Raw genomic sequence first — 59,586 nt, forward strand, 5'->3', positions numbered from 1 at the left:
TCACTCACTCTCTCTCTCATTCACTCACTCTCTCATTAATTATCTCACTCACTCTCTCACTCTCTCTCTCGCGCGCTGCTGCCACCTTCATTAGAAGTTTATTTTGACACCGACACGCCGTCCCTGACCAGCGTGTCCACGGTTTGTCTCGAACTAAAAGTTATTTAATGTGCATTTTTCATACGAAAGTCCAGCAACAAGTGGCAATTGCACCCTAACCCACTTTTCAAAATAAATCTACCCAGAAAACAAACTTAGGTTTAGTCAACAAAATAAAAGGAAATTACGTTGTTTGGGTTTTTAAATAGTGTCGTTACTGAAGTACGTGAGTTACGTGACAAATCAATCGACGCTGACCGGGAGTTTCACACGCGGCATATTAATGTTTTTCCCAAAACCTAAAGTTTGAGACAATGTTTAGGTTGATTGTTGCATTCCCACTTTGCAGTTAAAACCCCCAATATACATATACACATACACACATATACATAACCAAGAGTATTCTGTTCAGTATCCCAGTACACCCTTCCAGTAGCATTGTGTTGTCAAACATCACGTCGGCATGACTCAGGCCACATTTACACATAGCCGGGTATTTACAGAAACAAATATTTCTCACTTTGGCCGGAGTTTTTAGAAATGATCGTTTTCCGTGATAAAATCTCCGTTTTTGTGTAAATGAAAGGCCAAAACGCATGACAATATATGAGTTTTCCCATCGTGTAAACGGGGTCTCAAAGTGGAATGCAATGTTTCAAAAGGCAAAAAAAAGAAGAAAAGAAAGCCTTCAAAAGTCCTGCGTGGTGTACCGAGAGCTTTTTTTATGTAGCAAGCCTTCAATTCTGAGAGAACCCTGCCGCCCAATCCTGCGTCTGCCTCAGCGTGACACTTCAACTCATTCAGGTGAAGTGCATCTGTCCTCAAACAGGACACGAGTCACCCCCGGCGCATCACTGCCGGTCTCATCCTGTACCTCTCAGAAGACTGATGTCCGATACCCGTCACTTGTCTCGGTATCTTGTCTGACAGGTTTGTACCCCTGCAGGAAAAAGGAGTCCTCCTCTCGACTCTACTACCACAAAGTCCTTGGCGCCCGCGTGCCACGGTGAGGTCATTGGCTGCAGACGTAAAAAGCTTGTAAACGTCTTGCGCTTGTAATGAAGTTATTCCGTGTCGGTATTTCTTGCCAAAAGATGAATGGATTTTGGTCAGTAACTGTGTAATAAGTAGGATGATGTGCAGGCTGCTGCTCAGGGCCACGAGGACCACTTTGTCTCAATTGATTTACCCCGTTGGGCTTAATTCTGTGATAATGACCTTCTAGATTGCTGCACGATATGGCTTAGCCACTCAAATTCAACATTTGTCCTTGTTTTCCTCTTGTATCGTTATTTTGCCGACATTATGTTTGTGTGATCTAATATTCATTCTACATGCTTGCTGTGCAAATATGTTGTATTTTAATACAAGCTCATATTTTTTACTTAATGGCCATATCCAATTTGCTCAACTGTTGTTTATATTCTATAACCTTTCTTTGCTGCGGCCCTTTTTACTTTATTGCTGTAATAACTCAATCACCCCGCGGGGAACATTAACTTTTGATTTGCTCTCATTTCATTTATTTCTGTTGTCTGTTCACATAGTTAGGTAGATGCAATTAAAGCTGCAGGGAACCCCGCCGCTTGTGTGGATGTTAGTTGTGCTGCGACTCCCCTGTTGTTTCTTTCGTGTCACGTTTCTGGAGCCAAAGGATGATCGTGGGAGGTCAGTCGTACGTCACGATGTGGGAACGTGTTCCAAATATAGACTTCTAGGAAGTATGTATTTATTCACTGTTCACGGACATTGTGTGTGTCCATGTGTGCCATCATTCTAATGTAAAATAGCGGTGAACAAGCAAAAGGCTGAATTTCCACAGGAAGGATACAACTATGTCTCACTAAAGTCTTTCTAATCTAATATGACAAACAGCTCCGTCAAACAACTGTATTTATCATGGTTGTTTAGCCAAAAACTACATTTTTTTCAAGATTAAATTTGGAATCTCCACGATGAAGTCATAATTTACCTTCGTCCAATACTCAGATTGTACTGAATAGAGCGTGAACGCATCTTAATGCAACCAGCATTGTCATTAGCTGTTAGCTCCGTTAGTTAGCCGCGCAGGACTCTGCGGCTAAATAAACCAGTTAATAATGCGCCAGAGCGACCGCTGTTGCAGCACCTGGCCAGTGAAACAATTAAAATATTGATATTTGGCGCCAGTCTATCGATAACGCATCACAAGAGGAAGTAATACAATATATTCCCGTATTGATATCATGTCCCACCCCAAGTACTGAGTGGGACAAGGATTTGTTTCATTTGATGCCAGGCTGAACACGTCACAACGACGTTAACAAAGAAAAGCAGTGCCGTTAATTTAAAATCTTTAGCTTTCAAAATAAAGCATTTAAAGATGAAGAATCACGCCTGCTAGGAGACCATGGAATATCACAGCACTTTGGCAATTTAGACTTTTTGTTATTAAGCATTTTTGTTATTTAGTAAAAGAAACTTTAGTAGAAAATTATTTTGCAAAGCTGCATGGGGAAACTTTCCTAATTGCTAGACAACAGTTGTTTGGTTTCACGCTGTTCTGAAGCAGCGAGGCTTGTTCACTCACAGACTTGTGTGAGGAGCAACAGTGAAAGTGAGGCTCCTTTATCTGGTTTGCATAATGAAACCAGACGGCAGCACTAATGCGAGTGCGACATTTACTGCAGTTACATTAAAGCAGAACTCTTCTTAAATGTTTGCGAGAGGGAGGTACAAATCCAATATACCATTACACTGCGTGCGCGACTCGGTTCGGGCCGGAGCTCAATAAGTTACAATCAGCATCGACGCTGACAGCTTCTGGAACGCCACATACCTCGCGGAACCAAGCTTTTTTCTTTTTTTTTCTTCTCCCAGGAAAGCAGCTAATTATGATCAGCATGTGTATTTTTTTACGGCACTTGTTATTTTGCCACGGTTGGCAGATTCATGTCGGTCACCACCACCTTTCCATTAGCGCCACCAGCTGGCTTTCATCCAAATTGACTTACAATAAGTGCATTAAACTATGAGTACAAACTCAGAACAACAAGAATCCAGCAAGTACAATTTCTTCAATAAAGTTAAACTACAAAGTGCTATCAGTAAGAGACATTCAAGTGCTACTAAAGTGCTACTACGGCGCTACCTTCCCTATTCAAAGTATAGCCGAAAAAGATGTGTTTTTATTTGCGACGGAAGGTGTAGAGACTTCCTGCCATCCTGATGTCAATGCTCATTCCACCACTGAGGAGCCAGGACAGCATTTTGTACAGATAAATATGGTGGAGAAGGAGAAGAATCCTCATGCCTTTGCTGATCCGCCTGACGTTTCCTCGAGCAGCGTTTCCACTCTTTCCTAGTGATCATTCCAGTCCTTTTTTCAGGACATTTTAAATGACGATCCAGCTGTTGTGACAGACAGTAATTGTGCCATACACTAATATGTTCCTCTCTGTGGTACTCTTATTTTAGATGTAACTAAATATACACTAAATCATCTCTTACACGCTTAGAAATGATGACAGACTGATAGTAGAATTATTTAAATTCACCGAACATGCTCAACAATCTCAACATTATTCAACCATTAACATGAAGCAATGTCATCTAACCTGCAACCTGAGGGTGTGTTCACAGAACTGCACTCGTTAACTGCACTGTTGACGCTGACTGGGAATCCCCACCGCAGGACTGAAATGAATAAATCATTGGCCGTTTTCATGATGTATTATAAGCTGCTTAAAGCTTGCATCAAGGTGTTGAACTGCAACTCGCCATGTCCCGTTCAAATCAGTCCTGTGTATACTTTTGCATTTTTTAACGAATTATTCACAATTCTCATAATGACATGAAATCCAACTATTAAGGACTACTCGTTAAATAAGTCACATCTGATGAAGGAACTAGTGTAAAAGTCCACGAGTAAAGAAACTCTCTGGCCTTGCTGTATCCCCGAGGCGTTCTCACAGCGCTGGAGAGAGAAGGCCGGGCGGGCTCACCATTGTGCCCATAATCACATAAAAAGACGACAGCGTTATGGCCACAGTAACCGTATGTTGTTGTCGGATGATTTAAATCTCCCATCATCCCCTTGTTCCCCTACCTCTCCATCTCCTCCTCTCTCTCTCTCTATCTTTCAGCCTCATGCATACTGAGTAGCACATCAAATATTCATAGGACACACACACAACACACACTCTGCCAGGCGCAGGGATGCACACACACACAAGTTCGCATATGAACTCCGACAAACGAGTTGCACACGGGCTCCCCCCCCCCCCCTGTCTTATGCACTTGGACGCACCCATTCACACGCATACGTACAATGCTACAATCATTCACATGCTTGCAGGAGAAAGAACCAGCTCAAAGCAAGCGTCCATGAAAGTGTAATACGCCGGGTGTCCGACGGATTGGCAAACAGACTCACACGTGTAAGGGGCCACGTGTGTGCACAGACGCGGACTCCCTCCTTCACTCACGGCCATTAAAGTTTAATCTACAGGATGTCAAGTGGATTCATTGTGTTGGGCTGTTTGTAGCACCTATGTTTTTACACTCCTTCAATATTTAAAACATATTCTTGCTCCAGGATACAGCCAACATCATCATTATGAGCCCAATGTTGGTTTGGGGCAGCTGTCGGGAATGTCGGAGAGATTCATGTTCACCGACAGGATTTCTTTTTCTTTCTTTCTTTTTTTAAGGCAACACAGCTCTTTATCGCGGTAGCGGTATCCATGGTTTCCTCCTGTGCTTCTTCAGAGGCCTGTAATTGGCCAGTTACTGAACTCAACTATAAACAAATACATCTCACCAACCTGATGTGTCAAAGTCTATGCCGTGAGAAACCAAGTCAGAATTGTATGTAAAATGTTCCTCTTAAAGCTAATGTAGAGGAATAGTTCAACACATTGGACATAGAGATATTTCTGTCTCTGTCCAAACTTTTTAAATAAGCCCCCAAATGACTCCAAAGCCCGCTGACATCCACTCAACAACACGGTCTTTTGAGGGGAAGGTGTGTGTGCCACATTTTGAGCATCCACCCAACGAGCGCTTTCAGTCATAGAGCCGGTTGCCAGTCACGGTCAGTGAGCACATGTTTTAGTAAAGGAATTGTACCTGGCAACGTGGCTGAGACAACAAGACTTCGGGAGGCCATACACACTCGTTACGGGGTGTTAAGTAAAAGGTGCTGCACATGCAGCAAGGTTTTTAGGAGCACTATACTGTGAATATATATTCCATAGAAATAAAAATGTCAAAGAGTAAGTACATACTTGGTAACAAATGGGAGCCCAACTCTGTGTAAACAGCCACCCTGCAGTTACAGCAGTGTCAACATCGTTCAAGCTTACATTAAAAAAGTTACTATTTATTAGTGAACATTAGTCTCATCTGTGGACTATTTTATATATATTTTCTTTTTAAATAATACAGAGCATTGATTGGTCTCAGTTTGTCATTCTGAGACGAGTGGTGCACATAGCGGCGAGCAGGCAGCAATTTGTCAAAACTGAGGAAAATGAAACCCAAACGTGAGCAGAGAGATATCATCCTTCAAGTTCAACCACTCGAGAGCAAAACCACAGAGCCCCTGCCATTTCTCGTGGCGCCGTTTGTTGCTGTTGTTGACCTCTCGACCTCCCATTGGAGGGCGGACAGCGCACGTCTTTTTTTCCTTTGAGGAATTGAGAGGAAAAAAGAGACTGGTTTAGGTGGACGACCACAACCGCAAATGCACGATCGAGGTCTGAAAAAAGAAAGCACAATGTGAGAATGCAACATTCAGCATTGAAGTTCAACACTGCCTTCATAAATACTGCACGCTATATTGTCAAAAGTATACAGACGTCCCAATTTTTTTTAAGCATGTGTGAATGTTGAGCACGTCATTCCAAATCCAGGTGCATTGAACCGGCTGCTGCAAGGGCCTCCCATCTTTAATCCTCTTCCACCACGTCAGACATGAATGAAGGCCTGCTGGTGTCTCACTTCAAAAAGGTGTTGGGTTTAAAGTCAGGTCTCTATGCAGGCCGGACAAGTTATGCCAGGCTGCACTGCCAAAATGATTTCTTAAAAAGAAATTGATTGGGATTATATCTCCCGGCTGGCCTTGGAACGCCTCGGGATCCCCCAGAATGAGCTGGAAAGTGTTGCGGGTGAGAGGGAAGCCTGGGTCGGCCTGCTGAACCTGCTGCCACCGCGACCCGACCCCGGATAAGCGGGTGATAATGGATGGATGGAAAAAGAAATTGACTTTTGTTCACTAGTGCACTGTTATGTTGAAACAGCACAAGCTGTAACCCAAACCAAGGAAACCAGCCCCAGACCCAGAGTGTACGGATAAGCCTGTCTGCATAGTCAACGTCGTGTTGAAGGAAATAAACTCCAAAGAATGACATCTTTGTACATTCTAAATAAAGAGGACCAAATGTAGAATTCTGAAAATACCTTCAATACCTTCCACAAAACATATTTCGGGATGATGTTTCGTTTAATGTTTCTCGAGGGAATGCAGCACAGAACAGTTATCGCAGTGTCATTATAGTTCAGGCAAACATCTGGCTTCGAAAGCTTGTTGGAACTTGATGCTGTTTTAGTCTGGATTACGTTGAGTAAGGACGTACAGGCCTCTTCAATGGGGGTTCTGTGTACTACGAGAAAGCTTGGATGTCGAGCCGCTACTGCTGGGTTCTTTTGTTTCAGCTCATACGAGACCGCATTTGTTGCTTTCTAGAAGAGCCGATGACGGGGCTCCTGGATTTGATTTCCCGGCATGGGTGCAGCAGCGTGTTTGACAGACCTGGAGAACGTTACGAGCCTCCTCCCACGTTAATTAATGGCCTCAAACGTGTTCGTCCGGCCCACTCGAAAGTTTCTAGAACAAGCTATTTTAAATACCTCTCTGTGCAGCAGAGAGATGACGATTAGTTGACAGGCTCAGCCATTGAAATGAACAACACTAGATTTAGGTCTAGGTCCAGCCCAAAACCACAGCACCGCTCTGTGTGGCCTAAAAACAACAGAAAATGACAATTAAACTGCAAGATTGAGTGGCAGTTAATCGTCAACTGAGATATTAGCTCATTTCGAGACACAAAGCAGAAAATGCATTCAAAAGTTATGGCATTATTCTTTAGACGAGTCGACACTTTTAAGTTGCAGGGAAAACAAACAGAACAGCAGAAAGAAAACACAGCTGGGAGAATCTCTTGGGGAAGTGACTCACCAACCAGGAGTACAGATAAGGGAGCCGTATAACCGCTCCAGTGAGTGTATTTGATTATTAAACCGGCTCCATTTCTCCACCAAATACTCCCAGCCTGTGCAAAACGGGCTCAGCACCTTGGACAGCTCCTGTGGCGCTGACAGCAGCGGCGTGGTTTGGGACCTTTGCGAAGGGCAGTGACACGTTGTCCTGAGAGGCACGTTTTTCATTATAAGGGATGGGTTTACATCCATTCATGTCTACCTATAAACAATATGAGCAAAATGAGAAAAGTTTGCACTTGGGGATTTCTGCAAAGAAAGTTTTATCTTAACCCCCAAAAGTCGACCTTTTTCTCTGACCTAACTTAAACTTAAAGGCAGACCGCCGTGAAGGCACACTATTAGGATGCCTATATGTACACCTATAGGGTCATCGGGTGCTCCTTTTGTACTCTTGAAAGTACTTCAAGAATATACATATGTTTCTCCGAAAATACACGTGTATTAATATTGAGTTTGTTGATGTTTTCAAATATATAAACAATTATGTTCCTAAACTTACGCATCAGCTTAAAAGTACTCGCCGACACCTGATCTAGGCCGGAACCGGATCAACTCTAGACGCGCAGTTGCCACGGGGAAGAGACCGGTGGACGCCGTTTGATTGCCCGCCTCTCCCTTCCCGTGACTGTCACTGCCTCTCTTTCTTCCCCCGTCCCTGACTCAGCAAAGTGAAACGCGACAACTCCCCTGCCTTGACACTCACTCCTGTTGAAAAATAAGAAGTGATGTCGGCCTGAAAGTTTCTTCTCCCAAGTACAAATCAGTGTGTGCACATTAGCAATTGTAATAATCTCATAGCTTGTTTCGAGTTTTGAGTACAGAAGCTAACAATCCTTTCCTGTTCTGCTCAGGGGTGTTTTTGAGTTTGAGTGGTTTCTACTCCCTGAAAATCAAAACATGCTCCTGGATTCCCACAAAGTGAACCATTCGATCGCCCTTGTGACTTCATCGAGTTTCTGACCTTGCACCGTGTGAAACACACTTTGTAAAATTCCATAATCGTCCAGAAAAATCAAAGACGAGCTGGTGGCTTTTAAAGGTGTCATAACATTTAAAAAAAGGCTGCCATTGGACATGCTTGTGTTTAATTAATGTGCTATCCTGAAGGGTCTCCGGAGCCACAGGGCCATTCGCTGTAGGTCACGCCTGAATAAAACTGGTGTACTTTCCACCATATACCCTGACATGATCGTAAAAAAAAAACTGGCCTTGACTATGCCCGATTAGAATTAGGTTAACATCCCGGGGCCCCCCAGAAGCAAACGAAAGCAGCCCTTGGGACTTCCCTGAATGTTATTAGGGACCACAACATTAATAGATGCAGAGGTCATGTAGAGGCTGTCCCACAATATGCCTGCATAAAACTGATATCCAAAAGGGGTCATTCTCAGGGACACATGCCTGCATATGTTTGGTGCAATGCCCGTGGGAGGGAAGGGTCATTCTGGGGGTGTTGGCTGTCCCGAGCTGCCGATGAGATTTTACCAGCTTATAATTAATGTAGCATCCCTTATATAGGCCTCACTGTGGAGCAGATGCAGAGGCCTAAAGGTCTTTATACTTTCTCCACATCTCCACAACTCTCCTTTTGTCACTTAAATAGCTAAAGGTCGGCTCCCAGTGGCACGATAGGTGCAGAGATCAGCTTTTTAATATCAGTAAAGTTTGGACTATTAAAAATGAATAAAGTTATCGCTGTGATCCATCATTGATAAAGGATGGACAGTATGGGCCCTCATTAGCGAGTTAAGCAGATTCAGAGGGACAGGCGAGGGAGAGGAGGAGGAAGAGGAAAGGGAGCAAGAGGAGTGTTTCAGGTATGTGTTTGAGAGGCCGGATTCTTGTAAAAGTCCCATTTGAGTGGAAGACAAATCAGTAACAGTTCAATTATACATATTGCAAACATGGAAACGTAAATATATGAAGAACACACATCTCAACACAAATAAAAAAACGTAGGCTTCAGTTGCCGCACTGTGCCGAGCTGCTTCGGGTTAAGACATCGGGTGATTCCACGTCGGCCATATTTCACAGGTTTATGCGGAGGTGTATGAATAGCAAACGCCGCAGCGTCGCGCGACGTGGAACAGCTAATGTCGGGCCGGACGGTTAAAAGCAAACATGCTAAACACAAACGAATGTTTTTGCCATGTTTTCTTCTTTCTTTTTTGAAAAGTCTCTTATTGCTGCTTCTCTGCGGCGACGCCCTATAGCGGCGCTCTCATTAGCATTCAGAACTCAGTACAAACTCTGCACGCTCATTAGCGGGAGAATTACTGAAATATAGAGAGCGCAGTTAACAGCAAAATGAGGAAGCACCATTCCCACTTCCATTACCAAGGCGCCGCAGTGTCGTCGTCCTCATCAACAAAAGGTGGTGCGTGACACAAAGCCGGCGCATTATTTCTAAGGAGGTTTTGGGCCTCCTGAAACGTCTCCCTCTCCTTCCTCTTCGGTTTCACAACTGAAAACGCAGCTTTGGTCTTCCTCTAATGGACTTCTCCCTGTTCTTGTCTTCCCCGCCTCTGCCCACTGGTTGCCTCCTCGGCAACCAGTGGGCAGAGGCAACTAGTTATCACAATCATTCAGTCATTTCTGGGAGTACATATCGTGCATTGTATTGAGCACAGCTTTCACTTCCATGTTGGACTACATGCCTGCGAGTGTGCAAATAAGACTGGTCCTCTTTCAATTCAACTATATCTATGTAAGTATATGTATATATACACAACTATATATATGTATGTATATATTCAATTCAGTTTATTTTGTATAGCCCAATATCACAAATGACAAATTTGCCTCAGAGGGCTTTACAATCTGTACACATACGACATCCCTGTCCCAGGACCTCACATGGAGAAACTCCCCAAAAATAACCTTTGACAGGGAAAAAAGGGAAGAAACCTTCAGGAGAGCAACAGAGGAGGATCCCTCTCCCCGGATGGACAGAAGAATAGATGTCATGTGAACAGAATGACTTTTTCCCTATAAACTTAAATCAACAGAGCACCGATTTCCCTTTAACGTTGTGCTGCATTCCTGCTATAGATTACAAACTTGCATTTTTTTTTATAGTATTGTTCTTCACCTGAATTACAGTATATTCCTCATCTTTTTGACATTGTGTGTTTATCCTGTGAGTAAATCTAATGAGAATTTACATATGTATTTAGTTCATGAGCAAACTGTTTGATTTTCGGTACAAATACAAAAAAACAATGTCGATGTATCACCTACTTTGACCCATTAAATGTCTTTTCTCTCCTCCCACTTCTACATGTCCTCTGTCAAATAAAGGTGATAATGCCCAGACTGATCAGTATTCCTATATCAACACGTAATTGTTAACAAAGCATAACAATGTAGTCCCATTGCATTGTCCCTCTTTTTTATTGAAACACACACAAAAACCCTGAGACAAGCATCTGGGGGCCTTTGATGAACGGCACGACGCAATCACAAGTCTGATCATAAAAGGTGATCAACTCTTTTTTTGAAAACGATTGAGCACATTTCAAAGCCTGTCCAGATTCTACATTTGTTTCCCCACGGCCTTTTCAGCTTTGACTTTCGCTGTTAAGTATAAGTGAGACATGACTGCCACCTTGTGGCATTAAGCGATATTGGCCTTAAAGATACACCTGAACACATTTAGACGTGTGTGTGGTTGTCAAGATATAATAATAATACATTTATTTATATAGCACCTTTAAAAACAGAGTTTACAAAGTGCTCTACATATAAGCAAGGTAAAAACATAACATCAATACAAGTAAACATTTCAGAAAATACATGAGACAATGAACACAATAGAGGAATAGAAAATTACAGATACAAAATAAAGCAGAACAGACAAACTAAAATAGGGGAAACAAGGGGAAACTGCATAAAAGGACGACATCACTTAAAAGCAGTTCTATAAAAATGGGTTTTAAGAAGTGATTTAAAAGAAGCTACTGATTCTGCTAGTCTTATCCCCTCAGGTAGGTCGTTCCAAAGTCGAGGGGCTCTGATGGCTAAAGCATGGTCACCCTTTGATTTAAGCCTTGACTTTGGAACGGCCAGAAGGGCCCCACCGGATGTAGATCAACAGATATCCCCGCTCATTACTTTTCTGTGTCAAAGACGGTTAAAAGGAACCGTTCAGGTTTATTTATTTACTGTCAGTTAATGTGAGGAACTTGGCAACATCTTACCGGTTGATTTTGATTTTGTTTGAACAAATGAAGGCGTACGCCAAGCTTTGCCTCACCCTCTCACTTGCTTTCACTAATGACAGATGTCTATTAATAATGCATGCCTATTCAACATTGCACTGCTAATAGTTCCGTCTAGGTATCTGCCTTCAAAGCGTATTATTGATTAAGTCATGCTTCCCGGCCTCGGGGCCAACACAGCAGCAGAACAGACTCTGGAGCAGAGACCTGGATCAAAGTGGTTAGAACGTACATGCCCGTGGTAATATGTGAGTGTGTGCATGTCCAGTGTGTGTGTGTGTGTGTGTGTGTGGACTGTCAATTAACTGCATGCATTTCCTTCGATTTCTTTTCTAATCGTCAGGGAATTGTGTGTCTTTGATTTTTCTTTAAACATTTTTGTCAGCCTTTTCTTTTTAGTTTTTTTCCTCCAATTCATCCAAGGTGTCGGTTGACTCTCCACAGGTTAACCCTAAGAGTGTCTGTCGTCCTGCCCCAGAGACGGGGAGAGGAGAAAGAAAAAAGGCACAGACGAGGAGAGTAAAGGGAGAACCAGCAAGACAGTAAGAGAGCAGATTCATTCCCCCCAGAACTATTTATAACATTACCACAGAGCCCAGTTCAATGCCACTTTGAAAAGAAGGAAAATCCACAAAGGACCTCACTCACACAGCTTCTCCACATACGTCCCAATGCTGCCATCTAGTGGGGAGCGTGGATTCCACCGGCTCGTCGAAGAAAGTATGTGCCAATTCATCCACTGTGTATGTATGCATGTCCTGTGCAATGTTGCACAGTGTGCATACTACTCTTGCTCTCCCAGAAGGGCCAGTTAAAGTTAAAGAACCGAGAACTTTAGACCCTGGAGGGGTTAATACGCCGTGGCAGTCAGGTCATCTAACCCCATCACATGTGATTCGAAATGTGATTCAAATTGGGTCGCACATGTTCACCCTTGTTTGCCTTGGCTTCTTCCTCCAGCTCGATTTATTTTTGGTATATTCATTAAGATGATGGTAAGTTATTGTCATAACGATGGCTAAATAAGATGTAAGGACAGCTCACATTAGTATAACAGTGTAATCAACTTCTCTCGATCATGATCACAAAAATGGAAAAGTGAAGGTGCGAAGATGAAAAAACCCACATTTGATTGAAGAAGAAACAAAGGATTTTGACCTTTTTATATATATAAAAAAAAAATCATAACCAATGTAAAAAAACACAAGACATTTCTGCAGAGGGTCTTTTAGAAAGGCCAAAAGGAAACCCAGAATACATGTGAACAATGGCTCCGCTGAGTAGGAACAAGAGATGTTGCACGTTTGGCATAAAATAAGCCTGTAAAAACCAACACAAAACAACTCGCAGGCCCTCTGCACAACAACAACATCAACAACACAGCAGGGAGTTGAACACAGACACATCCAACAGGAAAGAAAGCAGCCAGGCCATTCTTGTCTCAAAGCTTTGTTGCTTTGTTGGTGTTTCTGTTGGTTTGTTGACACATGAGTCCTCCTCATTCATATTCATATTCTCTCTCTCTCGCCCCGCTCCACGCGGCCGTCTCGCCACTGCAGTACCACCGTTTGACCGTACAGACGGCGAGGCGCTTATAATTGTTTATTAGTTATTATTGTTATTATATATTAATATATATATATATATATGTATATATTCTTTCTTTCCTATTTACCTTACATACCTGTCAAACAAAATGCTTTATAATGGGTGTCTATTATTCACGTGCTTCCCATGTTTATATATAAGAAGTTTGATACCACTCTGCGACGCCAGAGCCCGGCAAATAGTCTGGCTAGCTTAGCTTAGCACGACGACTGGATTCAGATTTGACTCTTTACTTATTTAGTATTTGCACAAGGAATAGCACGTTAACTAGTGAGGTTCAGATGAGCTGGTAAAGCAGATTTAGTTAGCGTTAGACAGACACGTTCAACCGACAGACATGAGAGTGGTATCACGTTTTGTCATCGAACTCTCAGCAAGAGAGCGAACGAAACGTTAAAACTGTTCCTCTCACATTTTTTTCCCCCATGACCAAGCTACACACCGGGTGTCACCACGACTCCTCGCTGGAACCAACAGCAGCGCACACAAAGCGGCGGCCTCTCACCACAAGTACACGCTGCAGCATGCTGGCACCTCTGGGCGACTCACCGGGCAGTCACATGCCGGGTTGAACGCATTTGTCTCACACGCCAGCATTTCGCCGTTCTCCGTCGCGCGTATGCTGCGGATGAAGATGTCACACTCCTGTCGGAAGAACAAATGGGATTTAAATGAATGTTATACTGTGTTTGGTGGTTAGAAAAAGAAGAAGAAAATGGATTTACAGCGTCACTCATAATGTGCTTCTTCCTCTACCTTTGTGCCCTTGGCCTTCATTTGAATTGACCGTCCATTTGGCCTGGAAGAAAAGACATTTAGCAACGACCCAGGAGCTCTTGTGTTTGTAGTGTGAGTGGAGTTATAAAGAAGGGGTGTAGTGGCCATTTGTCCAACAAATCAAAAACAAACATAAATCAAATTGCCACTGACGCACCATGGGTTTGTGGTTTACGCAGCCAAAAGAAAGCATTGTCCATTCAGGATTCCGTTTTTCTTATAATTTATTTAACTAAACAAAACAAGCAAACAAACAAAAGAACAAAGGAACTCCTAACGCTGCCTCTCCTGCGCTGGTAAAAAACCATAGGCCTACCCAGGTGCATGCTGGTCCTGTACCTGCCTACTCCTACATATAACCACAGGTGCCCACAGTGTTACCCAATTAACGAACCAATGAACAACCAAAAGACTAAATATATCTAGACAACAACAATAAAGAATTAAACTAAACTAAAAACTATCACAAGAAAAAAGCTATTCTAATATATCAAAACATCTAACCTAAATAAGCAAACAACCTGAATGATTAAACAATACTACTTGTCAATAAAACAACTAAATACTAATATCAATTAAATAGCTCCAACAAGGGGTGTGGCATTAGAAAATAGATCTGACAGTAGTTCTGTACTTGCATTACTTTTTTTTTTTTAAAAGGTTGTTTTACTGGAACATTTTTCTTCGTATGTGTTTGAGAAGTCCTCAGCAAGGCACCGGGTGGCCCAAACTGAAGCGTTTACGTCGCCGGTCTTTTTGGCGATGTCGTCCAAGCTGAGCGTGATCACTTTCCCTGGCGCTCAGACGACGAGCTGGCGGACGTCGTCTCTTCTCACCAGAGAGCTCAAGCTGTCGGAAGTCGGACTCATTGAACTGTTTCAGGTCTGAAGCAGACGAAAGGTCAAGGACCAAATCCAATTCAATTCAATTCAGTTTATTTTGTATCAGCAACAGATGGACAGAAGCAATAGATGTCATGTGTACAGATGAACAGCGTTACAGAGTTACAACACATTCAATGAATATGACATAAATGATGAATAATGAGTAGTAGGCATGGACCACGATCCAGACCTCCACAATCCATGAAAGGAGTTAGAGAGGAGGGGCATCAGCAGGGCCAAGGCAGGAGGCAAATGCGTTTTTATTGGTTTTGTTTTTGTATTGCTTTATTGTTTTTGTGATCCGAGTATACGTTTATGCAGCTGCATGCTGGGATTTGTGCTACCCCACATTTTCATATAGCCTTAAGTATTGCGCACACGTCTATTTAGTGTCTTATTTGTCCCCTTCAAAGTGCCATCAGTGGTCTTAAGTGTAGCCTGTTCGAGGCCTTACCTTGACAGGAAACGCTCCTTCCACCGCCCCAAACGCTCCTCATGAGGACTCATTGTGTCCTACAACTCAGGATGAACACACCAGTTTAGAGGGAAAAGTCTTTCCTCAAAGTTGGCAGAAATTAAGTCAAATATTCACCATGATGCATGCTGTTTGCTGAAGACAACCGTAATGATTTATCCTTACATTGACTCTGTTCTGTCTTACTTCCTCAATCCAATTCAAGATGCTTAATTTGCATGAATGTAACGGGGACGATGTTTCCAAAGCGTCAAGAAGGCTATTTGATTTTTTGTTTTTGTATTGTAGCCTATTACTTACCTGTTAGTGATCTCGTTGTCTGGGAAGAAACACGTGACTACTTCGCCGTGTTTGTTGTGCAGTCAGCTGTCAGTGTTGTTTTCATGCACAGTGACGGTTCTGGGCCGCATACAAAGGCCGCTGTCTCCGATTATTTTCGGAACTTTTGACCAAACTTTATGGTTGAGCAGTTATCGACTGTTAAACATCACAATAAACACTTTCCAACCAAATACCTTTGTCCCCCTTGCTGAGAGGTGCTGAAGTTTCGAAAGAAAATGTGCACATGTTTGTGATAGTACAACCTCAAACCGCTAGAGGGAGCCAGACGGCCACGGCTGCAACGTAAAGTCATGCCCCTGTTACAAAAGTGTATTGAACTTCAATAACGTGGATTACCGTAATGGAGATTACTTGCCGTAAAGTCAGCCGTCTGGCAGTGCAACGAGGTGAGACAAACGGTACATGTTCCACATACATGAGACGTTTGAGGCCCGTTTAAGCTTACTTTTGTACGCTAATGACAGTAAAAAAAAATATTTACTAGAATACAACCGATATAAATAATAATTTTTTTAATGTATAAAGCAAATCAATTAATTAATTATTATATTATATATATATATATATATATTGTTTTATATATATATATTGTTATATATATATATATATATATATATATATATTGGTATTATTATATTATTGAATATATGTTTTAGCTTTACATTTGTTATTTGTCTTTGGCAACTTGACCTTTAATGTTACTTTAAAAATCTAGCTTTTTTTCTTAGTTTCTCCTATTTGAATATAAGGGGCTTTGATTTGACCTAAATATTGGTAGATTTAAATATGTTAATGTGAGCGTGGATGGTCTTTTTCAAAGATGTGTTGAATTTAAATACCAGTTGCATTTCAGGCAAATAACACATCTAAAAGAATATGGTCTTTCTGAGAAAGTAATATGTATCACATATTGAGAATTCACATATGTATGATATAATATCACAGTATGTGATGCCCTTTTAATGTTTAATTATTTCCTTCTAGTCTAAAAAAGTACTGTAGAACATACTGTATATTTCTTCACAGCTGATTTTAAACATAACAAAACGATTAAAGATTCATGTATCTCAAGCCACGCCCTTCCGTACTTGTGAAACGCATAGCCCCGCCCCCTCCTGCACCCTCCGATATTATTATGGGTGTGGAATGTCCGGTATTTTGAGTCCGGATCGTTAGGTACCACGCAGTGTGCGCGTGTGTCACAAGAGTACGTGCGTGTGTGCGCGCGTTTGTGTGCGTGAGAGAGAGAGAGAGATTTCGCCGTGTGGTCCGACGCGCTGCCAGCTCGGACGCCGTCTCCGCCTTGCACCGCAGGCAGGCGCCGCGCTCCTACATGCGAGTTCACCGCCGCGGCTCCACACTCGTTGGCCAGCAATGACCGAGAGCCCCGCGACCAAGCCGGCCGACGGGGAAGCGCGTCCGCGCGTGAAGAACGGACTGAAGCCGGAGAGGAACGGCTTGGTGAAGAGCCTCCGCCGCTGCCATGAGCGGCAGCCCAAGCGCCACTGCCACCCCGAGGAGGAGGAGGTGAGGCCCGGGATGGGGATGGGGATGGGGATGGGGATGGGGATGGGGATGGGGATGGGGATGGGGAGGCTGCTGTAGCCGGGGACGCGTCTGCTACGTGAACCCGGAAACACCTCGGACTCGCTGCCACCTTCATGGACTCGTGCGTTATCAGGATACGACTCGATAACACAGCACCTGCAGTGTGTTGCCTTGGAGCCACGGTTCTCTCTCTCTCTAGAGTACAATTACATCTAAAAAAAACACTGACGGGGTTTCCCACGTTCTTAACTTAATAGGCTCCCTCAAAACACGAATCAAACGCTTTACATATTCAAATGTCAACTTTATGAATGGTCTTATGATTGTATACAGGCGCGTGTGACAGCTCCCGAAAGTTGACGTTGTACCAAATTCTGAATCTATGAATCTGCTAAATATGCATGCCGAATTTAATAAGAGCAATATCTGTAACACCACTCCGTGTTTTGATGGTTAGACTCGACGAACTGGGGGGTAGCCTCAGGCAATGTCTAAATAAATACTAATCATACAGTATCTCATGATGCTGTTGCACCAGCCAGAGCCAGTCAACCTGTGTGTGTGCGTGTGTGTGTGTGTGTGTGCGCGCGTGCGCGCTCGTGTGTGCGTGCGTGTGTGTGTTTTTTTAAGTGGAAACTAATTATTGTATACCGGCTGCTCCTCTCAACCTCAAAGTGAACTCTAAACAATTCTCAATTATGTTTTTTCAGGCTAATTTCTGAGAGTGCATTAGCTGCAATCTTCTGAGTGGTAAATGTGTGTCTGTTGACGCCTAATGGAGTGGGAGATTCCCTTCCCGTCCCTTGAAGTGGGTAACGGTGAGGGATTACAGGGAGACACTGAACCGGTTGGCGACTGTTCAGTTGAGACGCCGTGCATGCTGGGAAAACAACCTTTTTCCAAAGGAGGCTAATGAAAAGTTCCAACCCCCGCCCCCTTTTCTTTTTGCACTGTCTGTAACCGTCCCAATCGGTGTGATTTTATGATGCTGTCGATGCACACGAGCACTGAGACATGCAGTTTTTCATCAGAATGGTTGTGAGAACGAAAAGAAATGCACAGCAGGAAACATTGGTTTTAAGCTCTCTCCTAAGATCTGACTGAGGAATACAGCCGGCATCGGGGAGATGCCGTCATCTGGCATCTTCCAAACCATTTCCAGTTTGAGACTTTTTGAAGGGCAGCACACACACATACACACACACTTGGTAGAGACACACTGGTTGTCAGGTTTTTCCACAAACGGTTCTGTAAACTTTGGCCGCCCCCGAGAAAAACTGGGCCTTCAGCCTGGTGACTGAACCTCAGCTGATTGCGGTTTAGTGCAGATGTCAGCGTTTGCTGCTCGAGTTAAGGTATTTGAGAGAAAAAAGCATGACCGGTCACATGCAGCGCCTAATAGCCGTGAGCACACAGACAGCGTGATGGGGAAATTATATAACGTTTGCGAGCTTCTGTCCGTATGTGACAGAAGAAAGAGGTTGACTTGTCTTTATGACACAACATGAACATGTTAACGCGTTGCCGGCCTTTCGGCTCCGAGTGCACATATACACCGTCTCTTCCCTATTTTGGCAGTCAAATCCTCCCTCCCTGGCATTTTTTGCACACTGTTTTCTTTCCTGTGTGGTTGTTGTTCAGCCGCACCAGAGCTAATGCCTTCTTATCTTCCCCCTACTTACAATCTGACTGCACACAAGCCACCTTTTTTTAAAGTGAGAGACAGAAACCTCAGCCAACTGTAATTAAAGTAGTTTTGCGGGTCCCCGTTAGAACAAAAGGACAGGGAGTCACAGGAATAACAAATCTACTTTAATACATTCATATAAAGTATTCAAAACGTGAAATTGTATTCCAGCTTAGGTGTAAATTGCTGTGTTTGCATAGGGAGATAAGTTGTACCTTTTTACAGGCAAGGCTTGTGTCCATGGAGACAGTGTTGACTCTTTTTTTTCTTCTTTTTTTTTTTACTTTGTAATAAGAATACACGATTTAACCGCTGTACAGTTTTATTTATATATATATATATATATATATATATATATATATAAATTCATATATATATATATATATATTTTAAAATGTGTATATATATATATATATATATATATTTTTTTTTTAATAAATATATTTTTTTCTTTTTATGAATATGTATATATTTCTAAATAAAATATATATTTTCAAAGATACATCAGGTATTTTGTAATATAATGTATATGCACTGAAAGAACATTTGCCTAAAAAAAACTTATATGCCGAAGGTCATCTTAGTTCACAGGTCACTTAAATCTGAATTTCTGCTATCCCATCGCCCAGGTCCATGCGGCGGCGCTCAATGGCGGCCTGTACAACCGGCCCTTCCTCGAGTCGTTCGAGGAGACGCCCATGCTGGTGGCGGTGCTCACCTACATGGGCTACGGCATCCTGACCGTCTTCGGCTACCTGCGTGACTTCCTCCGCCACTGGAAGATCGAGCGGTGCCACATCGCCAGGGAGAAGGAGGAGCAGAAGGTGAGGGAGGGAGTTGTCTTTTGTCTGCAGATGCACGCGCAGTCTGCACACTTTGCCAATGTCAAGATGACTGGAATCTTACCTCGTGAGCAAAGTTGACGTCAAGGAAAAGAAGGCCAGACTGAATCAGGGTGTTATTCTCACGCCACGAAGCCTCCCAAATTAGAAACCATGGGTTCTTGTATGTCAAACAGCTTTAAGTATTGTAAAGCATTGCTCCAAGCTCATCGAAGTATTCATATAGAACCAAATTCACCCCTCGGATCATTATATGGACTCTTTGTTGTTGTTATGGCTTGTCTTCACAACTCTGTGGAAAGTAAATGTGCTCATTGCATTGTTTTTGTCTCATTTCTTTCTTCCTGAAACGTGTCCTGAACCGCTAAATTTTATTTTTTTCTTCTCTCAACTGTTATGTCACTTTTGATAGTGAGGCCCATTGTTTTTAAGAGTTTTGGTTACGTCGAGGAAAGGAAGCGGGAGAGATAAACGCGGGGAAGTTGTGAAATCCGCCCCGCGGGACATGCCCCGCATTCTATTCTCTTGAGAACCAAGAATGTTAAGGAAGATGTTCCAGTAATTCTTTCCTTCCAGCGGTGCCTGCCAAAAGTATACATGGCCTGTAGTTCTTTGAAGTTACCGGTAGTTTTTATATCCTCCTCCTCCTCATCACGCTCTCTCTCTCTCTCTCTATTCATCCACCTGTAGGACTTTGTGCCCCTCTACCAGGACTTTGAGAACTTTTACACCAGAAACCTCTACATGCGTATAAGGGACAACTGGAACAGGCCCATATGCAGCGTCCCGGGGGCCAAAGTGGACGTGATAGAGCGAGCGTCCAGCGACTACAACTGGACTTTTAAGTGAGAGAGACATTCATTCAGTGGTGCCATGTATAAGTCAACATAAAGGTATATGCAGACACATATAAAGGTATATGCAGACTTGTGCCGTTTGGTTATGGGTCAGTCGAGGGTAAGTCCTGACTGCTTCCACTCTTCTCCTCTACAAATACCAACGGGGCAAGGGACACTTTTCCCTTCAGGAGATGAGACTGGGTAGCGTTACTCGTCTACGATAACTCGGGGCAGCGTTGTGCACCAGCTAGAAAGTTGCAATGTCATGTTGTTGAGTTTTATGAAAGAGGAAACTGGCACGAGGCAAAAGTGAGCTTTGAATGTGTTTTTCATATAGTGGCATCTGCTGTCATTATTTTTTTTCTTTCTGTGTCTGTTATCTTGATGATAATTTTTTTTTAAAACATGTGTAATAAGCAACAATTTTCTAACCATTTTTATTCTTAATTATTCTGACTTTTATGTTCTCAAATTAATTTACATAATTACATAAATTAGGTACAGCCTGATATTGCCAGACCAAACCGCAAATTGAAAATTTATAATAATAATGTTATTGTTGCGTGATTTAGGCAGTTCCGCCCGATGCATACAGCCAATCGGAGGACAGTGCTGCCAGCCAATCGCAACACATTGGAGCGGGACAGCTGAGCGAAATGTATGCAGGCTGCAGCGTGCAGAGACGAGCTGTTATATTAATGTTTTGCGGTCAGAAATGCGGCAAACACACTTTTTATCTCAAGAAAAGCGTTAAATGCATCCGATTGTACGGTCCAAAAATACCTTTGTTCTATTTCTCATGTCAATGAACACGAGGCCAGGGGCCAAACTGTGGCTCAAATCAGAACACATTTCTTGGCAGATTATTATGGCCCAAATAATCTGTCAAGAAAAAAAACATTCAATGGGAAACTTGTGATCTTGTCGTATTGGCTGTACCAATAGGCTTGCATGAACATCTCTTTTATTGTACCCTCCCCACACCCCACCCCCCTCTTTCAGTTACACGGGTCGGGTGGTGCAGGAAGTGATCAACTTGGGCTCGTACAATTACTTGGGCTTCGCTGAGAACACGGGTCCGTGCGCCACCTCCGCGGCCGAGGTCACCGCGAAGTACGGCGTTGGAGTTGCGAGCACCAGGCAGGAGATTGGTACAATCACACGCCGAAACACAGACGCGCCGGCGACACTCTCTGTCACCGGAGCTGAACAGCAGGAATGTGTTGGTGGTGGGGGGGGGGGGGGCGTGAATTCTCCACAGTAAAGAGAGAATAATGGAGCAGTTTGTTTTGTGGCACAGTGGAAACTAACACGGTAGATTTTCTGTCCTGACAACGTAGTGTGCAAATATTGCCAAGCGTTGTTTAGTATCTGGGCTTTATTTGTCCTGCACAACAGACATTGGTTTTCTTAACGGATGCACGACAAAAATATTTGGGTGCCTCGGGCTGTTCGTTCAATCCATACAAAAACGGAAGTGTAAAAAGGACTCCAGGAAGTCACTGCACCCATCCAAGAAATAAGCTAACCATTTCCTGGCAGAATATTCCTATTGAATGGACCGACATGAGAGCGGTCTCAAGCTTCTCATGTAATTCTCAACAAGAAAGCCAATACACCTATTTACCAAGCAATCTATGTCATGCTGATGTTTGAGGTTTTGTTTGGTATGGTGACGACCTGTGAATCTCCATCTCAGGTAACCTGGACGGACACGAGGAGATGGAGAAACTGGTGGCTAAGTTCCTGGGTGTGGAGTCGGCCATGGCGTTTGGGATGGGGTTTGCAACCAACTCCATGAACATACCAGCACTCGCTGGCAAGGTAAGTCCACCGGTTAATGTCTTCTTAGTTGTCCTGCGATTTCTTCTTGTTGCACACTTGTCTTTGTGTTTTATTTCTTGTTCCCCATACTTTTAGCTGGCCGTTTCTTTCCTTGTCAGGTTTATGTTACTCTTTCCTCTTATTCCTTCCTCGCTCCCTGCCCACTGTCACTCACTCTACCTTCTACGGATGTTCGGTTTGGAGTAGTGTATGCACTCGCATGTATGTGTGTGTGTGTATGTATGTATGTATGTATATATATATATATATATATATATATATATATATATATATATATATATATATATATATATATATATATATATATATATGAAATATGTTTTCTACCAGAGCACACTTATTGTAGCTTTAACTTTTAAGGTTTCGTAACATCACATCAAATGAGCGTCCCCTGGCCTTGTGTGTCGGGAGAAAACACTTCCTGTTGGCACGAGCAACTGGTACAACCTACAGTGTGTCGTCACATGATATGCAGCCGTGTCTGTTGAACGCGTCACTTTTGACTAGAAATGACTAGAAACTGCAGTTTTTAGATGAGTATTGGGAAATAAATAATAAATACAAAAATTCCGACCTGTACTGTTTTGTCACGCCATGGTTGCTCGGCAGGAAGATCCCTCACCACATAGTGATGCAACATCAGTAGTATTTGCTCAATGACTTCCCTTAAACAGGCCAACAATAAAGAAACGCTGTCTGCTGCCTCAGATAGATATTACAGAAATCACATGTGTGAATCAAGTCTAAATGTTGCCTTGTGTTCCACAGGGCTGTCTGATTCTGAGTGATGAATTAAACCATGCCTCCCTGGTCCTTGGTGTCAGACTCTCAGGGTCCACCATCAGAGTCTTCAAGCACAACAGTGAGTCTGTGATCCCAATCAGGTCATTGATTTAACTAATGGCTTTACTCAATAAGGACTTTCTTTTCTTATCCTTCTATATGCTGTATGTTGCCGATATGTGATAACTTGATCTCATCACTTTTCATATACGCACTACTGTAGTGGATACTGGCACTACTTGATGAATGACAGATACTTTGGTTTCAGGGCCCTCCTCGTATTGTTCATGCTGGCTCACTGTCATACTTGAATAGAACCGAAGAATAGCCTTTGTTCACGTTATTCCTGACACCTGTGCTTTTTCCTGGTAGCCTACAAGTCAGAATGTCTGCTGTTGAAAGTCATTGGCATTCAGTTTTGTCTTCTTTCTGTAACGGAAACATCAATATTATTCACACAATAAGAACACTTTGTCTGTGTTTGTATGTCAAAATGCAGGGGAGAAGAGCTAGCTGGCTAGCTGCTAACAGTGGCTCACATACTGAAACAAGTATATTGAGTGTCTTCAGGGTAGCTCATGAACAGCTCTGGCTTTTATAGAACATGAGATACATTCATTATAATGTGTGATCATTTGTATGTGTAATTGGCCACTAACTGTGTAATAGCCATTAGGCTAACTAGCCATAGCTTTGCTCTGAAGCTACGCCCACATACAAGCACTGTTTGTTTACATTTTTGCCTCCATTGCGGTGACAGCCATGGCCAGAGAAATGGTACTGTTGCTGCCAAATGCAAATGACTTATGTCCGTGTAATTGGCAGCTCAGAGGTTGGCAACCAACCTTTTAACATTTGGCAACTAGCTGCGAGCTAACTTGCAGAACCAGTTGCTTTGTCTATTGTTAAATGAATCTTATCTTACAAACCAAATACAGTTAAATTCACAAGTATATATCATTTTCTGTTGGTTTGTTATTTGAATGGTGACTGGTTGTCATTTAGTTTGCTCAAATGCAGCTAATGTTTGAAAAACAAGAGCAACATCACTGAAGAATTTGACTCCATCCGGTTATAAATGTATTTATCAAACACCCAATATTCAGTATTGTTATCCATGCTTTGTTAGGGGGTAAATGGGTCTAGGCTGGTGTCTCTCATGAATCCCCAGCTGACGACGAACTGCGAGTGATTTCCTGCTACCACTGCTGATACCACAACTTCATTTTGAATGAAGTGCAATTACTTGTCTCTCTTGATTTTCCTGTCAGATATGCAGAACCTTGAGAAACTGCTGAGAGAGGCCATAGTTCACGGGCAGCCCAGGACTCACAGACCATGGAAGAAGATCCTCATTGTGGTGGAGGGCATTTACAGGTGCATTACCCATTTACCACCCAATACATATCTTAAATAAAACCCCTTCCAGGTATTTTACAGTTACAGTTAACTAGGCTAAAGGTCTCAATTGGTCAAAAGCAGTGAAACAAAATGCGTTACCAGCTTTAAAATATTGATTTCCTTCCTGGTTTCAACATGAACAATACTTACCTTAGTTGCGCAAGCAGTAGTTGCATCAGATTCTGTGCATTGGTAACTGTTTTCAATCAACAGACTTTTAATTAAAAAGATGGGTCAAATGTAATCCAATTAATTACATGTGTAAAGCCAAATAAGACAAGGCATGTTTATCTGAAAGAGTCTTACACAAACACAGCTCTTATTTTCTATTGATTGGCTTATGTGGTTCCATTGGATTCAGCAGTATCAACACTCCCGGGGAATGGATGGCTGGTTGACAGAGCTGATTCGGTGCTTGGTTAGCTCTTACTGGTTGTACACACGGTGAGCAACTTTGATGGGTAACTTTAATCCGCCTGACAGGGCGGCTGCAAGAGGCTGCCCTGTGCATCGACACTGCAAAGCAAATCTGTCTTTTTCCCCTGTGACATTGTGACATTTTCCCCACGAGTTAGCACATGTGAACAGAATATTTGAGACGGTTGTCGTTCAGCTAACGTCTGCTCGCCAGCTGACGGGTCCCATGCGTTTTGCACTCGGCCCTCGAGTGGGGAGCAGAGAGTGCTCAGATTGACACCAACTGTAACCCCTTCTACTGTGTCTTTTGTATTTACTCCCTTGCAGCATGGAGGGCAGTGTAGTGCGCCTGCCAGAGGTTATTGCCCTGAAGAAGCGCTACCGGGCCTACCTTTACTTAGACGAGGCCCACAGCATCGGGGCCCTGGGGCCGAGAGGGAGAGGCGTGATCGACTACTTTGGCCTGGACCCCTGCGATGTGGATGTCATGATGGGCACTTTCACCAAGAGCTTCGGCGCCGCAGGGGGATACATTGCAGGGAAAAGGGTGAGAATGCGGGGGTGGGGGGGTTGTATATTTTATTTGTATCTGTTTTTGAAAGCACAGTTATAAAAGAGAGAGCAGAACTAAATCACTGGCAGTCACAGATGGTTTCGCGGTTCGGCAACCCAGTGTTCTTACTGGTTTGCCGAACTGGGCTAAACATCAATCTGTACGTCTCAGCTGCAAACTATCTCTCAATATCTGTGGTTTCCGTGTCAAGTGACAAAATGTAATGTGGATTTTCAGCCTGGCAGCGCATGGCCTCTGCATTCCTGTCCTATTAGCCCCCTAATATGACGTCAGTGTATCAAAACAAAAAGGCCAGGTTCACAGACGTCTCGACTTGCTTTTGCGTCTCACTCTCACAAAAAAAAAAAAATACTAAAGATTCGTCCGAGCAGAATTACTGGCTTCTTCTCACCTGCAAAAACCGCAAGGATGGGCGGTAATCTTGTTTCATAAGTGGAAGGACAAAATGTGAGGAGTGCTTTTATCAAAACTACAATCCAATTTACCTCGTAATATGCAGTTTGCATTGGATGCCAGAGTCTGTTGTAGAGCCACAATCTGTACAAAACTTGTTTACATTGGTAAAGCTCTCCATGCACGTCTCTTTATGTCTCCTGTGTATCTGGGTTTAGGAGCTCATCGAGTACCTGCGCTCCCATTCGCACAGTGCGGTCTACGCCACCTCCATGTCTCCTCCTGTGGTGGAGCAAATCATCACTTCTATGAAGTGCATTATGGGAGAGGATGGAACAACGATCGGTGAGTGGTTCAATAATATATATATATATTGTTTTAATAGTTTTTGACCTAGTGGTGACATTGAATATTTGATTACTCAACATATTTTTCAATGGATTTCATGGATATAAATAATGCAGGTTTAAATATGTTCAAAACTAAGAGAGGATGAGTCTCCAGAATGCATTGTGTGCACCGTGATCGTGTGAACCCCCCCCCCACCCCGCACGAGACACCTGTTGGAGTCCCCACATTCATCAGATATGTTCCTACCTAATCATTTCAAATGAACCAAGAGTGACACCTGTCAGAGTAGCTTCGTGGCTGTCCGCTTTGTCAGTGTGTTGAGTGAATCCCATCTTAGCTCCTGTAATTGGCACCACAATAAGGCACCACCAGGTGTCACTGCACACCAATGAAATCTATCACAGTAGTCCTATCTGACTCCAGTTCCTCTTCTATTCCTCCATTATTGCAAGGCTAGGCCAGATAAATCTCCAGTAAGATTTATCTTTTTTGTCGTTCTTTTAACCCCCCCCCCCCCCCCCCCCCCCCAAAGAAAACATGATTTTTGATTCTGGCATATGTGTGTGTGTGTGTGTGTATTGTTGTTTATTAGTCTTGTGAAGCCAGCTATTCAAAAGAACGCAGTGAATCTGAGAAACATTCCAGAGAAAGTGAAAACCTGCTCTCCGCATGGTGCCATAAATGTGATTGCTTGCAGCTGTTTGTCAACCTTCTTTTTTTCCTTCCTCTTTTCAAAGCATCATCAAACAAGCTATAAATAATTTCTCTCTCTACTCTCCCTCCCCATCACTTGTGCCTGAAAGATCAAATCTGGTAAAGGGGGTAAAAACCTGTTTTAGTAAAGGAGAGATTTCTGACATCTTTTTTTTTCTTTCTCGCATTTATTCAAACTTTTGATTCATGAATTGTGTTGTTGAACGGAGTTCATTTGGTGGAGCTGGATGTTCACCGCAGTGTAAATATAGTAAATGATCATTAACTCTGAGGGTCAACTCAACGTTTCAATGTCTCCTCCCACGTCCCCAGGCCTCAAGCGTGTGCAACAACTGGCAGGGAACGTCGTCTATTTCCGCAAGAGGCTCCAAGAGATGGGCTTCATCATCTATGGCAACGAGGACTCGCCCGTTGTGCCCATGATGCTCTACATGCCCGCCAAGATAGGGTGAGTCTCCATCGTTGACCAGATGCTGCTGCTGTCGTCATCCTCCAATCGGAGGAATGTGCACGCCGGTGAATGTTGTGTGTAACTTGTGCCTGCGTCTCCTCGCGTTCGTCCCACCAGAGCGTTCGGCAGGGAGATGCTGAAGAGGAACATCGGGGTGGTGGTCGTGGGTTTCCCCGCTACACCCATCATCGAGTCCCGGGCGCGCTTCTGCATCTCGGCCGCCCACACAAGAGACGTGCTCGACAGGGTAACTTTTATTAATTAAATACATTTTTTTACAGCTCACATTTAAATGGATGGGGAAACCAGACTTGCCCCTTTTTAAATGGCTTCAACTTTTTGGCAAAGAACTTAGAATATTGTAAAACAAAGAAATAGTCAAAACATCTTGATTAAAAAAACAAGATGCGGCTTAGCTTTTTGTAACCCTACCAACAGGGCAGTCTGTGCTTTGTTTAAAACAAAGCACAAAACACAAACAAAGACACAGCTCTCACACTACTAAATTATTAAAGCCAAATCATGGCCACTGAAAATACCCGGTCCTGATTGGTTGGTGGTTAATCTTCTCCAGGTCTTTGTAATCAGTGTTAGAAGCCTGCTTCAGTTTTTCTCGTAAAGACAACAAAAAATGATTGCAGCACACGCATGCAGAGTCCAGTGTCTAGTTTCATGTAGCCAGATTACCTGCGCGGGTGGAGCTGAAGCACTCATTATTCGGTGAAAAACACGGAATGTCTTTAATCAGTCCGGATTGCCTTTCCGAAAGCCTCACTGGAGTACGCTTACAGCGACTTAGAGCCTACATACAAACACTAGACGTCAAAGTTGTCCAGACATTAGCTAGTTAGCTATACTTGCAAGTTATTGTTGTGGAGTCCAGAAGGAAGAGAAGGTTGTACATGTCAATATCCCACGATTGGTAGTACCATTGATACTATGAGCTTTAAAAAAAAAAAAGAATCTCTTTTAAAAAATTTTTTTTATAACAGCTCCTGTTCCAGGTTTGTGTAATAACCTTCAATTAGTTTGAATTCAAGCCGAAGCGGTCACAACGACACTGAAATGGGAAGAAGGGCGGTGGAGTGGGCGGGAGAACTGTCTATAGTCGGAAGGACACAGGTGTGATCTGCCGTGACCCCAAATGTCTTCTTGTGGAGTCTGTGTGTGTGTGTGTGTGTGTGTGTGTGTGTGTGTGTGTGTGTGTGTAGAGTGTATTCACGGTACCTTTCCCCTGAGCTTAACCTCCACTCTAGCCGTCCTATTTCCTCATTTGATCGCTTCCTTGGCGAACCATCAGAGAGCCGCCCACTCCTCTTCCACGATACTGAGCTCCCCACAGACCCGCCTGCTCGTCCTCTTAAAGTCACCGTTAAAAGCTTCGGCCTGTCTCCCATTCTCGCATTAATACAGATCCTCTCGCACAGCGACTGAGACGTCTCCTGTATAATTGGGCTGTTCTTGTGGCTCAGATGATGCCGTGTCTCCGGGAAGTGCTGTCTTATTGGAGGGGTGGGGGAGGGGGCTGTTATCCACTCCCGTTCCTCTTCTCTTTTTTTTTGCTCTTCAAAAAGAAATAAAACAAAATAAAGCGAGGACAGGGCGTGGGAGTATCCCAGCGCTGTAGTGCTTTTATCTGTCATGATGCTAAAGTCTCTCTTTGTTAGCCGTCCTCTCCGTATCACTCTCGGGTACTTTGATGTGTCGCGTCGAATTTGTGCGTCTCTTTTATCTGCCGTGCGAGCTTTTCGCAGTTTTAACTTCTCAATCAAACGCGCACACACATGCACATAAACCTTAATTCCTTTTCTTGTGTCCTCCTGAAGACGTTTTTATTTCACTGACCACATTCATATCCGGCTCGACAAATCATACTAATCTACGCTGACTTCTTGACACAGTGAAAAGGGACTGAGGTCCCTTTATTTGGGGCATTCTGTGGCCTTTGTTTTGGATAAAATGTATATTTAGTTTTCATCCGGTTTGATATTTGTCATAGATTTGTGAAGGTATTCATTCTGTGTGAAACTAATCAGTCTTCAGTAGTACGTAACATTGCATTCAGTCACACCCAGCTCGTGTCGTTATTGTTGATCACGTGACTGCTTGAAATTTAGGAACTTTACTCAGAAATAAGGCATTTTTAGGACTGAGAACAGAAGTCATCGCCTCCTCTGCCGTAACAAATGTGCGACCGAGGACTTCACCTCAAGACGAATGGGGAAAGATTGGGTCTATTTGCAGCATTTAAAGTCAGCTGTGTTTTCTGTTCCAGCCCATGTTTGTGATTTAAACAAGACCGGTGTGTGTTTTGTCCATAACAATCTTGCTTGGTGCAGCTTTAATTTTCCCCGAGCCACAGAGTGCAGCTTCTTTTTTATTGTACTAATGTCTCCACAGGCGCTGAGTGTCATCAGCGAGGTAGGAGACCTTCTTCAGCTCAAGTACTCCCGACACAAAATCCATCCGTCGTTGACGAGGACGTGTACGAGGACGTCGACGACTGATGAGCCGCTCCTCTCCTGAAGTGGCGTGAAGCAGAACAACCCCAGAAATTGCCCAACGGGTCGAGATGGATCACAGGTCTTTCACGAGGACCGAGATGTGCACAGGTGCCTCCTAGCCACTAGCGTTCCATAAAGTACCCCCCCCCCCCCCCCCCCCCCCCACACACACACACACACACACACACACACACACACACACACACACACACACACACACACACACACACACACACACCAACAAAAGGAGAAACACTTTGTTAGTTCTACTTTGCCTTATTTACCCATACAGAACCTGTGGTGCACACACTGAAAGACAGCACTTACACTTTCCTTTTGCGTCAAATACTTTTGTGTGTGTGTGTGTGTGTGTGAGTGTGTGTGTGTGTGTCTGTGGTGGACAAATGCCAACTTTCCAAATGACTCTGTGAGCCTGGCACTTTTACGTCAAAAGTGGCGATGATGTCACTCGGCAAAAGAAGTTGCCGACCATCAGAAGATGTTGAGCTGCAGATAACTCCCCTGATCAATGCAACGACGTGTTCCGTAAAGCCAGCGTTTGCCACTTCTTTTGTGAATAAGCTTGCTTTGATTTCGTTATTCCTGAAGTTGGATGAGAACATTAGCACCACTCTCGTGACTGTACGGCAGGTATGAATGCAGCAGGCGCTCGGCTTAGCGTAGAACAGAGGGAAATGGTTCCAGCCCGTCACTCCCACGGATGTATTATTATTATTATTATTATTATTATTATTATTATGGTGCCCATTCAGTCCAATGAGGATAGGTCCTGGTTATGCGGCCCACTGAATATGTGCAGTAGTGTCTCTCTCTCTCTCGCTGGAACCGCCCATTCGCAGGTCTTGATATACGTCCATGGTAAATCGACATAAAAGCATAGTCAGTATATATATATTTTTTTTATGGTGTTTTTGTGCTAAGCTAAGCTAATAACTCGCTGGCCCTAGCTTTATATTTACTGTACAGACACGAGTAGTTTTGCTCTCCTCTCTAAATTCAAACGAACATTTTTCACGTGAAATATGAATTTGATATCACTCAATAGTTGTATTAAAATGCCAATATCTGCCGTGTATACAGTCCAGTTTATTGGTATCAAAGCTGGAGCTTAAAGCCACTTAAGTTGAGCCACTCCAAGAAGTGCGGCACATAGGAATCATATTTTAATTCAAGACGAGTCTGGATGTGATTTCAGCGCCGGTTCTAATACCGCTCAATAATATTGTTTTATTGCCTCTTTGCGCTGTGACTTTAAAGGCATTCATACTTGCGTGCGTGCGCGTGTATGTGTGTGTGTGGGTGTGTGTGCGCTTGCTTGCATGGTTTCGGGTATTACTTTGTCACTGCACTTTTACATTGCTTCATCGATTTATTTATTTTCTGCAACGTTACACACTCCCGTTTTTCAAACTCTTTTCCTTTGTGCCACTTGAGCTTTGGAACAACAATATTCTTAAATGAAGGCAGCTGTGAAAAGAGAAAAAGAAGACTTTCCACACACAATACATTCCCACTACGACAAGCATTGTGTAACCACTCGTTCCTCATACTAATGCGTGTACAGTAAGAATGAGTCATTGAAGCTGCTCAGCACCACAGCCAGTGGTGCTCAATGAAATATACACTGTTCTGCTCGAAAATATACACTGTTCTCATAAAAATCCACTTCATTCTTGGCTCTAGGAAGGGTCTATTTTGTTTCATCTTCTTCCATAGTCGGTGTTTCTCTGTCACTGTCTGTCAAAACGGGAGATTCTTGTGTTTAGTTTCCTTCCCATAGAAAACGTATCAAAAACTTTATCTCCTAAATGTCTGTGAGCTAAAAGCTTTACAACGTTACACATGTAGATGCAGTTTGTCTTTTTTGATGTATTTTTAAGTTTGCACACTGGAAAGTCATGACATGATACTGAAAGCAGGCCTTTAGAGCACATTTTGCTATGAAAATATATATATGTAAACCAACACCTTCCGGGTTGAAGATTTAATGATGCCATTCTCAATATGAATTAGACCCCAGTGCTTTCAGAATGATTGGTGCTTAATCAAACTTTAAGTAAACCAGTTGCACAGGAACACCTGTGAGCTTTGTCGGTGTAAAGTCTGTTCAGCCCTAATATTTTGTACAAAGGTTCTATTGTCTCATTGAAAACGGAGCTATTCATAATATTGTTACATTTTGCTATGGAGCGATCTGGGAACGATGGTTATCTTCATTACTGGCAGCTTTTGGTTGACAGCACGAGAGTGCGCCATTTATAGAGGCAGTTATTTCAATGGTTTAGTTGCCACACATCAGAGACAATAATTTTCTGATATAGTGCCTTTTTGAAGCAAAATATTTTCTAAGAATTCCGATTATAGCCCGTGTTGTGACTTGGATTGTCCATCTTTCGTCTTATTTGACTTCTTTTACCACTTCAACGATACTTATAATTAGCGCTGGATGTGTCCTCTGTGTTGACTAATTCTCGTACGTTTTGATCGTAGAAAATGCACATTGCGTTTGCCACATGTCCGCAAATGATTCATATGTAAAACGTCACTCATGTCGATATTAGTAGATTGTTAAAACAATAATAAAAACTAAGCGGTTTTGAATTGCCGTCGGTGTTGTAAGACTTCTCTTTAACACACTTTATTTCTTCACACAGCCCACACTGTCCTCTCTCTCCCCACCAATCAGATTAGTGTACCCATATGAACTCACTCCTTAGTAGAGGCTCTTCATCATGTAAATAACATAACATATATCATAGGACATTTAAAAAAATCTTACATCTGATCCGTATGTGGTTAAAAGAATGTGGGTTCTTTGTGTACCGACTGACAATTGTAACTTGTGCATATTAAAGTGGGAGATATATTACAAGCATTTGTCACAACATATTCCACTTTTAGACTATTAAATGACTATAACAACAACATTTATGATGTGCATAGAATCACTTTTTTCTTCTTCTGTGCTCGCTCTTCTTGTAATATTTAGTTGTCTTCATTATTTTCAATTCGTTGCACCTGATCTGTTATCATACGGGTCATGTGATTGCCTACTACACAAATAAGGTGCGACCACACACGTTTTTAATTTTTTTTTTTAATGCCCGTTTTGGTTTTGGTTTTGGAGACACTATAATTCAATTGAAGTCGAAAATAACTTCGTAGAGGATTACTACCTGTTGCTGCAGCACGTCTCTCAACACAAGTAGTAACGGGTCAAAGAATGGCCACATTGCTGACATAGCGAACAAGTGTTTACTTGGGGGAGGGTGTCACTCTTCCAGCGTTATCAGTGGTAACAGTACAGTGGTGGATATTAGGGGAATCACATGCACTGACAGACATTTTTATATATATATATATATATATATATATATATATATATATATATATATATATATATATGCAGCCCACTGCTCCTTAATAACTAAGGATGGGTCAAACGCAGAGAAGAATTTCCCAAATAAAGGGATCAACAAAGGATACATTAAAAACTAAAACTAAATAGTTGTTTGCCGCTATAGCAATGCTCCGTATATCAAATTTAGCGCCTTCTAAGTTCAGAGCTTTAAGGAGTTGTCAATATTTGCTATGATAATAATAAGTTAAAGCACAAGTTGGGGATCAGCTATTGATTTAACAGCAATGCCTTCGTCAGGCCCTGCCCATCTGGACGTTTGCATAACAGCTTTTTCTTGCAGCAGTATTTAAACCTCAAATCCAAGGTCTCTCCTGCCCACTCTTCGGTCGAGTAGCGCTTTCTCTCTCTCTCTCTCTCTCTCTCAACTCTGCCCTTATTATCTGCTTTCAGCTTTGCTGCAAAAATGGCCACAGCTGGTAAGGTAGGTATATAATTCAATAAGAGAGTATGTAATTATGTACAGTACAGCCATGATGTTTTGATTTGTTTTTGTATAGTAGTTTAAGTATAGTCAAGTGGAAAAAACAAAACGTCGGACAACAATGCAAATTCTAATAATGCGGAGAGGAGGAACGTACCAAGCTGATACTTGAACATGTGTTTCAGTGCTCTCACGAACAGTGTTAATGTTATTATCTTTGCACATGCTTGCTTTTTATTTGGCGTTCTCAACTTTGAGTCAACCATATTTACTGCTCTGCCTCAGTGAGATATCATATTGCACGTCATTCTACTTTGAAACTTTACAGACAGATTTTGCGCAGCTGTTTGAAACTGGCACAGATGAGGAGAGAAACCAGATCCTGAAGGTCCACATTGGAATAAAAAAAAAGAACCAAATAACTTTGAAGTGACGTTTACTTTGTCCGTAGCAGCAGTATTAGAGTACTGGAAGCAACTGTAATCTACCACCGTTAATATGGATGAATGATTATGTTTGCTGCAATGATAATTTGCACGGTATAAGTCAAAGTGAAGAGGGAACCCTCCTAGATGAGGGTTTGCCTTAAAATCATAGTAGCCACCGGTAACTCGAGATTCCACTGCCCTGTAGGTCATCAAATGCAAGGCAGCAGTGGCCTGGGAGCCCAACAAGCCTTTGGTGATTGAAGAGATCGAGGTAGCCCCGCCCCAGACCAACGAGGTCCGCATCAAGGTGAGAGACGTCCACACTCGAGACATACACGCACACACAGGAAGGAATGTGCGTATGAATGTCGTTCTTACTGAAGACTTTGAAGACTTCCCCAACCAGAAATCCAAAGTGACAATCAATTCATTAAAGTCTTCCTCTGGATATGTAATTAGAAAAATAGGATGTCTCTCCACTGCTGTAATTTGTAGATGTCCCACAAAATAAATGTGTATTTAATCCGGGTTATCATGAACCAGATCACAAAGGCCACCACAGGGTGATGGAAGGGTCAAACAAAAAACGGCCTTTCACCATAGAGACCGCTGTTATTTCATGCTTCTAGGAAACACGATACCCAACTTATGGCAGGAAACATCTGCATCAGCGTTTTTTCATTGTGCGGTCGTTTGTCTCGGGCGCAGATTGTGGCGAGCGGACTGTGCCACACGGACCTGTACCATCTGTTTGAGGGTATGCATAAAGACGGCTTCCCTGCCGTCCTCGGCCATGAGGGAGCCGGCATCGTAGAGAGCGTCGGGCCTGGAGTCATTGAGTTTCAACCGGGTCAGTTAAGGCTCCCATCCTCAAAAGTTTAATTTGTCTAACAGCTCGATGTTTGTCAGACTTTGTGGCAGCAATGCTAGCAATGGCAACACCGAGGCACATTTGAGCTGCTCATCCCAGCCAAGCTGTCTGACATCGGATTAGTTGTTTTGTCCGTTGGCCTGAAATTCATTTGATGTGGCAGCACTGTGTTTCAGGAGACAAGGTCATCCCCTTGTTCATATCCCAGTGTGGAGAATGTCGCTTCTGCAAGAGTCCCAAAACCAACCAGTGTGTGAATGCTTTGTGAGCTCAACTTTTTCTTCTCATCTCCTCATTTCATTTAGGGTTTTTTCTTTTCAACCAATATGTATTGCACCCTCGAGTGATACAAGAGTAATGCAAACATTGCATCTCAAGCCATATTTTCATTTCAACACATTTTCTACTCAGGGATGTTGGTGTGATGTCACCGTTAGAGTCCAGGTTCACCTGTAAAGGGAAAAAGGTGCTGCAGTTTGCAGGAACCAGTACCTTCTCTGAGTACACTGTGGTTAACCAGATGGCCGTGGCTAAGATCGACCCCACTGCCCCTCTGGACAAAGTCTGTCTCCTTGGCTGTGGGATCTGCACAGGATACGGAGCGGCAGTGAATACTGCTAAGGTGTGTCTGTTTGACCGAACACAGTCCAACGTGTGTTGTTGAAGGGAAAGAAACCCGCTGTGATGAATCTGTTTAAAGATCATGCATTTGAAATAAATCATCCTGTCAGTGGCACCAACGTCTCTCGGGAGAACAAGTGTTTTAAGAACCAAGATGTCCGACCTGAAGAGCCATGTTGACCGAACTCTGTTGTCTCGTAGGTGGAACCGGGCTCCACGTGTGCTGTGTTCGGAATGGGAGCTGTGGGCTTGGCTGCGGTCATGGGCTGCAAGGCTGCAGGAGCCAAGAGGATTATCGCCGTTGACATCAATCCGGATAAGTTCGAGAAGGCCAAGGAGTTCGGGGCGACCGACTTCGTGAACCCCAAAGATCACAGTAAGCCCGTCAGCCAGGTGCTGTCCGAGATGACCGACGGAGGAGTGGACTTCTCCCTGGAATGTGTCGGGAATGTGGGAGTCATGGTGAATGGCTTTTAAAACCCCTTTTTTTATTTGATTAGCTCCCCAGCAGATTTGAGACCCTCCTTGTGACATGCCAACTGGCTTTGTGCCATTTCCCCCATCTAGCGCAGCGCCTTGGAGTCTTGTGTGAGAGGTTGGGGCGTCAGCGTGCTGGTCGGCTGGACGGACTTGGACGACTTTGCCGCCCGCCCCATTCAGCTCATTGCTGGACGCACATGGAAGGGCTCCCTGTTCGGAGGTGAGATGCCTGTCAAATATTGTCACAGTAACAGGTTGTCATTTTTGATTGGTAGTCATCTCAAAAAGGCGGGTCTTAAAAATAATAATCGTAGTATGAGCGGCAGTCAAAGTGAGTCGGCCTCATATGGGTCTCAGGTAAGACCTGCATCCTTTTCACTTCTCCAGAGGTATTAGTTAGTAGCTGGTGTAGTGATGGTAAACGGCATGTATTTTTAAGATAAGACTCCATTTGCTCCTATTTTAAAAAGTGTGTGCTCCCTGTGATTCAGGATTTAAGAGTAAGGATAGCGTGCCTCTGATGGTCAAAAAGTACCTGGACAAGAAGATCTTGGTGGATGAGTTCATCACTCACAACATGGCTTTGGACCAGGTCAACGACGCCATTGAGCTGATGAAGCAGGGCAAATGGTAGACGTGCACTCTTATACTTTCTCCGCTCTTCAGGATTTACTAACCGACTGGACAGGGTCTAAATATTGTTTGCTTTTGCTCCGCAGCATCCGGACGGTCCTGAGTATTTCTCCACAATAAGACCACCGCGTCACTTCCAGCCCGCGCAAGACATTTTCTTTCATGGCTGCCAGCTATGTAGTACCGGATATCAACGCTGTATACATACACAATGCACCTAATAAAGAGATTGGTCAAATAATGCACAGTGTGCGTGCCTGACTTTGAACACTCAACACTATTGAAAGCCGATTGTGAGAATTATGTGCAGAGGACACAAGATCAGTAGTTAGTTACCCTGTTGCTGTTCTTGTCAGTCAAAATAGTTTTAGGTCCAATTTTTCTGCAAAAACTGCATCCTATCATAGCTAAATCTTTAAATATATGTGTATATATTTAAAGTTTGTCTTCCTGTTATTCATGTCTTTGACATAACCGACTAAGAAAGTTCACTTTACTTATTGTTTTCAGTTCAGGGAAATAGTTTGAACCATTAACTGTTACTATCATTTACCGTTAGCTGTTAAATCCCAAACTAATCTCCCACATCACTATACACAACCTTTTTGATATGCCATCTTTAAATGTTCTTTATGGCCTCACGTTTCCGTATGACACCACGGTAAAATTGAAATTGCCAACAGATCGGTCATTTTATTTCTTCCATATAGGCAAGCATTTTCTTCTCATAACCAGGACATTGTAATCAGAAAAGAGAGCACGACACAAGATCAGGTTCAGATCAGGAAGCAGAAGCAGAGTTGTAGTCTTCCACCCTTCTCTGCACTTCCATTCGAGCAGTTACCCACCCTTAACCTTAACTCTATAGAGACTGTGTCTGTCCCACGGCCACTTAAATTAATTAAATCAAAAGTAACCAGAAGAGGAGTCATACAAAATAACCTCATACAGGTTAACATCACTATTTCAAAAGTGCAACAAAACAAGAGAATTAAATGTGGACTCCTAAATATTAGATCTCTGTCATCTAAAGCTGTATTAGTAAATGATTTAATATCAGACAATCACATTGATTTATTGTGTCTTACTGAAACCTGGCTGAGCAATGAAGAATATGTCAGCCTAAATGAATCAACTCCTCCAAGTCATATTAATACTCACATTCCTCGAGGCACCGGCCGAGGAGGTGGAGTAGCAGCCATCTTTGACTCAAGCCTATTAATGAATCCTAAACCTAAACTAAACTCCAACTCATTTGAAAGCCTTGTTCTTAGAAGTGATTCCTTCTGCATTTGATTCAATACCACGTCTCAATGTGACGGAGGACTCCTGTGCTAACTTTAGTCCGTCCCAGATTTATCATATTGTCGATAGTGCTACAGGCTCACTGAGAATGACACTCGATAGCCCCACTGAAGAAAAAGACAGTGAGGCAAAGGAGGTTTGCTCCCTGGTAGAACCCTCAGACCCGCGAACTAAAGCAAACATCACGAAAGCTCGAAAGCATATGGCGTTCCACCAATCTGGAAGAATCACGCTTAGTTTGGCGAGACAGCCTTAAAACATATAAAAAGGCCAGAGCAGCCTATTACTCATCAGTAATAGAGAAAAATAAGAACAACCCCAGGGTTCTCTTTAGGACTGTAGCCAGGCTGACAGAGAGTCACAGCTCTGTGGAGCCGTGTATTCCTATAGACCTCAGTAGTAATGACTTCATGAACTTCTTCAATGAAAAGATTTTAACTATTAAAGGCAAGATTGATGATCTCTTGCCCTCAACTACTGCCGATCTGTCAAGAGGAGTGGCCTTGGAAACGGCTGTATGCCCTGGTGTATATTTGGATAGCTTTTCTCCCATTAACCTAGACCAATTGTCTTCAACGGTTTCTACTTCTAAACCGTCTACCTGTCTCTTAGACCCCATCCCAACGAGGCTGCTTAAAGACGTGTTGCCTTTAATTGGCACCTCTCTGCTGGATAGTGTTAATGTGTCTTTGCTAACAGGGCATGCACCACATTCCTTCAAAGTAGCTGTAATTAAACCTCTCCTGAAAAAGCCCACTCTTAATCCAGAGGTGTTGGCTAACTACAGACCAATCTCTAACCTTCCCTTCCTCTCTAAGATCCTTGAGAAGGTAGTCGCAAATCAGTTGTGCGACTTCCTACATCAGAATAGTTTATTTGAGGAGTTTCAGTCAGGATTTAGAAAACACCACAGCACAGAGACAGCACTGGTGAAAATTACAAATGACCTCCTAATTGCATCAGATAAAGGACTCATCTCCGTACTGGTATTATTAGACCTTAGTGCTGCGTTCGACACCATTGATCATGACATCCTATTACAGAGACTGGATCAGTCGATTGGCATTTCAGGTACCGCACTAAGTTGGTTTAAATCCTATTTATCAGATCGATCTCAATTTGTATTTGTAAACGATGAAGCCTCAATGACCACCAACGTTAATCACGGAGTTCCACAAGGTTCTGTGCTTGGACCAATTTTATTTACCTTATATATGCTTCCTTTGGGCAATATTATCAGGAAACACTGCATAAACTTTCATTGCTATGCAGACAAAACTCAATTATATCTATCGATCAAACCAGAGGAGACCAACCAGCTCGCTAAAATTCAAGAATGTCTTAAAGACATAAAAACATGGATGACCTGCAACTTCCTGATGTTAAACTCAGACAAAACTCAAGTTATTTTACTGGGCCCTGAACACCTCAGAGATCAATTATCTGGTGATGTAGTTTCTGTAGATGGCATTTCCCTGGCATCCAACACCACTGTAAAGAATCTAGGCGTTATCTTTGACCGAGACTTGTTCTTTTAACTCCCATGTTAAGCAAATCTCAAGGATTGCATTTTTTCATCTACGTAACATTTCAAAAATCAGGCACATCTTGTCTCAAAAAGATGCAGAAAAGCTGGTTCACGCGTTTGTTACTTCCAGACTAGATTACTGCAACTCCTTATTATCAGGCTGCTCTAATAAGTCTCTTAAATCCCTCCAGTTGATCCAGAATGCTGCAGCTCGTGTACTCACAAAAACTAAGAAAAGAGATCACATTACTCCTGTATTAGCTGCTCTGCACTGGCTTCCTGTAAAATCAAGAATCACATTTAAAATTCTTCTCCTCACCTACAAAGCCTTGATTGGTGATGCACCATCATATCTTAAGGAGCTTGTAGTACCATATTGCCCCACTAGAGAGCTGCGCTCACTAAATGCGGGGCTGCTTGTGGTTCCTAGAGTCCTAAAAAGTAGGATGGGAGCAAGAGCCTTCAGTTATCAAGCTCCTCTTTTATGGAACCAGCTTCCACTTTCAGTCCGGGAGGCAGACACAGTCACCTCATTCAAGAATAGACTTAAGACTTTCCTGTTTGATAGTGCTTATAGTTAGGGCTGAATCAGGTTTGCCCTGGTCGAGCCCCTTGATATGCTGCTATAGGCTTATAGGCTGCTGGGGGATGTTTTAGGATACACTGAGCACCTATCTCCTCTTCTCTCTCTCCTTATGGATGCATTTACATCTCTCCATTGCACCTTATTAACTCTGCTTCCTCCCCGGAGTCGTTGTGACTTCACGTCTCATAGGGTCCATTGGACCTGGAGGTGTCTGATGTCTGGTTGGCCGGCCTCCCGCGTTGGCCCTGCTGATGCCCCGCCCCCTCCTCTCTACCTCCTTCTGTTTCATGGATTGGAGTTCCATTCATACATTGTCATATTCATGTAATGTGTTTATGTAACTTTGTAAATGCTGTTCATTCTGTACACATGACATCTATTGCTTCTGTCCATCCGGGGAGAGGGATCCTCCTCTGTTGCTCTCCTGAAGGTTTCTTCCCTTTTTTCCCTGTCAAAGGTTATTTTTGGGGAGTTTTTCCTGATCCGATGTGAGGTCCTGGGACAGGGATGTCGTATGTGTACAGATTGTAAAGCCCTCTGAGGCAAATTTGTAATTTGTGATATTGGACTATACAAAATAAACTGAATTGAATTGAATAGAAGGCTGTGATCATTATCAAAACAGCCGCATCCGAGTTGAAATCATTAACTCTGCCGACCTCCCATCAAGCTTCAGCAATAAACTTAACGAGCTGGGGGAAGAAGGCGACGAGTGCTGGCCAATCAGAGGCAGAGTAGTAGTGGGTGAGAGAGGAAAAAAAACAGTGAATGGCAAGCCGCGCAACAGATTTTGGCATTTGGACAAGAGGGCACATATCCAAAGAACTCTAGCACACTCATTGCGAGCGTGCTTTTGGTGAAGCCACCGCGGCAACCCCCTTGTGTCAGGTTGCTTACCCCTGCCCTGCAGCAATGCATTTCCTCACAAGGCTTTATGTTATGAAATATGTTTTTACGTGAATCAATTTAACTCAAGATTGCGCAATGCCCCTTTTCTTCTCAATCGTCCTGATAAAGTGAGGCACTGCCACTCAAAAAGGACCTTTACCTTCATGTTCAAACGTTGTCATTTTGTGAGGCTGCCTGTTATTACAGACGTCGCTGCTTCTTTCTACTAAGTAAATGAGCTCACTTACACTCCTCCCCCCCCCGGTTTTAACCCAGAGAAGTGATAAAGTGATCATGTGAGCAGGACTGTGGTCAATGTGACTACAGTCTTGACACAGTGAAAAGGGACTGAGGTCCCTTTATTTGGGGCATTCTGTGGCCTTTGTTTTGGATAAAATGTATATTTAGTTTTCATCCGGTTTGATATTTGTCATAGATTTGTGAAGGTATTCATTCTGTGTGAAACTAATCAGTCTTCAGTAGTACGTAACATTGCATTCAGTCACACCCAGCTCGTGTCGTTAATGTTGATCATGTGACTGCTTGAAATTTAGGAACTTTACTCAGAAATAAGGCATTTTTAGGACTGAGAACAGAAGTCATCGCCTCCTCTGCCGTAACAAATGTGCGACCGAGGACTTCACCTCAAGACGAATGGGGAAAGATCGGGTCTATTTGCAGCATTTAAAGTCAGCTATGTTTTCTGTTCCAGCCCATGTTTGTGATTTAAACAAGACCGGTGTGTGTTTTGTCCATAACAATCTTGCTTGGTGCAGCTTTAATTTTCCCCGAGCCACAGAGTGCAGCTTCTTTTTTATTGTACTAATGTCTCCACAGGCGCTGAGTGTCATCAGCGAGGTTGGAGACCTTCTTCAGCTCAAGTACTCCCGACACAAAATCCAGCCGTCGTTGACGAGGACGTGTACGAGGACGTCGACGACTGATGAGCCGCTCCTCTCCTGAAGTGGCGTGAAGCAGAACAACCCCAGAAATTGCCCAACGGGTCGAGATGGATCACAGGTCTTTCACGTCACTGTCTGTCAAAACGGGAGATTCTTGTGTTTAGTTTCCTTCCCATAGAAAACGTATCAAAAACTTTATCTCCTAAATGTCTGTGAGCTAAAAGCTTTACAACGTTACACATGTAGATGCAGTTTGTCTTTTTTAATGTATTTTTAAGTTTGCACACTGGAAAGTCATGACATGATACTGAAAGCAGGCCTTTAGAGCACATTTTGCTATGAAAATATATATATGTAAACCAACACCTTCCGGGTTGAAGATTTAATGATGCCATTCTCAATATGAATTAGACCCCAGTGCTTTCAGAATGATTGGTGCTTAATCAAACTTTAAGTAAACCAGTTGCACAGGAACACCTGTGAGCTTTGTCGGTGTAAAGTCTGTTCAGCCCTAATATTTTGTACAAAGGTTCTATTGTCTCATTGAAAACGGAGCTATTCATAATATTGTTACATTTTGCTATGGAGCGATCTGGGAACGATGGTTATCTTCATTACTGGCAGCTTTTGGTTGACAGCACGAGAGTGCGCCATTTATAGAGGCAGTTATTTCAATGGTTTAGTTGCCACACATCAGAGACAATAATTTTCTGATATAGTGCCTTTTTGAAGCAAAATATTTTCTAAGAATTCCGATTATAGCCCGTGTTGTGACTTGGATTGTCCATCTTTCGTCTTATTTGACTTCTTTTACCACTTCAACGATACTTATAATTAGCGCTGGATGTGTCCTCTGTGTTGACTAATTCTCGTACGTTTTGATCGTAGAAAATGCACATTGCGTTTGCCACATGTCCGCAAATGATTCATATGTAAAACGTCACTCATGTCGATATTAGTAGATTGTTAAAACAATAATAAAAACTAAGCGGTTTTGAATTGCCGTCGGTGTTGTAAGACTTCTCTTTAACACACTTTATTTCTTCACACAGCCCACACTGTCCTCTCTCTCCCCACCAATCAGATTAGTGTACCCATATGAACTCACTCCTTAGTAGAGGCTCTTCATCATGTAAATAACATAACATATATCATAGGACATTTAAAAAAATCTTACATCTGATCCGTATGTGGTTAAAAGAATGTGGGTTCTTTGTGTACCGACTGACAATTGTAACTTGTGCATATTAAAGTGGGAGATATATTACAAGCATTTGTCACAACATATTCCACTTTTAGACTATTAAATGACTATAACAACAACATTTATGATGTGCATAGAATCACTTTTTTCTTCTTCTGTGCTCGCTCTTCTTGTAATATTTAGTTGTCTTCATTATTTTCAATTCGTTGCACCTGATCTGTTATCATACGGGTCATGTGATTGCCTACTACACAAATAAGGTGCGACCACACACGTTTTTAATTTTTTTTTTTAATGCCCGTTTTGGTTTTGGTTTTGGAGACACTATAATTCAATTGAAGTCGAAAATAACTTCGTAGAGGATTACTACCTGTTGCTGCAGCACGTCTCTCAACACAAGTAGTAACGGGTCAAAGAATGGCCACATTGCTGACATAGCGAACAAGTGTTTACTTGGGGGAGGGTGTCACTCTTCCAGCGTTATCAGTGGTAACAGTACAGTGGTGGATATTAGGGGAATCACATGCACTGACAGACATTTTTATATATATATATATATATATATATATATATATATATATATATATATATATATATATATATATATGCAGCCCACTGCTCCTTAATAACTAAGGATGGGTCAAACGCAGAGAAGAATTTCCCAAATAAAGGGATCAACAAAGGATACATTAAAAACTAAAACTAAATAGTTGTTTGCCGCTATAGCAATGCTCCGTATATCAAATTTAGCGCCTTCTAAGTTCAGAGCTTTAAGGAGTTGTCAATATTTGCTATGATAATAATAAGTTAAAGCACAAGTTGGGGATCAGCTATTGATTTAACAGCAATGCCTTCGTCAGGCCCTGCCCATCTGGACGTTTTTTTCTTGCAGCAGTATTTAAACCTCAAATCCAAGGTCTCTCCTGCCCACTCTTCGGTCGAGCAGCGCTTTCTCTCTCTCTCTCTCTCTCTCACTCTCTCTCTCTCTCTCTCTCTCTCTCTCTCAACTCTGCCCTTATTATCTGCTTTCAGCTTTGCTGCAAAAATGGCCACAGCTGGTAAGGTAGGTATATAATTCAATAAGAGAGTATGTAATTATGTACAGTACAGCCATGATGTTTTGATTTGTTTTTGTATAGTAGTTTAAGTATAGTCAAGTGGAAAAAACAAAACGTCGGACAACAATGCAAATTCTAATAATGCGGAGAGGAGGAACGTACCAAGCGGATACTTGAACATGTGTTTCAGTGCTCTCACGAACAGTGTTAATGTTATTATCTTTGCACATGCTTGCTTTTTATTTGGCGTTCTCAACTTTGAGTCAACCATATTTACTGCTCTGCCTCAGTGAGATATCATATTGCACGTCATTCTACTTTGAAACTTTACAGACAGATTTTGCGCAGCTGTTTGAAACTGGCACAGATGAGGAGAGAAACCAGATCCTGAAGGTCCACATTGGAATAAAAAAAAAGAACCAAATAACTTTGAAGTGACGTTTACTTTGTCCGTAGCAGCAGTATTAGAGTACTGGAAGCAACTGTAATCTACCACCGTTAATATGGATGAATGATTATGTTTGCTGCAATGATAATTTGCACGGTATAAGTCAAAGTGAAGAGGGAACCCTCCTAGATGAGGGTTTGCCTTAAAATCATAGTAGCCACCGGTAACTCGAGATTCCACTGCCCTGTAGGTCATCAAATGCAAGGCAGCAGTGGCCTGGGAGCCCAACAAGCCTTTGGTGATTGAAGAGATCGAGGTAGCCCCGCCCCAGACCAACGAGGTCCGCATCAAGGTGAGAGACGTCCACACTCGAGACATACACGCACACACAGGAAGGAATGTGCGTATGAATGTCGTTCTTACTGAAGACTTTGAAGACTTCCCCAACCAGAAATCCAAAGTGACAATCAATTCATTAAAGTCTTCCTCTGGATATGTAATTAGAAAAATAGGATGTCTCTCCACTGCTGTAATTTGTAGATGTCCCACAAAATAAATGTGTATTTAATCCGGGTTATCATGAACCAGATCACAAAGGCCACCACAGGGTGATGGAAGGGTCAAACAAAAAACGGCCTTTCACCATAGAGACCGCTGTTATTTCATGCTTCTAGGAAACACGATACCCAACTTATGGCAGGAAACATCTGCATCAGCGTTTTTTCATTGTGCGGTCGTTTGTCTCGGGCGCAGATTGTGGCGAGCGGACTGTGCCACACGGACCTGTACCATCTGTTTGAGGGTATGCATAAAGACGGCTTCCCTGCCGTCCTCGGCCATGAGGGAGCCGGCATCGTAGAGAGCGTCGGGCCTGGAGTCATTGAGTTTCAACCGGGTCAGTTAAGGCTCCCATCCTCAAAAGTTTAATTTGTCTAACAGCTCGATGTTTGTCAGACTTTGTGGCAGCAATGCTAGCAATGGCAACACCGAGGCACATTTGAGCTGCTCATCCCAGCCAAGCTGTCTGACATCGGATTAGTTGTTTTGTCCGTTGGCTCTGAAATTCATTTGATGTGGCAGCACTGTGTTTCAGGAGACAAGGTCATCCCCTTGTTCATACCCCAGTGTGGAGAATGTCGCTTCTGCAAGAGTCCCAAAACCAACCAGTGTGTGAATGCTTGGTGAGCTCATCTTTTTCTTCTCATCTCCTCATTTCATTTAGGGTTTTTTCTTTTCAACCAATATGTATTGCACCCTTGAGTGATACAAGAGTAATGCAAACATTGCATCTCAAGCCATATTTTCATTTCAACACATTTTCTACTCAGGGATGTTGGTGTGATGTCAGACCCAGAGTCCAGGTTCACCTGTAAAGGGAAGAAGGTGCTGCAATTTATGGGAACCAGTACCTTCTCTGAGTACACTGTTATGAACCAGATGGCCGTGGCTAAGATCGACCCCACTGCCCCTCTGGACAAAGTCTGTCTCCTTGGCTGTGGGATCTGCACAGGATACGGAGCGGCAGTGAATACTGCTAAGGTGTGTCTGTTTGACCGAACACAGTCCAACGTGTGTTGTTGAAGGGAAAGAAACCCGCTGTTATGAATCCGTTTAAAGATCATGCATTTGAAATAAATCATCCTGTCAGTGGCACCAACGTCTCTCGGGAGAACAAGTGTTTTAAGAACCAAGATGTCCGACCTGAAGAGCCATGTTGACCGAACTCTGTTGTCTCGTAGGTGGAACCGGGCTCCACGTGTGCTGTGTTCGGAATGGGAGCTGTGGGCTTGGCTGCGGTCATGGGCTGCAAGGCTGCAGGAGCCAAGAGGATTATCGCCGTTGACATCAATCCGGATAAGTTCGAGAAGGCCAAGGTGTTCGGGGCGACCGACTTCGTGAACCCCAAAGATCACAGTAAGCCCGTCAGCAAGGTGCTGTCCGAGATGACCGACGGAGGAGTGGACTTCTCCTTGGAATGTGTCGGGAATGTGGGAGTCATGGTGAATGGCTTTTAAAACCCTTTTTTTTATTTGATTAGCTCCCCAGCAGATTTGAGACCCTCCTTGTGACATGCCAACTGGCTTTGTGCCATTTCCCCCATCTAGCGCAGCGCCTTGGAGTCTTGTGTGAGAGGTTGGGGCGTCAGCGTGCTGGTCGGCTGGACGGACTTGGACGACTTTGCCGCCCGCCCCATTCAGCTCATTGCTGGACGCACATGGAAGGGCTCCCTGTTCGGAGGTGAGATGCCTGTCAAATATTGTCACAGTAACAGGTTGTCATTTTTGATTGGTAGTCATCTCAAAAAGGCGGGTCTTAAAAATAATAATCGTAGTATGAGCGGCAGTCAAAGTCAGTCGGCCTCATATGGGTCTCAGGTAAGACCTGCATCCTTTTCACTTCTCCAGAGGTATTAGTTAGTAGCTGGTGCAGTGATGGTAAACGGCATGTATTTTTAAGATAAGACTCCATTTGCTCCTATTTTAAAAAGTGTGTGCTCCCTGTGATTCAGGATTTAAGAGTAAGGATGGCGTGCCTCAGATGGTCAAAAAGTACCTGGACAAGAAGATCTTGGTGGATGAGTTCATCACTCACAACATGGCTTTGGACCAGGTCAACGACGCCATTGAGCTGATGAAGCAGGGCAAATGGTAGACGTGCACTCTTATACTTTCTCCGCTCTTCAGGATTTACTAACCGACTGGACAGGGTCTAAATATTGTTTGCTTTTGCTCCGCAGCATCCGGACGGTCCTGAGTATTTCTCCACAATAAGACCACCGCGTCACTTCCAGCCCGCGCAAGACATTTTCTTTCATGGCTGCCCGCTATGTAGTACCGGATATCAACGCTGTATACATACACAATGCACCTAATAAAGAGATTGGTCAAATAATGCACCGTGTGCGTGCCTGACTTTGAACACTCAACACTATTGAAAGCCGATTGTGAGAATTATGTGCAGAGGACACAAGATCCCTGTTGCTGTTCTTGTCAGTCAAAATAGTTTTAGGTCCAATTTTTCTGCAGAAACTGCATCCTATCATAGCAGAGTGGAGGGTCACACAGATTCTGAACCATTAAGTTAATAATCTACAGCAAGTATTGTTCCACTCCTTTAGAAAAGTCAGATATGGTTACTTTTTTCCTTATAAAACCTTTAAATATATGTGTATATATTTAAAGTTTGTCTTCCTGTTATTCATGTCTTTGACTGTCATACATAACCGATTAAGAAAGTTCACTTTACTTATTGTTTTCAGTTCAGGGAAATAGTTTGAACCATTAACTGTTACTATCATTTACCGTTAGCTGTTAAATCCCAAACTATTCTCCCACATCACTATACACAACCTTTTTGATATGCCATCTTTAAATGTTCTTTATGGCCTCACGTTTCCGTATGACACCATGGTAAAATTGAAATTGCCAACGTATCGGTCATTTCATTCCTTCCATATAGGCAAGCATTTTCTTCTCATAACCAGGACATTGTAATCAGAAAAGAGAGCACGACACAATAAGGCTGCGATCATTATCAAAACAGCCGCATCCGAGTTGAAATCATTAACTCTGCCGACCTCCCATCAAGCTTCAGCAATAAACTTGACGAGCTGGGGGAAGAAGGCGACGAGTGCTGGCCAATCAGAGGCAGAGTAGTAGTGGGTGAGAGAGGAAAAAAACAGTGAATGGCAAGCCGCGCAACAGATTTTGGCATTTGGACAAGAGGGCACATATCCAAAGAACTCTAGCACACTCATTGCGAGCGTGCTTTTGGTGAAGCCACCGCGGCAACCCCCTTGTGTCAGGTTGCTTACCCCTGCCCTGCAGCAATGCATTTCCTCACAAGGCTTTATGTTATGAAATATGTTTTTACGTGAATCAATTTAACTCAAGATTGCGCAATGCCCCTTTTCTTCTCAATCGTCCTGATAAAGTGAGGCACTGCCACTCAAAAAGGACCTTTACCTTCATGTTCAAACGTTGTCATTTTGTGAGGCTGCCTGTTATTACAGACGTCGCTGCTTCTTTCTACTGAGTAAATGAGCTCACTTACACTCCCCCCCCCCCCGGTTTAACCCAGCTGCAGCCAGAGAAGTGATAAAGTGATCATGTGAGCAGGACTGTGGTCAAAGTGCAATGGGAGGGAGTGGCTGAAGTATTTCAGGAAGTCCCTGGCCACCAGGACGTCAAGCGGTTTTCTTTCCATTATATACATATCCAGGTGTCACTTGTCTACTCTACAATCCTGAACTCCTCTCTCGCTTGTATACCCTCATCCTTGGTGCAGAAATGGCCACAGATGGTAAAGTGAGTTTAATCTATCGCGTGGCCACTTACATGTATCTGGGGTCTTTATTCTTTTCCCTTTTCCTTCTTTCTTTATTTTTCTGTTGCAATAAGCACATGGCAGTTTGCCTTGGTCACATGATATGCCACAATGGATTCGTATCTCATTGGTGAATGATAATTTAAGATGATTTTCATGAAGAATATCGTTCACTTGAATGTGCTTCTGCGTGCTGTGCAGTTCACATCAGTGAGGTTGATCCAGGGGTTGGACTGTGCTTTCCTGCGCGGTATTTTACAGCATACCTGGTTACAGATAAGTCATATTATGGAATAGCGTTTGGGTATCTTGACCTTAAAGTGCCCTTTCTCTCCGTCTCTAACTCTTAATCTCGGTCTCTCTCTGTGCCCTCTGTTTCAGTGAAATGGCTCATGTCCTGACTTGGCACAGTTTGAACGTGTCTAGTCAGTTTTGTGTTGATATTGGCAAGGCGGAGGGGATGGCCATGATAAAACACACGAGTGGAAGACCACAGCAGATTAAGGAAAATACTCTTGCATTCAAGGCAAACCGCTTGATTTATGGAATCGGACACGGCTGAATTAATCAGCGGTTTAATTGCGCTTATCAGAAGTTGTGTTTGTCAAATAGTTTATGGACTTTAAACTGTTGTAGCTCTTACAGCCTTTATCAAATGATCTGGACACTGTGGCTCTTTTGTTTGAAACCCTTCCTGATAAGACTTAACAGTCCCTAATATTTATCATATTTCATTGCTGGGTAATTTCATATGGTTTTACTGCCCTGTAGATCATCAAGTGCAAGGCAGCAGTGGCCTGGGAGCCCAACAAGCCTTTGGTGATTGAGGAGATCGAGGTAGCCCCGCCCCAGACCAACGAGGTCCGCATCAAGGTGAGAGACGTCCACCATCAGAACCACACACACACACACACACACACACACACACACACACACACACACACACACACACACACACACACACACACCTTAAGGTTGCAATATGCTCAGTATTGCTGGGACATATATTGCCATATATTTTCCATTTATTACCTTTTTTTCTTTTACTGAAAATAATGCATTTTGCCAACATCTGTTGTATCTAACAAAAGAACACGTTCACTTAGTTCATCCCACTTAATTCAAGCAGACAGGTTCACCAAACAAGCTTGTTGGAAATGTCGCATCGGGCACCTGACCTTTGTATAATAGTCTCCACACTCCAATCCCCCTGACTTCCCTACCGTCCAGTGGACTTGGAAGCAATTGTTTTTTAAAAGGTTTGATTTGTAATTGCAATATTCATAATTTATGTTGTAAAAGATTGACACTTGGCGTCCGTTCATTGAAACAATATTGCCAATATCACGATGCTATATGCTTTTTAGATTTTCCCTCGCAACCCTAAGATATATACAGTTTGAACCACAAAAAGAGCTGCTGTCATTGAGATCCTGTCGGGGGGGCCTGTAGTCCGTGATCAGCTCCTCTGTCTTGCAGAAATTGAGATGGAGGTTGTTGCCCTGGCAACAAGATATCAGGGCTCTGACCTCCTCCATCTCATTGCTATTGTTGTCGAGGCCTCTCACAGTCTCAGGTCTCTGAGCTGGATGATGAGCTTGGAGAGCGCAATGGTATTAAATGCTGAACCAATCAATGAACAGCCAACTCCCATGTGTTTCTCTCCCAGCTGGGAGGCAGCAGGCTGGAGGGCCTCTCCCACTTCCATTACTTATGTGCATCTCTGTATTCTGCTGTATCCGTCCAAACCACACAAGTTGTTGGGCTTCGAATTTGGAAATGTTGGTTCAGTAACCTTCGCTACAACCTCATCGATGCATTTGTTCCCGATGTCGCCAATAACCGATGCTGTTGTCCAGTCCTGGCGGTTGAATTAAGCGACCCCACGATGTGCAGAAATTGTTCTCTTGGGCAGTGTCCACGATTGGAAAAAGAGAAATTTAATAACAAACAAATACCACAATAAAAGATTAAAAAAATCAAAAGTTTATGGCACGCTGTCCATCTTTCCCACATATCCACGGTGTGTCACGGCACTCCTTTATGTCACTCTTCCCTGTTACTGCCAATGTGTGACAATGTGCTGGAGAGGAGTATTGTTCCATAAAGAGTGATATATTTAATTTATAGTAATATAATGTTAAAGTGTTGATCGTGCTGCGGAACCCGCTGAGAGGAAACACTCCAACAACCGGGCCCTTGCTCGTCTTTGTCTTTTCAATGTTTGGCTCCTGTCTTCGGTGCAGATTGTGGCGACTGCGGTGTGCCACACCGACCTGCACCACCTTCTGGAGACTCAGGAAAAAGACGGCTTCCCGGTCGTCCTCGGCCACGAGGCAGCCGGCATCGTAGAGAGCGTCGGGCCTGGAGTTACTGAATTTCAGCCAGGTCAGATTCGAATAGTAGAATATTTTGGAACAAATGCTTATTTGCTTTCTTTACAAGTGTAAAATGAGAACATTGATATGTCTCATGTCTGTGTGTTGTGTAGTTTAACTTGGTTTCTGTCATTCAGGAGACAAGGTCATTCCTCTGTTCATCTCCCAGTGTGAAGAATGTCGCTTTTGTAAGAGTCCGAAGACCAACCAGTGTGAGAAAGCATGGTGAGCTCCATACGCATTCGTTTTCTCTTCAGTCTTAAACTTTAATTTCCTTCCTATTGGATGTGTTTAAAACGGTTATCGACAAGACATCAACACGTATCTCTCAGCGTTGCAACTTTAGATGCTGTCTGACGATGGCACGGTACAGACAGTTGAGAACGTTGTTCCTATTTAGTTTTTCATTCCATATATATTCCGTATTCATCTTAATAAATTCTCTATTCAGGGTTACTCCAGAGTCCAGGTTCACCTGTAAGGGGAAGAAGGTGCTGCAGTTTTCAGGAACCAGTACCTTCTCTGAGTACACTGTGGTTAACCAGATGGCCGTGGCTAAGATCGACCCCACTGCCCCTCTGGACAAAGTCTGTCTCCTTGGCTGTGGGATCTGCACAGGATACGGAGCGGCAGTGAATACTGCTAAGGTGTGTCTGTTTGACCGAACACAGTCCAACGTGTGTTGTTGAAGGGAAAGAAACCCGCTGTGATGAATCTGTTTAAAGATCATGCATTTGAAATAAATCATCCTGTCAGTGGCACCAACGTCTCTCAGGAGAACAAGTGTTTTAAGAACCAAGATGTCCGACCTGAAGAGCCATGTTGACCGAACTCTGTTGTCTCGTAGGTGGAACCGGGCTCCACGTGTGCTGTGTTCGGAATGGGAGCTGTGGGCTTGGCTGCGGTCATGGGCTGCAAGGCTGCAGGAGCCAAGAGGATTATCGCCGTTGACATCAATCCGGATAAGTTCGAGAAGGCCAAGGAGTTCGGGGCGACCGACTTCGTGAACCCCAAAGATCACAGTAAGCCCGTCAGCAAGGTGCTGTCCGAGATGACCGACGGAGGAGTGGACTTCTCCTTGGAATGTGTCGGGAATGTGGGAGTCATGGTGAGGAGATTTTGATTTTATATGGTTGAAGGATATAATAAAGAGGTGTGACCTCACTATCAAAACAATACTGTGCTATTTCCCCAATCTAGCGCAGCGCCTTGGAGTCTTGTATCCAAGGTTGGGGCGTCAGCGTGATCGTTGGCTGGACGGACTTGGAAGACTTTTCAGCCCGACCCGTTCAGCTCATCGCTGGACGCACATGGAAGGGCTCTGCGTTTGGAGGTGAGACCAGTATGACCATCACTCTGGTAGCTACTCCGCTGTGGGCTTGTGTTCTACAACTCTCTAGTTAGTTGTATTCTGGATACGAGTCTTTGCTAAAGTCTTTGTGTGCCTCAGGCTTTAAGGGTAAGCAGGACGTGCCTCAGATGGTCAAAAAGTACCTGGACAAGAAGATAAAGGTGGATGAGTTCATCACTCACACCATGACTTTGGACCAGGTCAACGACGCCATTGAGCTGATGAAGCAGGGCAAATGGTAGACGTGCACTCTTATACTTCCTCCACCATTGATGACTCAACGACTACACAGGTCAATTAAAAAGGTGCTGAATGTCTCCTCATTTCTCTCCTGTTTTGGTTCCACAGCATCCGGACGGTCATGACTGTTTCTTCTCAATGAGACCACTGCGATGCTTTTAATGACCCCAAAGTCATTGAGTCATTTACCACTATATTCGACTATGAACACTAAATACTAATCCGCTTGTCAGATTCATGGGAATCATCTGCAGTGTTCATATGAGTAAGCTAAACATATCAAAGTGTCTAAAGAGCAAAATAAACAGTACAAACAGATACACTCTGTGGTTCTATTGTGTTGTATGTCACAGGCACAGCATTTACGCGTCCGTAGCATTGTCTGTGCTCCCCAAAGTAATCAATTCATAATATTCATACAAATACGACAATGTGAATAATACAATCATATTCCACCTGCAGTGTTCATAAGCCAAAGATAAACATGTCAAAGTGTTTACAGACCATAAATGGTATAAACAAATGGGCCGTGTGGTTTCCTTATTTGAGATGTGATTTTGTTTATCTAAATCTTTCATGTTACTAGGCGCGACATGAATGCAGGTCCATTTACTAAATACCCTACTGCATTGTGTTTAGTGTGGCTACAGTTCCTTTTTCTCTCCAATTTTCTCAGTTATATGAATTGCACTTACTTCAACTTGGCATACAGTATGGAAATTATTATTTGAATATAAGTCCAGTTTGCAGGCTGGAAAGCTGGTTAACCGGTCCATTGAGTAGCTGGTGAAAATTAACTTTTTTTGGTGCGTTTTCCTCGTTCGCTTTGTTTGTCTTTTTTTGTTCTCTTCCTTTTAATAATAAGAAACTATGAACAGTTCATTTTATATTTGACTGCGTAGAGAGATGGCTAAATGTAGTTTCCAGTTGGACAGGGGTGGGGTTTGAGTAATATATGTGGAACGCCGTTAAAAGAGCGATTCTAATGCTGCGTTCACACCAAATGTGTCGCGAATATTCGCGATGCTTTACTCGCGTGAATTTAGTCGCCGGACAAGTTGTGTTCATTCGCTTGCTGCATTCACACCAAACGTGCGAGTGGATCCCATGCAAAGTCAATGCACAGACGCGTTAGACGCAAAAAGGGGGCGTGGCTTATCTCCGTGGCTTGTCTCCATAAAAACAGTTATAACTTCCGCCGTCCACCATGAAAGAAATAACCACTATTTCTACTCTATACTTGTTCTGGAAATACCACAAACGTCAGAACATCAGACGCCCTCGTTTTTGGGTTCATAACATCATCCGTCACCACAGCTCGGTGAATTTCACCGTCTTCTCCAGGAACTGCGTCTGGATGACTGCGGCTTCCAGCGCTACTTCAGGCTAACCTGTAGTTGTATTAAAGAGCTCGGGGTGTCCGCAAACCGCTACGATGTCTTTTTCTGATTCAACAACGGCAGGACAGTGATGACGGGCGGAGCATCTCAACGCTGATTGTCTTTCGCCTCGGGCGAATTTTTCGCCAAAGTTGAAATATTTCAACTCTGGCGAAAAATTCTTGGGCTTATAAACGCGTCTGTGCATTGACTTTGCATGGGATCCAGTCGCGCGGAAAAAACGCAAAAAGTTTGGTGTGAACGCACCATTAGTGTCAAGTTTGACTAGATCGCTCACAGTGGACGTGTAAAGGGAAGCTTTTCAACACAAATCATGTTTTGACTGGTTGGTTTTATTTATTGTTAATTATTGTTACAGCACCCAAATTCGAGTGGTGAAAAATATTTATTGCTAATGAATATTTGGGGATATTTTGCTTATAATAGATGCATGGACAATTGACACAGGGACACAATATTACTGGAATAGGAACTAATGATAAGGTGTAAATTGGCCACAAACACTGCTCAACACTCTCAACTACGAGCGTACAAGTAGTGGACATGGTATTTCTACTACTGCATGCTGGCAATCTCTCATATTCCATACTGTCCATACTGCTGACAGTTGAGTGTCCCAGAGTTCTGGGACGGGAGCACTTGTTTAATAAAGTGACAGTAGCTACTTGTATTTTACCTATATTTGAAAACAGTGAATTTAGTGTTAGGTCACTCTTTTGCTTCTATGTCTGCACATCAGAGTTATGTCCACCTTGACTCTTCCCAAACATTCAGACTGTTTACATCTTCCCCTGCCACTAAATGGATCGAATGGGGGTTGTCACGTTGACTGATTCCAGACCAGCTGAAGCTCTTGGATATTTTGTAGTAGGCGCAGTAGCATGGGAGGCTTTATGTGTGCGAGACAAGTTTATTATCTTATCGTATTTTATGAACTTTCCTACCCCGTCTGTGGCTCTGTAAGCTTATTGGTTCCTTTGATGTAAAATCTCTAAAAACACCTCCAAGATATAGTTGTTTTTTAAAGGGTCAGTCATTTCCTAAAACAGTTGGGACACTGTAGCTTTGAGCAAACATTACTCAAACAAGAGGACGTAACCCGTGTTGGGTACCATTTTTATTGCCCGCTTGGCCCACATTCGGTGCTCTGGTGTTTATTTCTTTATGGCATTTGTTTCAGGCGTTTTAATTGCAGTAAAACTCAGTGGCATCAGGCCATTGAGACTTTGGAGCTGAATTTTGTGCATTGTAAGGGGCGGGACATTTCCAAGGCATGCAATACATGGTTGACCAATCACAACAGAGTGGGCTCGCTGACCATTTAGGGCTGGCCTTTCTGGCGGAAGGAGCAAGCACTCAAACACAGATGGTGAAAAGAGGTGCAGCAGGACAGCCAGTCTGAAAAAAACCAGGCATTAACGCATGTAAACATGTTGGAACAGTAAATTGAAAAAGAAAAAAAAAGCACCCGAAAAAAAGCATTATAGGTCCCGTTTAAATGACTCCATGAAAAATGTCTCCCAATAATTTAAAGAAGCATCTGGCAAATGGAGCAGTGTAGTGTGAGGGTTATCTGAAAATGTACAAGACACATTTTATATTAACTATCGAGATCCTGTCATTGCAGTGCTGTGACGGAAGTAATTGTGACACAAACATCAACATGACATCATATGACAGCTTTCAGAGTGTGAGAATGTTTTTTCAAGCATATAAACTGCAGAGTCTGCTTAACCATTTCCCTGTGGGTTCTATGAGCAACCCCTCACTAGTTGTGTAAACCAGCTTTAAACTACACAGTTGCTCCCATCAAAGCATTCCATTATCCAAACCACTCATCCTATTCAGGGTCGCGCTGTCACTTGAGGCCCTGGAGCCGATCCCAGCTGTCATTGGGTGAAAGCAGGGTTCACCCTAGGTCACAGACAACCATTCATGCTCACATTCACACCTACGGGCAATTTAGAGTCCAATTAACCTGAGCTGCATGTCTTTGGAATGAGGGAGGAAGCCGGAGAACCCAGAGGGAACCCACGCTGCCATGTGGAGAACGTGCAGCTGAGGCCAGGCTTTGTCGGGGGACTGATTTTGGTTGGCCCTTTTTTATTTATAAATGTCTAAAAGCATGATTTTATTAAACGTTTTGATAAGGTTATTTTTGTATATAAATGTGTTATTTCTAAACAGACATTAGAGGAGCCAACCACTGTTTTTCTCAGACCTATTATGTCATGTGTTCATTCTGTACACATGACATCTGTTGCTTCTGTCCATCCGGGGAGAGGGATCCTCCTCTGTTGCTCTCCTGAAGGTTTCTTCCCTTTTTTCCCTGTGAAAGGTTATTTTTAGGGAGTTTTTCCTGATTCGATGTGAGGTCCTGGGACAGGGATGTCGTATGTGTACAGATTGTAAAGCCCTCTGAGGCAAATTTGTAATTTGTGATATTGGGCTATACAAAATAAACTGAATTGAATTGAATTGGGCTGCACGGTGGTGTAGTGGCTAGCACTGTCGCCTCACAGCAAGAGGGCCGTGGGTTCAATTCCCGGTCGGAGCGGTCCTTCTGTGTGGAGTTTGCATGTTCTCCCCGTGGCAGCGTGGGTTCTCTCCGGGCTCTCCGGCTTCCTCCCACAGTCCAAAGACATGCTGCAGGTTAATTGATCTCTAAATTGCCCATAGGTGTGAATGTGAGAGTGAATGGTTGTATGTCCCTACATGTGCCCTCGATGGACTGGCGGCCTGTCCAGGGTGTCCCCTGCCTTCGCCCTATGTCAGCTGGGATAGGCTCCAGCGCCCCCGCGACCCTAATGAGGATAAGCGGTATTGAAAATGGATGGATGGATGGATGAATTGAATTGAACCTATTATATGTTAGTGTCCTTCTTTAAAACAGTCAACTGCATGGGCCTTTTCTGTTTTCTTGTTCTTGTAGGGCTTTGCACTGTGCCACAGTGGTAGAAGAGTAATTTTGCATGTGCATTTAGTTCCCGTAGTTTGTGTGTTTTGTTGTAGCAGGGTTAGTGGTTAGCAGGTCCGTCTTTCATTCAGGGGGTTGGTGGTTCAATCCCCGCCCTAGTCGATTGTAAGTCGCTTTGGATAAAAGCGTCAGCTAAATGACATGTATTTTGTATGTATTTTGTAAATTTGATTTGGTTTGTGTGGAAGTGAAAGTTGCTTATAATTTGCCAACATATTTTATGACAATAAACTCGACACTGACCTCCCTGACGGTGCAGTTTAGCCCCACGTGGTTTACTTTCTTGTTTTTTCAGTTCTTTTGATTGATGTAATAAATGCATAATTTACTCCATCCCTCTATTTTTGTGGTCTACATTTTGGCCTTTTATTGAAACTCACTTGTTGATTATATTATTTCATGCAGGGTTAATAAAATCTATACTTTTGGTATAGTATTCTCTGGCAACAGTGTATTCTGGGTTGTGCGTTGTATATCACCGGGCCCCTTTCTCTTACACTCTTGTGGAGGTCTGGACCGCTGGTGCACTCATAACACATAACACTCTGGCGTGCTATCTCAGAATCTGTTTGTGCGACTTGTCCGAGCATGAGGCTTGTTGCTCTCCAGGAGACGTGTGCTCTTTTCTACTCTCGGTTCTACTTATCCAAATGACTGACCTCTAACTATGTGGCGCAATTCACCTTTTGGCAAAAAGAGGAACGAGACAAAAACATTTCTTACACTATGATCACACTTTATGAATGATAAGAAAATGTTGGAAAACCACGTTTAGTTTGAAATGTGCACCCTTTAAAGGAGTTGCTCTTTAACTTTAACTTTAACTTTTTTTTTTAATGCAGCGATCCCATCTTTCGTATCCTGTTTTGATCAACTACCCTTGAGCAAAGGTTATTTATTATTATCTTCAACTGCTGACAACCCGTGGACACGTTCCAACACAAACAGACTGGCTATCGGCTCCATAAACACAAGGCCCCAGAAACCTGTTGGTCCCATTTGTAGCACTCTGAGGAACAATCAGGAAAGCTTGTCTGGCCACAATGAAGAGTTTCTTCAGGCAAAGGTTGCATATGAATGTGACAGATCAGTAGAAATAAGAAATGTTACTTCTTGACGAGCTGTGGCATGACGTGACCCGGTGGCGGTCTTCTTTTGCCTGAACTGACTTCCTGTGATGAAGGAAGTTTATTTTTGAAGAGATACTGTGGACGTGACAAGCGTAAACTGACTCGCCGTCTTTGGTGAAAAAGTGTAATAAAAAGCGCCACAGTTCGACGCACTAACCGAGAGTCGGTATCACTCCCTCCAGGAAATACACGACACCTTAGTTCTTCGGTTACTGATGGATTTATTCGTCTCATGTCAACACCACCGTCCAAAGAATTGTGCGAATAAATAAACTAAACTCATTCCTCCAAACCCAAAACAATATTCTCCCATGGGACCTGAACCATATATCATATTTGTCCCACAAGAGGATTTCTTTGTGTCCCGCAGTGCCTGATGTCTAAAATCTAAACTTCAAGTCACTTCAAGTAGTTCCTGAATAAACAAGCTCATGATAAATGAGCTTGTTTATTATTATTCAGTCCCCTCCTCCACCTTTTTACTGATGCAGTAAAAATCAAATGTCCATGTGTCTGGTCTCCTCCCTACTTTCTTTCCTGTGACTGCACTTTTCTCCTAACTCCTCTCCTGCTTGGTTGCTCTCTTTGCAGCAAAAATGGACACAGCTGGAAAATTTAGTACAGTTTGACATGTGAGCGGTCGTATCTTTTTTGTGTTTATCATTTTAATAACGTGCGCATGAATATTTGCCCATGTCCCATGACGCTCCCATGCATGCACACACACGCACTAAAAGTTAATGGAACAACACATCATTTCACATTCATATAAATGACATAAATATTATACTTTTGAGATTATTCTGTGCTCGTGAATGTGAGGCTGATTTGGAGCGGGAATGGGTGTGAAACACTGTGAATACACTATTGTGTATCCGGTTAATAATATGCAGGGAACCACTTAAACAAAGCAAAACATCTTTATCTTAGAATTGGTAACAATAGCTAAGTTTGAGGGCATCTTAACCTAAAACACCCTTTGTGTCTCTCTGTCTCGTATTTTCTCAGGGAG

General features: G+C 43.1%; 4 protein-coding genes across 4 annotated transcripts; all 4 read left to right on the plus strand.

Moving 5' to 3' along the window:
• The first annotated feature begins 16,805 nt into the window (after positions 1 to 16,805).
• Positions 16,806 to 32,643, plus strand: LOC117751421 (serine palmitoyltransferase 2-like). The gene is given in 13 exon segments (XM_034563279.1): positions 16,806 to 17,195; positions 19,533 to 19,727; positions 20,436 to 20,590; positions 21,587 to 21,735; positions 22,284 to 22,408; positions 23,198 to 23,291; positions 24,484 to 24,589; positions 25,358 to 25,577; positions 26,216 to 26,342; positions 27,375 to 27,510; positions 27,631 to 27,760; positions 29,914 to 29,983; positions 29,986 to 32,643. Coding segments are annotated over 13 exon segments (1,695 nt in total). The 5' UTR covers positions 16,806 to 17,042; the 3' UTR covers positions 30,021 to 32,643.
• Positions 32,644 to 32,764: 121 nt separating this feature from the next.
• On the plus strand, positions 32,765 to 37,156 carry LOC117751423 (alcohol dehydrogenase 1-like). The gene is made up of 9 exons (XM_034563282.1): positions 32,765 to 33,880; positions 34,514 to 34,615; positions 35,017 to 35,158; positions 35,356 to 35,443; positions 35,591 to 35,801; positions 36,002 to 36,262; positions 36,368 to 36,500; positions 36,772 to 36,910; positions 37,000 to 37,156. The coding sequence occupies exons 1-9, from the start codon at positions 33,863 to 33,865 to the stop codon at positions 37,031 to 37,033; spliced, it is 1,128 nt and encodes a 375-aa protein (XP_034419173.1). The 5' UTR covers positions 32,765 to 33,862; the 3' UTR covers positions 37,034 to 37,156.
• Positions 37,157 to 42,272: 5,116 nt separating this feature from the next.
• Positions 42,273 to 47,666, plus strand: LOC117751422 (alcohol dehydrogenase 1-like). The gene is made up of 9 exons (XM_034563280.1): positions 42,273 to 44,389; positions 45,023 to 45,124; positions 45,526 to 45,667; positions 45,866 to 45,953; positions 46,101 to 46,311; positions 46,512 to 46,772; positions 46,878 to 47,010; positions 47,282 to 47,420; positions 47,510 to 47,666. The coding sequence occupies exons 1-9, from the start codon at positions 44,174 to 44,176 to the stop codon at positions 47,541 to 47,543; spliced, it is 1,326 nt and encodes a 441-aa protein (XP_034419171.1). The 5' UTR covers positions 42,273 to 44,173; the 3' UTR covers positions 47,544 to 47,666.
• A 1,305-nt stretch (positions 47,667 to 48,971) lies between these two features.
• On the plus strand, positions 48,972 to 53,404 carry LOC117751380 (alcohol dehydrogenase 1-like). The gene is made up of 9 exons (XM_034563208.1): positions 48,972 to 49,079; positions 49,870 to 49,971; positions 51,345 to 51,486; positions 51,614 to 51,701; positions 51,928 to 52,123; positions 52,324 to 52,584; positions 52,677 to 52,809; positions 52,927 to 53,065; positions 53,176 to 53,404. The coding sequence occupies exons 1-9, from the start codon at positions 49,062 to 49,064 to the stop codon at positions 53,207 to 53,209; spliced, it is 1,113 nt and encodes a 370-aa protein (XP_034419099.1). The 5' UTR covers positions 48,972 to 49,061; the 3' UTR covers positions 53,210 to 53,404.
• Positions 53,405 to 59,586: the final 6,182 nt, after the last annotated feature.

This window comes from Cyclopterus lumpus, chromosome 22 (genome assembly GCF_009769545.1).
Source record: "Cyclopterus lumpus isolate fCycLum1 chromosome 22, fCycLum1.pri, whole genome shotgun sequence".
Lineage (NCBI taxonomy): Eukaryota > Metazoa > Chordata > Actinopteri > Perciformes > Cyclopteridae > Cyclopterus > Cyclopterus lumpus.

Bases quoted from the DNA above. Each gene is read 5' to 3' on its own strand.
- LOC117751423 (XM_034563282.1), top strand. The intron at 35,159-35,355 runs GTCAGTTAAGGC...ACTGTGTTTCAG, and splicing joins AGTCATTGAGTTTCAACCGG to GAGACAAGGTCATCCCCTTG. The intron at 36,501-36,771 runs GTGAGATGCCTG...CCTGTGATTCAG, and splicing joins GAAGGGCTCCCTGTTCGGAG to GATTTAAGAGTAAGGATAGC.
- LOC117751422 (XM_034563280.1), top strand. From the start codon at position 44,174: ATGCCTTCGTCAGGCCCTGCCCATCTGGACGTTTTTTTCTTGCAGCAG. The intron at 45,668-45,865 runs GTCAGTTAAGGC...ACTGTGTTTCAG, and splicing joins AGTCATTGAGTTTCAACCGG to GAGACAAGGTCATCCCCTTG. The intron at 47,011-47,281 runs GTGAGATGCCTG...CCTGTGATTCAG, and splicing joins GAAGGGCTCCCTGTTCGGAG to GATTTAAGAGTAAGGATGGC.
- LOC117751380 (XM_034563208.1), top strand. The intron at 51,487-51,613 runs GTCAGATTCGAA...TCTGTCATTCAG, and splicing joins AGTTACTGAATTTCAGCCAG to GAGACAAGGTCATTCCTCTG. The intron at 53,066-53,175 runs GTAGACGTGCAC...TTGGTTCCACAG, and splicing joins CTGATGAAGCAGGGCAAATG to CATCCGGACGGTCATGACTG.